General features: G+C 46.2%; 1 protein-coding gene and 1 long non-coding RNA gene across 3 annotated transcripts; both read right to left on the reverse strand.

The window, feature by feature from the left end:
• Nucleotides 1-18,240: 18,240 nt before the first annotated feature.
• LOC118502112 (NACHT, LRR and PYD domains-containing protein 1a-like) lies at nt 18,241-32,004 on the reverse strand. 2 transcript variants are annotated; one of them, XM_036033211.1, is made up of 4 exons: nt 31,688-32,004; nt 21,835-21,976; nt 19,606-19,650; nt 18,241-19,155 (listed from the first exon to the last, which is right to left on the reverse strand). In XM_036033211.1, the coding sequence occupies exons 1-4, from the start codon at nt 31,739-31,741 to the stop codon at nt 19,049-19,051; spliced, it is 348 nt and encodes a 115-aa protein (XP_035889104.1). In that variant the 5' UTR covers nt 31,742-32,004; the 3' UTR covers nt 18,241-19,048. The 2 variants fall into 2 exon arrangements, with proteins under 2 accessions (XP_035889104.1, XP_035889103.1); XM_036033210.1 differs by having other exon boundaries at nt 18,242-19,164.
• Nucleotides 32,005-32,140: 136 nt separating this feature from the next.
• On the reverse strand, nt 32,141-53,051 carry LOC118502113. The gene is made up of 3 exons (XR_004904785.1): nt 53,041-53,051; nt 36,445-36,448; nt 32,141-32,222 (listed from the first exon to the last, which is right to left on the reverse strand). It is a non-coding gene; the product is annotated as an uncharacterized LOC118502113 (long non-coding RNA).
• Between the last annotated feature and the right edge of the window lie 18,531 nt (nt 53,052-71,582).

Here is a 71,582-nt window from a genome sequence, read left to right on the forward strand (position 1 = left end):
TCACCTTAAAGAAAAAGATAGCCAAGCTGTGTCAAGAAACTCATCTCCATCTGGATCAAGCTTTGCCTATTGCCCTGCTCAGGATAAGGGTGGCTCCTTGAAGTGGGCTTCAGTTGAGTCCCTATAAAATTATGTACAGGTAGCCATTTCAGGTCACAATTGGGGTGGGAGATATGTGTATAGATAAAAAACTGAAGGTAAAGAAATATTTACAACATTTAAGTCAGACCTTAGCTGTGATGAATGACCTTGCCTGTATTACAGACTTTTCTCCCACAGATTTGCTGCATTCCTCTGTGCCTGCAGACAAGATGCTACTCAAGGTTTGGGTGGCAGCATCTCCAAAAACACAACTAGGAGGAAAGTGGACTGGACCTTGGGACATACTCCTCACCACCCCCACCATGGTGAAACTGGTGGAAATAAAACCTTGGACTCATCGCACCAGAATAAAGAAAGCACTGGAGGAAGATCTGAAAGTCATCTTTGAAAAACAATGACTTATGTTCTTTTCTTTACCTCTTGTTTAATCCCTTGTTATGGACAACTTATGCCATTCAAACAAGATGAAAATATTTGGGTATATTTAGCAAAAGTTGTATTGAATATTTCTGGCTTTTGCTTTGCAGGAGGAACTTACGTTGAACAAACTTTCCCTTCATGTCTTATAGGTGTCTGTACTCCTTTGGAAAGCCTTAGGAATTATACTGTGTTTAAGCATATCAAAAAGAAAATGAGCTACTATGATATTTATAATTGGGGACCAATGGTTACTATAAAGGACAGGGAAATGTTTTCCTTAAAGGTCACTGATGTATCCCAGTTAGAGAGTGTGTAACCTTTGTCAACTGAACTAAAACTTTCTTGTGTTCTCAGCAGGTGTCAAAATGAATTATACCAGCACCACTGATGTATCTTATGCTTATGCTCATGTTAAACTGCCAACAGGATGGTTTCTGATATGTGGAATATCTATTCCTATGTTTCAGCAAACAGCTCTGGGGGACCATGCTCTCTGGAAAGACTGACAGTGTTTATGCCTCAGAAGCCCCACTTGACCCGGGTTCAACGGGATCTCTCCCTTACACCTGATTATATCAGTGACTTACACCTTTTAGCCCTGTTGAATATGTCTCTTTATATATATTTGTAATGCCAACCATGGCAACTTATTTAAGTGTAGAAATAAGCAAATTAGCCTGCACTGTGGCAAAAGCTTTGGATGCCACCTCACAAGCCATCAGTGTCATTAGTCAAGCAAGAACTAGGACAAGTAAGAAAAGCAGTACTGGATAATTGTGCAGCTATAGACGACCTTCTTTTAAGGTATAACCATGGATGTGAAGAACTTAAAGGACTCTGCTGTTTTAACTTAACTGATAGTTCACAGCTCATAGAACAAAAAATAAAGCAAGTAAATAATGTAATGTGTAATGTAAAACAGAAAAATTCTTTAGTATTGATTTGTCTAAACTAACCTCCTGGCTGCCTAGTATACCTGGTCTTTGAGAGGCATTTATTGTTTTCATCCTTCTCATCTTCTTCAGTATCATAGCTTGTTGTTGCCCACAATGTGCCTCCTTATGTAGGTCTGCAATTAGGTGTATTCCTAACGTCCCCCCACCCCACACTGAACAGTCCAATGCTAAGTTCTGATCTCATAGAAATGAGATAGTTTAATACTAAGGGTGGGGAATGATAAGGGACTCAAGACTTGGGAAATTTTAGCTTAAGGTAAAATGTTGTAAGCCTACCAAGTAATGTGTATGTTACTGTGTATGTGTAAATATTTTGTTTCAGAAACTACAGATAAGGCCCATCCTGGCTCCTGAAAACAGCCAACCTCCTGGGGCACTGTTAGAGATTACTGCATGGGGACAACTGGAGGCATCCAGGGCTCTGTGTTCCAGGGAGAGAAAGACGACCACCCTCCCCTGGGAACAGCTAACTGCCCAGGACAGGAACGTTGCATCTTCTGAATCTCAAAACCCACACCACACCTTGTTTATTCCCCGCCCCACCCCTTATAAAAGGTCTGGCCTGGAAAGAAAAGACAAGATGGTCTGTTAGAGTATGAACCTATCATCTCAGAATGCTGGCCACCTGAATAGAGCACCTAGAAAAGATTCAATTGCTGTTATTGCTTATTGGGGTTGATAGTGACAGGCAGCCCGAACACTGGTGCCTTTTCTGGTTACAAGGTCACCCACATTTCTGGACAAGTTGGCAGCAAATTCAGAGGCCTCAGTAATCCCCCCAGATAATTTGCTTGAATGACTCACAGAACTCAGAAAAACACTTTAGTTACTGGCTTATTAGAAAGGATCGAGGAACAGCCACCTGGAAGAGGTGCACAGGGAGAGGTTTAGAAGATTTTATGGAGGTTTCATTAGTAGGAACGTGTGAGCTCAGTGGCCTTGGTGGCTGAGTTAATCTCCATCCCCTGTCCCAGTAGGTCCTGCTTTGGTCTTTCTGGTGACTAGGCTCCATTCTGAATTTACCTAGAGGCCCTCACTCCTCTCACTAGTGTACAGAGGACTCTTATCACTGCAGAGACCCCAAGGGTGTGCACCGCTGTGTGCCAGGAACATGGGACATAACACAAGGTTTATTTTTTGTTAGAGCACAAGGGTGCTAGTAGAATTCTGAGTGGGGGCCCCCATCTTGGAGGTCAAGGTCAGGCAGAGAGAGGCTGGTAGAGCAGAAGAGTAGCAGAGAAATGTGCCCCTCAATATCCCTCTCCACCCACCTCCCCAGCCAAGCAGAACCTTTGGCACCGAAGCACCTGTCCGAGTTTCGGGATTATGTGTCTGATCTGTGGGTGTGACATGGGAGCTTCAGCGCCCAAAGCTATCAGCTATGGAGTTTGGAAATCTTTGAGTAATCCTTTAATTTAGGATACAACTAGAAGGCCAGCAGAAGTAGGTGTGGAGGCCCTGAGAAGCAAGGGACCTTGGTCAGATGTCATAACAGGCCATCAGCTAAGTGGGCCGGGAGCCAGGTCTCTGCACACCCAGGCCAAGGGGTTTTTATGTCAGTGCATTTTGTTGAATTCTAAGTCCATGGAGTTGGAGGAGAGGATATGGTTTTGGGGGTCAGTAGACTCACCTCTGCCTTTAGCAGTTTTGTAACTTTGGAGAACTCACTAACCTGCTAGGTCTCAGTGTCTACACCTGTAAATTGGGAGGACAATCCTATTTCATGGTGTATGAAACCACATAATGCTCACGGGTGCTGTTGGCACTGCTGCAGGAGCCCTAGGTCAGTGCTGAATACAAGTGGACTCATCCTTTTTTTCTTTTTTTCCTGTCAAATTCCTACCCTTTTTAAAGGGCCAACCCATTTAATGGCACTTCTTCCATGAAGCTTTTGTTTTTTGATCTATCATCACAGGGGTCATTAAGCAGATCCCAAGGTGCCTTGCAGTTCAGCCATCTCTACCTGGAGGCTGGATAGTGCATGGAAAGTGTAGGGGTTTAGGATCTGTTGGGTCTGGCTTCTGAGACTGCCTCTGCCACCAGCTGACCTTGGGCGATGCTTACTCTTTTTTATCTGGTATGTAAAGTGAGGAAAACAGAATGTATGTTTTATTCTAAAACATGCCAACTTGTTGGGTAGGTAGTAGTGGGTGTGCATGAAGAAGCCCTGCCCTGAGAGGCCTCACATGTGCCTCCCAAGGTAATGCAGATGTCTCTTGGGACAGAGACCTGAAAGCAGAATCCAGAGCTTATGTACCTTCTCCAGTTTAGCAAAAGCCATCTGATAACAGGAAAAAAATGCAATCAGCATGGCTAAGAGAGTCACTCTAAATAGTCAGGAGGCTGTTAAGGACGTGGAACCTACACACACCTGTACCTCAGCTTTCAGAGCTGCTCAACCTGATGCTGAACTTAGCTCAAGTCTGAGCCATAATCATCTTGGACCAACAACTGCTGCATGGACACAAATAGACTTTCTTCCTAGTAGTTTTGTCCTTTTTGTTTGCATGTTGGAAACAACCAATCTGTTTTAACCTAGTGCCAACTGGTAGCCATTGGCATGAATTCAATGCCAACAGGAATCCCCAAATTGAGGTGCAGGTTAGGAAAATTTATTCAGTGCAAAACAGCTCAATTGTGATACAGTTTGGCTGTGAAAACAACACACCTGTGAGGAGGCCATGGCCAAGTGGCCCAGGGGAGTAGAGAGATGGGATGTGCTCCTGACTGTTCAGGTCTGTGCAGATCTGCTCTGCCCTCCTCTGTACAGTCTGCTCTGGCTTGCAGTGGCCTGCTCATTCTGCTCTGGCACTGCTGTTTGAGCTCCAGCCAGGGAAGCAGATCTTTGATGGAAAACCACAGTGTGCTCCCAGAGCTTCCAGGAAGTGACCAACATGAATGGAACTTCCCGTCCCTGGTCCCTGACTGGTTTGTCTTCATGCAAATGAGGCCTACAAATCTTCACAGTTTGATTGGTCCCAAAGTACCATCCTGTTTGTCAGAATGGAGTCACCTCTGATTGCATAGTGACATCTAAGGTCCAAGGAAGGCCAATGGAAGATACTGCTGTAGCAGCTCTGATTGGATGGGGAAAGCTTCAGCCCTATTGGCTGAAATAGGAATCTAGGAGCTCCTTTACAAGGATTGGCTCAGACAGCAGGAACACAGTGCAGGCAGGGAGTTCAGTCCAGGAGGCAGGCAGCTTAGTGCAGGCTGCTCTCTGAATGCAGGTTGCATGAGAGGCCCCTCATGCCAATAGAAATAGCTGCTAGGCTTTCAAAATGACACGCTAAAGTCTCTAAACTCTATTTCCCCATCTGGTCAGCTAGCCCCAAAGCTAGCAGAGCACTGGACAGTTGCATGTCCTTCTTAATTAGAACAGCTTCCTTAAGCTAGTTTTTATTTATTAAAGATATGTCCTAGATCTCATGCACCTGGAAAGCAATTGTGCTAGTTTCTGTTATTTCTTCAGATGGTATGAGAATGTAACTGGAAAAGACACTGGGATTTGGGCTGCCTGTCACTACTAAACCCAATAAGCAATGACAGCGATTGAATCTTCATGGGCGCTTTATTTAGATGGATGGTGATCTGAGAAGATGGTGGGTTTATACTGTAACAGGGTGTAGGGCAGAGGGGGGCCCCAATAGAGATTTGGAATGGGGTCCAGAACTCAAGGTGTCCAGGAAATATTAGAAAAATATGTAGGATGTCCTCACCATACCCCACAGGTGTGAGTTGGAGGAAGCGACACGTGGAGCAGGAACATGCAGGGCTGTTTTGTATAGCCACAGCTTTGCAGCTAACCTCTGGTATGGTCTTTTAACATATCTATAACCTTTAACTGGTTTTAGAAAAATATTAAATAGCTGTGGCCATGCTTTGAGTCAGGGGGATGGAAGTGACTTCCACCCAAAATGTAACTGCGTGGTAACTCCACCTCATTACAGCACCTGCATGAGAGTGGAGATGATTGGCATCACACCATGGGGCCACGCCTGCCCAGACGCACTATGGCATCCCAGTAAACCTGAAATAAATACAGGAATGCTGACAGGTGTAACTGATTGTAGGAGGAGTTGGAAATGGGGCTGCAGAGGAAGGCTGGCGTGGGGATTTAAACCCAGACTTGGCAGCCATGCAAAGGGAGAACTATGGGGCTTTGGCAGAGTGGGGACCCCTGCAGCTTTGGCGAGAGTGAGAACCATGTGGCTTTGGGGTGCTCCCTTTTGCTATGTGGTTTAGGAAGCAGGAGAGACTTTGCCTGGATGAAAAGGGGTGAAAGAACTCTTGCTGGTGGGCCGTGAGAAGGTGCCACATGGCTTTGGATGAACTAGAGATCATGGTAGCTGATGGTGTTGTGAGCCTGAATCATGGACTTCTACTTCTTTTCCTGAGATACGCCCAGACTGGGCAGAGGGAGAAGGAAGGACTGTGTGCATCTGTGGGTATCCTAAAGGACTTTAATATTTTAATGAAGACATGAAGTCACTGTTCTTAGCCTGTATAGCTTTAAATAAATATTTCCTTTCCTTTTCACAACTCCCTGGCATTGAGAGACATCTTTCCTCTGGCAGCGGGCATAACGAACCTAGTGGGGGGTCCTTTTGGTAATAGTATATTGTATCCCCCCCACTCCCTTAGCTCTGTTCTGTAACAATACACTAACAGACCATCCTGTCTTTTCTTTCCAGGTCAGACCTTTTATAATGGGGGAGTAAACAAGGTGCAGGGAGGGCTTTGAGATTCAGAAGCTGCAACATTCCTGTTTCTAGGGGAGGGTGGTTGTCTGTCTCTCCCTGGAACACAAAGGTCAGATGTCTCCAGTTGTCCCCAGGTGGTAATTTTTAGTAGCGCCCCAGGAGGTCAGCTGTTTTCCCAGGAGCCAGGAAGAGCCTTATCTATAGTTTCTGAAACAAAATATTTACACATACACAGTAACATGCACATTACTTGCTAGACTTATAACTTTTTACCTTAAGCTAAAATTTTCCAAGTCTTGAATCCCCTATCAAGAAGTCATTTGTGTTAAGCCAATGAAATAGGGCCCTTTTACAATCTAAATGTGAATTTACAAATATATTTTGGCAATACTACCTGGTGACAAAATATACCTTATCTGTAATATACATACAGAGACATACATACAGAGACATCACAATGATACAAAACAAAAGAAAAATTATGAATTCAAATATGTTTTCTGGCAGATGCATTAAGTTAAGGTTTGGTTCTTGTGGCCAAAGTTTTTTGTACTGTAGGAATTTCTTTAAAGTTTTCTTTAAAATCCAAGAAGGCATTATATTGTCTCTGACAGGTTTGAAATCCTCTACTTTAAGGATTCTCCTTAAGATTGTCTTACCAACAAGCACAAAGAAAAGCAAAAGGAAAACAAATGTGCACAAAGAAGTTGGAAGCCTCAGGAAGTGCAGTGTCCCCCAAAGGCCTGTGTGTTAAAAGGGGCAGATTTCACTGGGAGAGGAGGGAAAGCCTGAGGGTGAAAGGGTGCATGCCCTTCTGGAAATAAAAAATGTGGGGGAGAAGAAGAAATGGAGCAGTGGGTGGCCAGTGTGGCAGGCCAGGTGGAGGTGGGAAGTGAGGAATCTTCTGAGGGCCTTCAGTAAAGCTGGCTTTGATTCCTAGGTACTAGGGAAGAAGAAATGTTTTTCTGTGACCCCTCCTTTCATTCCAGTTCTGTAACTGGAAAAGACACCAGCATTCGTGCTGCCTGTCACTGCTGAGGCAGGAGAAAGCATAGGAAGAACTTTAAGACTACAATACTGTCACTGGTCAGCGTTTAGCACCCTGGTTGCCAGGAAACACCTTTTACCAATCAGGTAGAATAAATAGTAAACCCAGGCAGGAAGGAGGAAGGAGACAAGTTTCACATTCCCTGGGAAAGCTGGCGCCACATTTACCCATTACAAGGGAGTCCCTGATGCTTACAGAAAGAGCCCATAATAACTTTGAAAAGTGCCCCAATTTTAATTAACTGCCTCCTGTCACATATTTGTTTACAACAGAATAACCAAGTAGAGTCTGGAGCAAGATGAGGATTTGGGCTGACAAACCCCTACACGTGCCTAAGTTTGGGTAGTCATATTCTCCCAGGAAAGCTGGTACCACATTTACCTGTTAATCAACATGTGACTTTTTCCCCTTCTATCCCACCAACTATATAAGTCCTGAGAACAAAGGACTCTACCCCCACCCCCCTCAGGGGCTCAGGGTGCTCTTGGCTCTCGGGCCACAGAGCCTCTGGCCACGTGGCCTCAGGCTGCCCAGGGGCTTGCCACTTTTGTCTTCAGCTGCTCTTGCTTTTCTCACCCTGCTTTGCCCCAAAACTTTGTGCCTTTCACCCCTACTCTACCCAGTCCTGTTCTCCTCCATGGAAACAGGCCACTAATAAACTGATTACATACTATTAGATTTGCTGATATGTAATTCTTTACATGCGTCAGTAAGAAGAACCAGGTCTCTCCCATCAACACTACCAAACCCAATAATCAATGACAGCAATTAAATCTTTATGGGCGCTTTATTCAGATGGCCGGCGACCTGAGAAGATGGTGGGTTCATACCCTAACAGACCATCTTGTCTTGTCTTTCCAGGCCAGACCTTTTATAATGGTGGAGGGGGTGGGGGATAAACAAGGTACAGTTTGAGATTCAGAAGCTGCAACATTCCTGTCCTGGGCAGTTAGCTGTTTCCCAGGGGAGGGTGGTCCTTTGTCCCTCCCTGGAACACAAACGTCTGGATGCCTCCAGTTGTCCCCAGGCAGTAATCTCTAGCAGTGCCCAGGAGGTTGGCTGTTTTCCCAGGAGCCAGGATGGGCCTGATCTGTGGTTTCTGAAACAAAAGATTTAACATACACATTACCTGCTAGATTTATAACATTTTACCTTAAGCTAAAATTTTCAAAGTCCTGATTCCCTATCAGTTGCACAATGCTGGTTTCCTTTTCTCATTTATCAAAGCATTTCCCCAGTGAAGAGGAATTTTCCTCTAAGGAATAGTAGTCTCTTGATTTTATTTAGTGCTCCCAGTGACCTGTTTAAACACAGTATTCTTGCTGTTTCTGGGTATGTTATTTTTTGTTCTAATTCAGTGTGTGAATAGACAAGCTTTTAGGTATCAAAGAAACCCCATGTTGGCCAACAAAGCTTGAAATCTTATGTATGGTTGTCCAGAAACCTAGCCAGATATAATTCTCTGAACTACAATTTTTGTTGATGCCATCAAGGTGCCCCATGCTGCCCCCTAGTGGTGGCTGCTGAGCATGGCTAGTTTAGAGCTTGGGTTTCTCATTTTCACTCCTCCTTATGGTTGGTGACCTCCTCCCCAGGTGCCCATTAAATGTGAATGTCCTCAGAAACACCCCTTCGTCTACAAGTGTGTTTTTGGGTACCTGTCACTTTGGCATCTCTACAAACCTCATGGGCAAAGTTTCCTTTCAACCTGGAGGATCCCCTTCCTAGGTACCAAAATGTGATGAAGCAAAGCCCTTTCTGGAGGTTTCTTTTTTTACTGACAAACACAGCCTAAGGATGCCCCTCCCAGGCATCAAACCCAAATCACACAGAGGGGCACTCTCAGTGCAAATGTTGAACCAAAGTCACCAGGGGAGGGACTCCTACCAAAACTGAATAAAGTCTCTGAAACCTCAACCACCACATGGGCAATCTTGGATCTGAGGGGACTTACCCTGAAACCTGCAGGCACCACAGGTGGACAAATTGAGCACAAGGGGCTTATGCAGACAACGGCTGCATTTAAAAAAAACATCTTATTTAATCATTTTTGGAGAGAGGGGAAGGGAAGGTGAAACAGAGGGAGATAAACTTCCATAGATTGCCTTTTGCATATGCCCCAACCAGGGACCAACCAACAGCCCAGGTATGTGTCCTACAGATACACGGTGCAGCCAGGAGAAGGGCGGCCAAATAGGGATTTGGAAAGGGGTCCAGAACTCAAGGTGTCTATGAAATATTAGAAAGACACATAAGATGTCCTCACCCCTTACTCCCTACAGGTGTGAGTTGGGGGAAGAGACATGGAGCAGAAACATGCAGGGCTGTTTTGTACAGCCACAGCTTTGCAGCTAATCCAAGGCATGGTCATTTAACACATCTATAGCCTTTGGCTGGTCACTTAGATATGTTAAATAGTTGTGGCTATGCTCTGAGCCAGGGGGATGGAAGGAACTTCCCCCCAAGATGTAACTGGGGGACAGGTCCCTCAGGTGACAGCACCTGCATGGGAGCTTGGAGAAGATTGGCTCCATGACATGGGGCCACCCCTGCCCAGACTCATGACGGCAGCCCAGTCAACTTGGAATAATACAGGAATGCTGGCAGGTGTAACTGATTGTAGGAGGGGTCAGAAATAGGGGTACAGAGGAAGATTGGTGGGGGGACTTAAACCCAGACACAGCAGCCATTAGGAAGAGAGCCACGTGGTCTTGCCAGAGTGGGGACCCCCTCCCCGCAGCTTAGGTGGAGGGAGAGCCACACTCTTCTGGCAGAGTGGGGAATCCTACAGCTCTGGTAAAAGAAGACCACGTGGCTTTGGGGTGCTCCCTTTCGCCTGCATGACCTAAAAGCAGGAGGGACTTTGCTTGGAAGAAGGGTGAAAGAAACTCTTGCCAGTAGACCATGAGAAGGTGCCACATGGCTTTGGATTAGTTGGAGATCCTGCCTGGATGCGACACAGCTGATGGTGTTAGGAGCCTGGATCCAGGACATTTGCTTCTTTTCCTGAGATACTGTACCCTGAATTAGGGCAGGGGGAGAAGGAAGCACTGTGGGCATCTTGTGGGTATCCAAAAGGACTTTGATATTTTAATGAAGATGTTAGGCCACTATTTTAAGTCTGTATAGCATTAAATAAACATTTCCGTTCCTTTTCACAAATCTCTGGCATTGAGAAATGTCTTTCCTATAAGGCAATGGACAATTGAGCACAGGAGGAGGTCCTTTCAGTAGTAGTATACCGTCCTCAACCCCCCTTGGCCCTGTGTGTGGGTCGTTCTGTTACAGTACCACTATCATCCTCATGTCACAGATAAATGGAGGCAGAGAGATAGTAAGTGTTGTCCCCAAATTCTCACAGGAACTAAGTGGTGGACTTGGGATTCACCCCCTGGGAGCTGACCCCAGAGCCCACCCTCCTGCCCACCCTCCAGGCCTCTGTGAGGAAAAGGACTCTCTGTCACTGCAAACAGGGAAATGCAAATCCACCAGGGAGCATGCTGGGGCTGCTGTGTCCCTGCTCTCTAGGGGCCCAGAAGAGGAATCTGAAACCAGGTTGTCATTTCTTATCAGAGGTACTACAACTGCCTAAATCATGGGCTTCCAGTCCTCTGCATGGGCCTCAAGTCATTACTTCATCACATGCCCTGTGGCACCCACTGAACTCCAAGAAGGTCTAATTATCTCTTCCTGGTGGGATGCAGCCAGTTGCTATTTTCAGGAGCTGTGTTCTGTCCCCTGGTGAGCATCTGTGCCAACACTTTACACCAAAGCCTGACAGAAATGACAGCAGTGTTGGGACCAGGCCCATGCATCCCACAGGGTGGGACCCACATCCTCCTGCCCCATATTAGCCACTTCCCAGGACAGCTGACAGTGGGACTGTCCACTCCCTTCAGAGGAACTGCCACCCTCACCTCTGCCGGGAGGGGCAGGAGTGTCTGGGGACTGGGTCCCTTCAGCAGAGACCTTGACTCTTTGTTGTTCTGCATGACCAAAGTGGGCTGTGCAGGCCCAGGCATCCCTGAAATACAGTGGCCGAGGGCAAGCCTGGCTCTGAGGGTGGTGTGTGATGCTCATGTGTGGTGATGGGGTGTGTGTGCTGTGTGCATGTGACAGCCAGGAGTAGATGTAGCGCACACCTCCTGAATGGCCGGCCCAGTCCTCCCTCCTTTTCCAGGACAACCCCCACTGCCTCCCCCAGACTAAGTGGTAGCAGGAATAGCCATGTTTACACAGCTGACCCTTTCCCCCTAACCACAGAGAGAATAGCAGGGGCCTGTTTCTGGGAATAACAGACACAGCCAGCCTGCCATAGGAAAGAACATGAAGCAAACCAATGGGCTAAGAGAAGCAGGGATAAAGTATGGAGACCATAGGCACCCGGAATGCCCCGCCTTCCATCACTGCTTCCACTGAGTTGCCAAAGTCACAACTCATCTGTGCCCTCGAGTTCCATGGACATTCTGCTTCCTTTTAATTGTCACCTTTTTTGCTTAAGCTGGTTCTGGTGTCTTTTCTGTTATTTGCAACCGAGGGTCCTAAAAACATACACCACCCTTGATCCCTTTGGAATAAGGCAGGAACTTAGTGAACTGAATGCCTTTCCAGGGTCTATTAAATCTCTACCCTTTTCCATCTAGTGCAACGTATCCAGCTTGAGATGGTCTCTTGGTTCTAGTGACCCTTCGATATCAGAGCCCTAAACTTCATCTCAGTCAGGCACTGGCAGAGCATGGCCGCCCTTGGACCTGTTATCACGGGTGGGTGGACACTATGTCATGAAACTAAAAGTCAGAATGCTGGGGGACAGGTTGAGAAATACATGGGAAATGTTAGATTTAGACTACCGTGTATTGACTTGCTGGACAACACAGAGGCAGCTCAGGAAGCCACTAGGTTCCAACGGGAAGACAAGGAAGGGCTAGTGGAAAGACCTGGTATTAGAAGAAAAGAATGTGTCAGGAGCATTAAAGAACAAACTCAGAGCCATAGGTCAATAAGAGGCAGAGACGGGCATTTTGACCTGGGAAAACTCGGTCCTGCAGGCCAGCCTCAACCAATTATTAATGGCCATGTCTTCATGCCCCTGAACTTCTCCAAAGCCTTTGTCTCAAGGACACCTCACCTTCTGAACAGAAGCCTACTTTCAGGAAGTCACGGTCTGACTAGGGAAGAGATCCTTTCCTTCCTCAAAAGCCAAAGGTCCTCTGTCCTCCCTCTCTGGGCAGCTTTAGACCATGGAAATACAATAAAGATCTGAGTGCTGGTCAGTGCAGCTTAGTACTTGGAGTGTTGTCCAGTAACTGAAAGGTTAGGGGTTCAATTCCCAGTCAGGGCACATACCTAGGCTGCAAATTCATCCCAGGTCTGTTCACAGGCCCACACAACCCCCTGTCCAGGCACAGGATCTCTGGTCCCAGCAAGGATCCTGGGTTGGGGTGTGTACATAGGCAACAAATCAATGCTTGTCTTGCATCTAAGTTTCTCTCTCTCCGTTTCTCTCTCTTTCTAAAAAATCCAATGAAAATGTCCTTGGGTGAATGTGCAGAAAAAAACGCTTTGTTGCTCTGACTCCCACAAGACAATTTCCACAGCACACGTTGTATTTGGATATAAACCTGGCAACACCCACAAAGCCTCTAGCCTCTGACTGGGAAGCAGCTTTACCCATACCCATTAACAATTCCCCAGCAAATTAGTCAATAAAGTGACTTGCTAGTAGTCTCACTCCAACCTCCTCTCCATCCCAGGAAGGAAGAAAGTTAGCAAGGACTCCAAGTGGTTAAATGGACTCAAATTTTAAAACAGCGCTGAGCATCCATTACACATCAGGATGCTCTCCCTCAAACCCCACTTCAGGGAGAAGCCTGCAATAAGGAGCCAGCCTCCCACTCTGATCTGCCTTCCTGCACTGTGCTCCTGTCACCTGAGCCAGCCCTGACTAAGGAGTTCCTGCAGTCCTGTTTCAACCAATATCACTGAAACATTCCCTGTTCAATCACAGCCAATTGCTATATCCCCCACACCCTCCATTATCATCTTCACTGACCATCAAAAGCTACATTTCAACCAATCACGTCAGTGCTTTTCAGACCAAAATAACTATGAAAATTGAATCCTTATTTGCATCAGAATGCACAAATCAAGGACTGGGGTGGCAGCATCACTTTCTGAGAGTCAGAATCTCTTGGCTCAGAGTATCAACCTCTCTTTCCAAGAAGACTGAAGACTGTGTTTCCCTGGCTGGAGCTGAAACAGCAAAGACATTTTGCCAGCCCAGAGCACACAGAGCACAGCTAGTGGACCAAACCATAGCAGGGCACAGCAGAGCTGTCCAGCCTCATTCAGCCACCTCACTGGGGGCCGGCTGCCTGGCAGCCTTGCTGCTCCACAGGTGTGCTGACTGGTAACTGAGCTGTAACACTGCTGAGCTCTCTCACAGTCTTGTCGTTCTGCAGCTGTGCAGTGTCACTGGTGAGCCATTTGCACTCAGCAAAGGCTCCTTCTTCACTGCGTCCCAAATTGGGGGTTTCTATCGCTGTTCAATTGGTGCCTGTGACCATGGCTGACACCTAACATGGGACAAAGATCTGATCTCCTGACACCATCCTAGAACCAATGCATCTGGCCTTGACCAGTATAGTGCAGTTGGTCGAAGTGTCATCCTGCAGACTGTAAGGTCCCTGGTTCTATTCCTAGTAGTGTTACAGAACACCAGGGGCCACGGGAGATTGAGGACGGTATACTACTGAAAGGACCTCCTCCTGAGCTCAATTGTCCATTGCCCTATAGGAAAGACATTTCTCAATGCCAGAGATTTGTGAAAAGGAATGAAAATGTTTATTTAATGCTATACAGACTTAAAATAGTGGCCTAACATCTTCATTAAAATATCAAAGTCCTTTTGGATACCCACAGATGCCCACAGTGCTTCCTTCTCCCCCTGCCCTAATTGGGGTACAGTATCTCAGGAAAAGAAGCAAATGTCCAGGATCCAGTCTCCTGTCATCGTCAGCTGTGTCGCCGTCCAGGCAGGATCTCCAACTAATCCAAAGCCATGTGGCACCTTCTCATGGCCTACTGGCAAGAGTTCTTTCACCCTTCTTCCAAGCAAAGTCCCTCCTGCTTTTTAGGTCACGCAGCGAAAGGGAGCACCCCAAAGCCACGTGGTCTTCTTTTACCAGAGCTGTAGGGTTCCCCACTCTGCCAGAAGAGTGTGGCTCTCCCTTCTCCTAAGCTGCGGGAGAGGGTCCCCACTCTGGCAAGACCTCGTGGCTCTCTTCCTAATGGCTGCTGTGCCTGGGTTTAAATCCCCCCACCAATCTTCGTACCCCCATGTCTGACTCCTCCTACAATCAGTTGCACCTGCCAGCATTCCTGTATTATTCCAAGTTGACTGGGCTGCCATCGTGAGTCTGGGCAGGGGTGGCCCCATGTCATGGAGCCAATCTTCTCCAAGCTCCCATGCAGGTGCTGTCACCTGGGGGACCTGTCCCCCAGTTACATCTTGGGGGGAAGTTCCTTCCATCCCCCTGGCTCAGAGCATAGCCACAACTATTTAACATATCTAAGTGACCAGCCAAAGGCTACAGATGTGTTAAATGACCATGCCTTGGATTAGCTGCAAAGCTGTGGCTGTACAAAACAGCCCTGCATGTTTCTGCTCCATGTGTCCCTTCCCCCAACTCATACCTCTCTGTAGGGGGTAAGGGGTGAGAACATCTTATGTGTCTTTCTAATATTTCCTAGACACCTTGAGTTCTGGACCCCATTCCAAATCCCTATTTGGGGCCCCTCTTTTGGCTGCACCCTGTATTACCTGTCATAGGGTTTGTGATGGTAAGTTTATGTCAGCTGGGCTGGGCCACAGGGCCTAGGTAGTGGGTCAAACATGTTTCTGGGTGTTTCTGTGAGGGTGTTTTAGTTGAAATGAATGTTTAAATGTGACATTGACTTTAGTAGCCTTGGAATCAGTAGGGCAGCTTGTCCCTACAGTGTACCCATCCCCCTGCAATCATCTGCATCCTGGAATAGAACGAAAGACTGACATTCCCTGAACTCCAGGGCATCTGTGAGCTAACAGCTGCAGCAGCTCTGCTCTGGATCTCCAGTGTGCAAGCCCACCCTGCAGATGTTGGACCTGCCAGCCTTCATAATCGTGTGAGCCAATGTCTTAAACTAAATCTCCCTCTATGGATACACACATCCTATTGGCTGTGTTTCTGTGGAAAACCCTGACTAATGCAGACTTGTCCTTAAGGTTAAATGATTTATACATGCAGTATGTATGGAATAGAACAGGGATGGATTGTCACATTAGCAGACTGTAACCTCAGTGTTCTCACCTGTCTGGGTTCAGCTTCACGGGTGCCGTCGTTCTTTTGCTCTTTGAATATGTCCCGGGGCTACAGAAATTGTCCTCCTACCCTCAGCCATGACCGAGGGCAGTTTGGGTTGCCCCAAAGATCAGGCACTTCTTATGTCATCAATAATGGACCAGAACAGGGCTGAAGCAGGTCTCCCCTGGCACAGCTTGGAATGTGGTTTCTTGCCTTTGTGCAGAAAGAATTCCAGACAGTAGTCCAGGTCATTTTGAGAGTATGCTTAGTAAAGTTTGGGACAGTGAACCAAAGGGCTTAATACAAGGAGCTGTCACAGTTACAGCACTGAGTCCAGACTGGGCCGCCTCGACTCAGGAAAGGAAGTCAGGGTCACAGTGTGGAGCCCAGGTGGGGCTGCTTTGGCTCCCTGAAAATTAGGCATGAGGAGCTTTTAAGAGCTTTGGAGAAAGAATGTAAAATTGTGCTCCTGAGGAAAGGTGGTGGAGGGGGAAGAGTACACACTGGGTCTTTAGTCTTGAGGGTATTTATGTTTTTCTGCAGGAGGGAGTTTTAGGGGAGGTCTCAATCAGAACGTTCATCATCTTCCCAGGTGTGTCCTGTAATATGCTGATGCACCAAAGTGAGGAATAGTGGGGTGTGGGGTCATCCTCTGCTCAGCTTTACTTCTATCTTGGATTTGTCTGGATCTGACTGGGATTTTTTTTTATTCCTCTGACTTTATTTATTTTGAGGTTTGACTGGCACTAATGACACAAACTGGGTCTCTGCTATCTCTCTCCCTGACTAGGGCGATTTAAGCTACCCACTATCTAGTTGGGGAGGGGAGATGTGAACCACCTGCTTGTAAGTGGCTTTGGTTAGGGAGGGTAGGGAAAAGTGATTTCTTATCTGGCTTTAGTTGCTCAGCTGTTCATTTAACTCTTTTCTCTCTGTTTCCCTCATTCCACTGTCAAGGAGTTTTTCTAGGTTCTCACTACTGACCTGCATCACTCAGAGGTGGCGTGGCAGGAAGGGGAGGCTGACCCAGACACCCTGCCTGCCATGACCCTGTGAACGTGTGGCCCTGACAACCATCACAGCCCCAGCTGGGAGTTAAAACTTGGAGGACAGTGTCTGGGACAGCCCCCAAGCAACCAGGCCCCACCATTAGCTTCCTGTGGAGAAGAGCAGAGCTTCTTTAGGAGGATCTGGATTTGACCTTGAGAATGACATAAACTAGAATGTATACATGGGCTCTGTCCTGTGCAATGTGATGCCCAGTGCAAGGCAAATATGTTTGTCCTGAGAATGTTCTTCCATGCTTCTCATGCACTTACAGGAGGGCTCTGGATGTTTGGTGAAGAAACAAGCTCTGTGACATACTGGCATAGTTTTGTCTCTTAACATGAGGACTTCAAATTCAGAATGCAGTCATATTCCTGCCACATGTAGCAGAAAACTGCCCACAGGGCTGCTGGTCTGGTTTGCATTCAAAGAACAAGTTCATTGTGCAGCTTCCTTGCCCTTGGAGGAGGAGCGCCAGAGTCCTGGGTGCAGAGTCCTTGTGACATTTCTGCTTCTGCACAGGCTTATCCTACCTGGGACCAGAAAGCAGTCACAGCTCCCTGAGTCTCAGGATAAAAGCATCCTTTTCAAGTACAGGTGTCCCGCTAAACCCCACTTTCATTAGCAGACATCTCCGAGACTCAGATCCAAAGTTCAGGAGCCCCTCAGTCCTAGGAAGGTACAAAGAGTCGGCTAAATGTGTGGAACATGTGAGCACGTGGCCTGAGTAACGTAGCAAAGAGTCTACAAGGCGGCTCCAGTTCCTGTGTTCGTGAAGCTGTCAGGACAGCTGTCACAGGCGTTGTCTTTTCCTTTCTTTAATGTTATTAATATTTTTTGATGTTTATGCCTTAACCCATTTTGAATTCTCTTTTTGGGGTAGTTGTAGAAGATTGGAATATGCTGACATTAGTACTCACCCAGTGATCAGTGAAACCAGAAGATGATGCCCTACAGCTTATCACGTACTCTGCTGGAGCTGAACACTGATCCAAGCTCATACATGTATCTCATTTAACCCTCATAACAAGCATCACAGTTGGGGAGGCCATAGAATGGACACCTTTGGTTGTGTGGTGGAGGGTAAAGAGTGGGTGAGAGCCTAGGTAGGTGGCAGGAGAGTGATTCTGAGGGAGGAGGGGGACAAAGTGGGGAGGGAGGGTCGACAAACTGGGCTGCTGTGTATTGAATGGGGTAAACTGAGTGCAGTTTTGCTCTCACCAGTTGAGAAAGACATTGGTGCAAATGACTCAACACCAATGGGTTTAATTAAGATTATGATTCACTGGGCCAAAGGGATGGCCTACTAATGGGGGATAATTACTGGGATTAGTCTTTGAATTCGTGAACAGTATAGTGGCCAGGAAGGGAATTAAAGGATATATTTGGGGAATGTCCTTTATCATTTATCTATTATAAACCCTCACTTAACACCCACTATGTGCCAGGGACTGCCCTAGGCACTGGCAATAACCTGCTTAGACATGGCTCCTGTCCTCAGGATGCTTACCATCTAGTGTGGAGGGACCAGGAGAAAAGCAGTTGGGACAATGCCACGTGCTGAGTGTTCTGATGGGTGGGGGACACAGGGTTGGGCAGCACTGGGCAGCGGTGCCTAAGCCAGCTGCAAGGACATGGAATCACTGTGCACAGCAGAAGTCATTGAAGTGAGGCCTAGACACCATTCCCCCTGTGGCCTCCTTACCCTCTCCTGGCTCTAGGAATCCAGCTAAACTTCAACAACCACAAAGCACGACTTGAACTAATAGAAATATCAAGCTCAATGTTGACAAATAAAAAATATATCTGTTCTTGCCTCTATGTATACAAGGCATTTAAAACTCCCAAAGTGTCCATTTCTATGGTGTGTCTCCAGAGAGGTACCAGCTGTATTTTTCCCTCATCCTCCCTGTATCTCCATGGCACAGAGAGGGCTCTCAGCCTGGCTGTGGTGGCCACTGGACGGGAGTGTGGGTGAGGCTTCTACAAGGTTTGCAGGTGTCCTGCCAGCTGCACATGCACATTCCTGAGATGTTGCCATCCCCTGGACCGCTAGCCTGTGGAAGCCATGGTAGGCAGTCTGGGTGCCTATGGGGCGATCTTGGACATGGACATGTAATGCCCAGCAAAGGCATCACCGACGTTCCATAACTTCATAATAGAAGGCAGGTCAGAGGCCAATTTGTTTAGAGGTGGAGAAACGGAGATCCAAAGATTGGTCAGGAGAGTCAGGACTCACAGTCAGGTGAGGAGCCCTCATGGTTCTCCTCCATGGCCCCACCCCTCCCAGATATCCATAATCAGGTGAAGGTCAGACTCCTTCAGGGCTTGGTAGAGTTTATCTTTGCAGTTCTTGTTCCAGGAGCTGCTGAAGCTGAACAGCATCCTCATCTTGTCTGGATTGGTGCACTCAGCCCACACCTTCTGATACTACTCATGGTTCAGCACTTGTCCATATAGCTTGTCCAGGACTTGGTCCACCGAAGTCACTTGAGCCACCAGCTGCTCCCGATGCCAGTCCACAAAGTGCAGCTGAGCTGGGGCACCTGGGTGAATGTGAGGTTGGTAGCAAATGAAGAGAACTTCCACTACAGCCTCTACTTCTGATATGTCACCTCCAACTCTGCACTCACCTTCTCTAGCTCCTTGGGTACCCCCACCCTGTGAAAACATGGACCACCAGACACATGGTCCATGCCTCTGCCCCCTCATGTCAGCTTCCACAGACTTCTGCTGGAGCTGGGTGTGGGGTTGGGTTCATGATGGAGGCATTTCAGGTTGTTCTGTGGAAGGTGCCAGGGTCTCCATGGGCAAGAATAAGGAGGATGGGGAAGGACTCTGCCCTGGGGCACACACCACTCTCCAAGTCCTGATCCCTTGTAAAGTCTGCAATGATAGAGTCCCTTCTTTCTCTCCTCCCTCCCCTAGGAGCAGATAGTACACCCCAGACCAGCCATGGCCTGTAGTCTCCAACTGCTGCTACTGACCTGTATGGTGTGCAGGGACCAGAGTAGCTTCAGGTCTGAGGTCTCCTGGAGGAAAACAGACAGGAAGAAGCTTCTGTAACAGTGGTAGTCATTAACACAAACAGTAAGACTTGGAACTGTGACATATATCTCACCGCTGAGACTACTGGGTTCTTAGAACAAGCTACAGACTCATTCTAACAGAATTTAGAGAAAGGGTTGCAGGTGAGTCCATTCCTCATGCATGTGGGGAAACTGAGGCCCAGAAGCTATGATCAGAGAGATAGAGAAAGAGAGAGGGAGGGAGTAATTTTTACCTGAACACTGCAGACATGTTGTACTTTAGTGATGGCATGAATGGAACCCTGGTGGGGAAATAACCGAGTCCTTGGTAGAAGTTTCAACTGTGAGATCTCCTTTTCTGAGTGGAAGTCTACCTCCTTGTCTTTGGCCTTCTAGACTCACATTGTTTTTTTTTTTTAATCTTTGTTCAATTATAGTTGTCCCCATTTCCTGTCCTCATTACTCTCCCCCTCCCCCACCCACTAGACTCACTCTGTTAATTTTGGATTTTGATGTCAGAATCAAGAATCAAGATCAAGAAAATCTTAGCCTTGGAAGTAATGTGTTAATTTTAATTGACAAAACCAACAACAGTAACGAGAAGTGAAGGGCATTACAATTACTTGCACAAGGAGAAGATGGGGAAGTCCACAGCAGCTCCTGTAGAGAGGACCTGAGAGTTTGGGCCACCCAAGTTCCATGTGAGCGGACAGTGTGGGAGGTGAGCTCAAGCACAGGGGAGCTCCCCTGTGGTGCTGGGAGCACCAGGTCCCTGGAGGAGGGAGGGGGAGTTCCACATCCTCCATGCTGACTGGATGGTCTTAGAGTCCATCCTGACTCATCCTCAATGGGCACATCTGCTGACAAGGTGACTGGGATGGCAAAGTTTTGAAAAGCCAAAATAAAAGGAATGGTGGGCAGGACTAAAGATGTTTAACTTGCATAGTAAGAGAGTTAAGGGAGGTCACAATCAGTCTACAGCACAGGTGGCAAACACAAGGCCTGAGGGCCAAATCCGGCCCTCCACCTTGTTTTATCTGCCCGGCACCTTGTTTCCACCCAGCGGCAGCGCTGAGCTCTCGCTTCACTGTTAAGGAGTAGTTACATTCATACAGTCCTAAAATTACATTCGGCCCTTTGAAGGCAACCACGAGGCTGATGTGGCCCCTGGTGAAATTGAGGTTGACACCCCTGGTTCAGATATCCAAAAGGCTTTTCTGTTGGGATGGAGATAGAACCTCTGTCACTTGTAAGGTCCAGAATTAACTCTGAAAGAAGGAAGAGACTGGCTTGCTATGAGAGAAAATAACAATATTTTTATGTTTATGAAGGATTGCTGCATGAGGTACATATTCAATACATCAGTACTTTAATTTTTTTCTGCAATAATACAAGTTAGGTATAAAATCTTCATTTTATAAACAAGAAAGTGGAGACTCAAATGAGTTAAGTAATTTTCCAAAATCACCCAGCTAATAAGTTCCAGAGTAGGATTCAAACCAAGGTCTGATGCTGGGGCTGGTTATGCACTCCTGTGATTGTGCCCAAGTGAGACTGAATAAAAACCCATCCCCTTTCTCCATGCCGGGAAGCTGTGGTGGCAGCTCAGGAGGCAGATCCAACTTATTTCAACAGTGACAAGCGTTAGCTGTCCCTTCAAGGGATGTTTAGGGGATATTCTTGGGGGAGTCAGTGGTCATTTGAAGACTGTAAAGTCTCATTCATTTCTGAAAATTTATTATTTAATTCTTGTCTACCCTAAGGAAGCTTAAGGACCCAGGGTAGAGTATCTGCTCTTGCCAAAATTGGCTTAATTCATACAATCATATTATCATCCCATTCTTATTCTTTCAACTCGCATCCAATCCATTATGAGAAAATTTGCGCAAGGCTTTATGGGTATCAAACTGTGTTAACACAGAGCAGTGTAGAGACATGAAGGTGCATGGGAGGGGGAATGGAGTTCAGAGTTGGATTAACTTCAGTTCAAATTCTGGTCATGCTATTGTCATGTAACTAAAATTTTAACTTCTCTGGGCTATCTCATCATAAGTTGTAATAATACAGACTCACTCTCTCTCTCTCTCTGTCTCTCTCTCTCTCTCTCTCTCTCCACACACACACACACCACAACACACACATTCTGTAACTAACTCTCTGAGCTCCCTACGCTTGTCTTGACTTTACCGGATTTCAACAAGGCCTCCCATACTGGAGTTCCGCCTTCCTTCTGTCTTAGGTACAGGCTGATCTTTGACCTCAAATGGCCAACGTGTAACTCAGAGAAGAGCTGGGCATTCCCAGGACTCTGATAGGAGAGCTCCAGTTCCTGTGGAAGGAGTCATCATGTGAGAAACCACCATTCATCCTGCAAGTGAGGTCTTTCTCCACCTGACACCTTCTTGGCCCTGCTCAGCCCCATGGGCACCCTTGGATGATCTGTACTGAAATTAATCATCACTTCAGGCTTTGCTCTTTCCCTCCTTTTCCACATATTCTGATCCAGAAGAAAGAGGACACAGCTGGGTGCCCCATGGATGAGTCAGGACTCATATACAGTGTAGTGCTCACACATCCTAAACCAGATCCTTCTCCCTCCTCCTCCCCCATCTTGACCCAAATCATTTCTCTACCCCTCACAGCCTGTGTCTCAGTGGATCTTAAATTTGACCCACTTTCAACCAAGAGAAAATTTACATCCATTCCCTTTTTTAAATCACAATTCGCACAAACTTTGGATTCCCAAATGTGTTTCTAATATGCTCCCTCCCATTTCTCATGCTCAGTAATGACACAACTGCCCACTGAGCACTCATGTTCCAGACTTAGCCGTCATCCTTACCTCCTACTTTTCTCTCCCATCACCAAGTTCTGTTGGCTCTACCTGCAACACGCCCCTGAATCCATCAACTTATCTTCATCTGCTCTGCTGCCTCCCTAGTCAAGCCTCCATCAGCTCCTGCCTGCCCTGTAGCAATAGCCTTTTGACTTGTCTTTCTGTTTTCACTCTCAACTTCTTACTGCCCATTCTTACCCAGCAGCCAGAGGCATCTGCATGAAACTAAATCAGCTCTCACATTACAAGCCAGACCCTCTAAGACATTGTCATTGCACTTGGAACAAAATCCAAACTCCACACCAGGGACACATGGTCGATGGGCCCCAGGAAACCTCTGTCTGTTGTGTGACCCCATCCACCTCCATCTCTTTGCTGCAGCCTTGAGCCCTGCTACACTGACCTCCAATTTGTCACTTGGAAGTGTCAAGGGTGCCTGACCCTCTCTACTTCTGTTCCTGTAGGGCTCTGTCACAGATGTCCCCCCACCAGAACCCTTCTTGTCACTCAGGTCTCAGCTCACATGGGGCCTCCTCAGAGAAACCTCCACAGACCACTCACATGGCCTGGTGTGTTTTCCCACAGTGCTTTATGTTTGTGGTCTCTATTTCTTTAATTATTTATATAGGTCTCAACCCACCAGGGTGTCATCAACCCAATAGCAGGGCCTTCTCTCTCTTGTTCAGTCCCAACTGTAGCTAGCATGTAGTTGGCAGTGGGTAAATGTTTGTTGAATGACTGAGTTGTGTCTCTCCCCCCTTGTTAAAAACTAACACAGCAGGAAAATGTAGGGTATTCATCCTTGGATTCATGTGTCACCCACTGGAAGGACACACATCACTCCCTCCTGACCACTGCACATCCACTCCATCTGCATCCTACTGAGGAGGAGTTTGAGACTGTCTGGGAACAGACTGGGAAAAGATCGACGCTAGTTCCACTATCGACTGTCCTTCAGTGGATGCTCTGACCCTGAGCAGCATAATCTGGGATGCGGTGAAAATGGGGATATCAGAGGTAGGAAGATGGCCGCTTTACTATAGGCAGCGTTTTTCTCTGCTTCTGTGAAGCGGAGGGAAACTTGTGGATGGGTGGAGAAACAGAGCAAGTGGACTAGGTTACCGAATCCCTTTGAAAGCAGGACATCAAAAATTATTGTGATCACGGAAAAAACCAGACAGTAAGGAGACTGCTTCAGGACAAAAGGGGCCCAGGGATCAGTGCGGGGACTAGGGGTGTGCAGTCCCCAGGCCAAGTTCTCGGGGATCCCAGGAGAGGGGAGTCGCTGCTCCCTCCCCCGAATGCGGGGTGGGGGGTGAGCAACTCCAGGGGAGAACGTGTTGCTAGAAGGAACAGATTGGCCATTTGGACTGGGAAAAAATTGCCCAGGGAGTATGAACACCCGCCCAGAGACCTGGGAGAAGTGAAGTGAGGGACTCTAGCTGACAGGACCAGGGGAAGCCTGGAAGTGCGCCCGCATCCCTAGCCCGGAAGAAGTGCAGATCGGTGGAGAGCACAGAGTCGGGACACGCTCAGTTCGAGCCCCATAAGGAGGCCTGAATCGTGCGCCGGGATCCCGAGAGGGACGTGGTGCTTGGTGCATTCCTATAGTAGTGGCTCAGAAATTTCCAGCCAGCCCACCCAGGGGAGCCGGGAAAGGCGCCAACACCCAGTCGGAGTGCAGTTCAGTGGTGACCATGGAGCTGGAAAGGGCTCGGCTTGCGCACCATCGAGAAGACTGTTTCGCGCTCGCTGTGAATCTGGAACAGGCATGGGGAGGCGCTAAGGGCGATCCTAGACCCTGAATTTCAAAAGTTTGGGGGAGGGGTGCGCCCTTTCACGATTCACAGGGAGAGTGCAGTGAATCCCAAAACATCGCGGGTGCCTCCTGAGATCATAGAGCCGGAATCCTGCAGGACCCTGGAGTCCGGAAGAACGTGGAAGTGAGATCCAGAGAGCCAGTGTGCTCGGGAGCGCCCAGGGTACAGCAAGTCTGTGTTCTGACAGACTTACTGAGATGTGGGCTGGGAGAGAGAGAAGCATTTCAAAGATCCCTCAGCCAGCTGAAGCCAGAAAGATCAGAAAAAGTGGTCTGGCCAGTTAGAAACCAACAAGAGGGTTTTGTTTTTGTTTTTGTTTTCTTTTCTTTTTTTCTCTCTCTTTTTTGTTTTGTTTGGTTTTATTTGGTTTGGTTTGGTTTGGTTTGGTTTTTGTGGCTGTTGTTAGTTGATTGATTTTATCTTGTGTTTTATGTGACATTTTATTTTTCAATTCTTATTATTTTTATCTCTCAGTCCCTTATGTTTCTCTTCCATTCATCCTAATATTATTATTTCCACTCCAAATTTATCTCTCCTGCACTACATCTTCTGCTTTTCTTTCCTTTTTCTTTTTTTTTTTATCTTGCAAGTTACCGTAAATTTGTATTATCTTTTTCTCACTTTTCCGACATTTTTTATTTTAATAATATATTGGTATTCTTTTTCTTTCTGTATAATCTTCTTTGCTTGGCTGGTTATACTGTCATTTGATAGGTTCCCTCTGGTATCTCAGTCACAAGGTGTTGAGAAGTTACTATCCTTCATCTGTGTCCCATTAATACACCTCTCAAGGTCCTATACTCCTTATTCTTGTTATCTAGACCTCATCGATTCTGCCACAAGACTGTCACTTTACTATTACTGCTAATAAGACCTAGTCTATACAATTGTAAATTCTTCTCAGTACCCCTACCTGATCTCAGCCCACTTTGCAATTTTCTGAATTATACTGTTGTGAGGGTTGTCTCTATTCTTTTACACACTACTCCTATATACTAATCTTTAATCCAACCCTACCTTAGAATCTGACCTCCCACAGCCTCACAGCTTTCTAGATCCAACTAACAATCCTCTAGTCCCCAATAAGAGTCTTACCTTCTTTCCACCCTTTCTAAAACATGGATAGTGGGGTGGAGAATCACAGTTAACACTATAAGGGGCCAAAGGATAACCCATCTCTTCTCTACTGGCTGCTAATGTAAATATCATAGTATACTGTCTTGCTGTCTTAAACCATTTTGCCTTATTCCTCCAACTGATGACAAAAAAAGTAGGGGGAAGCTGTGAACACCAGGATACACGAAGGAGATTGCACGACTGAATCTCACTAATATTCTACCACAGAAGTTCACACCATAATTACAGGGAATAAGAACAGATCAAATTAACAAACAAGAAGAAACAAGAAGAAACACATGAACAATGAGAAAACAAAGAACCCCCAACTGAAGGGAAATGAGGAAGTCTCAGGAAAAATGCTAAATGAAGTAGAGGCAACTCAAGTATCAGACAGTGAGTTCAAAACAATGATTACCAGGAAGTTCAATGAACTCACATTGAGTTTTCAGAAATTAGAGGGAAACTACATCAGTCTCACGGCAAACTATATAAACATGAAAAAAGAAATAGAAATTCTCAACAAAGGTCAAGAGGAAATGAAGAATACAATTTCTGAACTGAAGAACACAGTAGAAGGAATGAAAAGCAGGATCGATGAAGCAGAAGATCGGATTAGTGAGCTGGAGGACAAAGTAGAAAACAACATCCAGAAAGAGCAAGAAAAGGAAAAGAGGCTCAGAAAGAATGAAGAGGGATTAAGAGAAATGCAAGACAATATGAAACATAATAATATCCATATAATAGGGATACCAGGAGAAGAAGAAGAGCAAGGGATCGAAAACCTAGTTGAACAAGTAATGAAGGAGAACTTCCCTAATTTGATGAGAGAAAAATTCACACAAATCCAGGAAACACAGAGAGCCCCAATCAAGAGGAACCCAAAGAGACCCACCTCAAGACACATCATAATTAAAATGGCAAAATTTCAAGACAAAGAGAGAATCTTAAAGGCAACAAGGGAGAAAAAGGAAGTAACATACAAGGGAGCCCCAATAAGGCTAACAGCTGACTTCTCAATGGAAACACTTCAAGCCAGAAGAGAATGGCAAGAAATACTCCAGGTAATGAGAACCAGAGGGCTGCAACCAAGGCTACTATATCCAGCAAGGCTCTCAATCAAGATAGAAGGCCAAATAAGAAGCTTCCCAGACAAAAGAAGTCTAAAAGAATACGCCTTGACCAAACCAGCTTTGCAAGAGATCCTAAAGGGACTGCTTTAAGGAAGGGAAGGAAAAGAGAGAGAGAGAGAGAGAGAGAGAGAGAGAGAGAGAGAGAGAGAGAGAGAGAGAGAGGAACACACATACATAAAAGAAAATGAATAAGTACCTATCAATAATAACCTTAAACGTAAATGGATTAAATGCTCCAATCAAAAGGCACAGAATAGCTGAATGGATAAGAAAAAATGACCCACATATATGCTGTCTACAAGAGACCCACCTCAGGATAAAAGACCTACACAGGCTGAAAGTGAAGGGCTGGAAACAAATCTTCCAAGCCAATGGACAGGAAAAAAAAGCCGGGGTAGCAATACTCATATCAGACAAAATAGACTTCCAAAAAAGGTCCATAAAGAGAGACCCAGAAGGTCACTTCATAATACTCAAGGGAAGAATCCATCAAGAACACATAAATATTGTAAATATATATGCACCCAACATAGGAGCATCCAAATACATAAAGAAAATCTTAGAGGACTTCAAGAAAGATATGGACAGCAACACAATTATAGTGGGAGATTTTAACACCCCACTATCAAAAATGGACAGATCTTCTAAACAAAATATCAACAAAGATATTGTGGCATTGAACAATACCCTTGAGGAAATGGACTTTACTGATATATACAGAGCCCTCTATCCAAAAGAAGCTAAATACACATTCTTTTCAAATGTACACGGAACATTCTCAAAGATAGACCACATGATAGGACACAAAACAAGCCTCAAGAATTTCAAGAAAATTAAAGTCATACCAAGCATTTTCTCAGACCACAAGGGACTAAGCTAGAAACCAACCCGAAGGAAAAAAACCCAAAAACACTCAAAATCATGGAGATTAAATAGCATGCTATTAAACAATGAATGGGTCAAGAATGACATTAGGGAAGAAATCAAAACGTTTCTGGAAACAAATGAAAATGAACTCACAACAATCCAAAACTTATGGGACACAGCCAAGGCAGTCCTGAGAGGGAAGTTCATAGCGATACAGGCCCACCTAAAAAGCTTAGAAACATTCCAAACAAACAACCTAACCCTACGTCTACAAGAACTCAAGGAACAACAACAAAGGCAGCCCAGAGCAAGCAGAAGGAAGGAAATAACCAAGATCAGAGCAGAATTAAGTGACATAGAGACTAAAAGCACAATTCTGAGGATCAATGAATCCAAGAGCTGGTTCTTTGAAAAGATAAACAAACAAGCCTTTAAGCAGACTCACCAAGAAAAAAAGAGAGAAGACCCAAATAAACACAATCAGAAATGAAAGAGGAGAGATTACAACAGATACCACAGAAATACAAAGGATTGTAAGAAATTACTACAAAGAACTGTATGCCAAAAAATGTGAAAACCTAGGTGAAATGGACAACTTTCTAGAAAAATATAATCTTCCAAAACTCAATGAAAAAGAAGCAGAAAGCGTGAACAGACCGATAACAACAAAAGAAATTGAAGCAGTAATCAAAAAACTCCCAACACACAAAAACCCGGGACCAGATGGTTTCACAGGAGAATTCTACAAAGCATTTAAGGAAGAACTAACCCCTATCCTTCACAGACTATTCCAAAAAATTCAAAAAGATGGGAGTCTCCCAAACGCTTTTTATGAGGCCAACATCATCGTAATTCCAAAACCAGACAAAGACACAACAAAGAAAGAAAACTTCAGGCCAATATCACTGATGAACATTGACGCTAAAATCCTCAACAAAATACTGGTAAACCGCATCCAACAATACATTAAAAAGATCATACACCATGACCAAGTGGGATTCATTCCAGGGATGCAAGGATGGTTCAATATTCACAAGTCAGTAAATGTAATACATCACATAAACAAAAGCAAAGACAAAAACCACATGATCATATCAATTGACGCAGAAAAAGCATTTGACAAGGTACAGCACCCATTCATGATAAAAACACTCAGCAAAGTGGGAATAGAGGGAACGTTCCTCAACATAATAAAGGCCATATATGAGACACCTACAGCCAGCATCATACTCAATGGCCAAAAATTAAAATCTTTTCCACTAAGATCAGGAACAAGGCAAGGCTGTCCACTTTTGCCACTTCTGTTCAATATAGTACTGGAAGTTTAACCACAGCAATCAGACAAGAAAAAGAAATAAAAGGCATCCAAATTGGAAAGGAGGAAACAAAACTGCCACTGTTTGCAGATGACATGATAGTAAACATAGAAAATCCTATAGACTCTACCAAAAAACTGCTTGACCTAGTAAATGAATTTGGCAAAACAGCGGGATACAAAGTCAATATCCAGAAATCAAAGGCATTTCTTTACACCAACAATGAAACAGCAGAAACAGAGATCAAGGAAAAAATTCCATTTGAAATAGCAAAAAGAAAAATAAAATATCTAGGAATAAACCTAACCAAAGAGGTAAAAGACCTGTATTCAGAAAACTATATAACACTCAGGAAAGAAATCAAGGAAGACACAAACAAATGGAAACATATACCATTTTCATGGATTGGAAGAATTAATATCATCAAAATGTCCATACTACCTAAAGCAATTTACACATTCAATGCAATTCCTATTAAAGTACCAATGGCATATTTCACAGACATAGAACAAACACTTCAAAAATTTATATGGAATTATAAGTGACCCCGAATAGCTGCTGCAATTTTGAGAAAGAAGAGTAAAGTAGGAGGGATCACAATAACCGACACCAAACTATACTACAAGGCCACTGTAATCAAAACAGCCTGGCACTGGCATAAAAACAGGCACATAGACCAATGGAACAGAACAGAGAGCCCAGAAATAACCCCAAGTCTCTATGGTCAATTAATATTTGACAAAGGAGGCAGCAACATTAAATGGAATAAAAATAGCCTCTTCCACAAATGGTGTTGGGAGAACTGGACAGCCACGTGCAAAAAAATGAAACTTGAGCACCAACTCACGCCATATACAAAAATAAATTCAAGGTGGATAAAAGACTTAAATATAAAAGGTGACACCATTAAAGTCCTAGAGGAGAACGTAGGTAGGAAAATCTCAGATATTTCACGCAAAACATTTTTACTGACTTGTCCCCTAGAGCAAGGGACATAAAGGAAAGAATAAACAAATGGGACCTCATCAAAATTAAAAGCTTCTGCACAGCCAAAGAAAAGAGTATCAAAATTAAAAGAGAGCCAACTGTATGGGAAAACATATTTGCCAATGATACCTCAGACAAGGGTTTAGTCTCCAAAATATATAAAGAACTTACAAGACTGTACTCTAAGAAGACAAGGAATCCAATTAAAAAGTGGGCAAAGGACTTGAACAGACACTTCTCCAAGGAGGACATACAGAAAATCCAAAGACACATGAAACAATGTTCAATATTGCTAGCTATCAGAGAGATGCAAATTAAAACCACAATGAGATACCACTTCACACCAGACAGAATGGCCATCATAAACAAAGCAACAAACAACAAGTGTTGGAGAGGTTGTGGAGAAAAGGGATCCTTAGTGCACTGCTGGTGGGACTGCAGACTGGTACAAGCACTATGCAGTACGGAACTTCCTCAGAAAACTAAAAATGGATCTGCCTTTTGACCCAGCAATTCCACTGCTGGGACTCTATCCTAAGAATACTAAAACACCAATTCAAAAGAACCTACGCATCCCAATGTTCATAGCAGCACAATTTACAATAGCTAGATGCTGGGAGCAATGAAGATGCCCATCAGTAAATGAATGGATCAAAAAACTATGGCACATTTACACAATGGAATTCTATGCAGCAGAAAGAAAGAAGGAGCTCCTACCCTATGCAACAGAGTGGATGGAGCTGGAAAACATTATGCTAAGCGAAACAAGCCAGGCAGTGAAAGACAAATACCATATGATCTCACCTTTAACAGGAATCTAAATAACAAAACAAAGAAACAAACAAAATGTAACCAAAGACACTGAAATAGAGGACAGGCTGACAGTGACCACCGGGGAGAGTAGAGGGAATTTAAGGGGACAGTGGGAAGGGTTCACAGGAACGAACTTAAAGGATACATGGTTATAAACTAAGGGGAGGGTGGTAATGGGAGGGAAGTGGGGAGGGTTGTGAGGGGGGAATGGATTGGAAGTAAAAAGGAGAAAACTGTATTTGAACAATGATTATAAATAAATAAATAAATAAATAAATAAATACATTGGAAAAAAAAAAAGAAAATGGGGATATCACAGCTGAGTGTCCAGTGTCCAGACCACCTCAGCCTCTGGTGAGAAGTAGAGACCGAGAGAGGACAAAGGCAGCCCCTGAGGTCCAGGAGCTGGTCTGATGCTCACAGCTGGACCTCAGTGTTGTTACAAATGCATCTGTGCTGCCACCTCAGCTGTGCTATCCTCCTGCTGAACACACACAGCAGCCAGAGGCATCTGCATGAAACTAAATGTTCCTTTCAGATAGGGTGCTGGGAAGCCCACAAAATGACAAACACCATTCTGCCCCTCTGCACTTGTGACTGCTGCTTCATAAGTTATGGTTTGTGCTGGCTGAGTCTGCCCTCCCTAGAGATAAAGTCACTGAGGCTCCCAACTACTGAATTTCCCTGTCCTCTGACAACAGCAGATCAAGAGCAAACCTCCATTTCCTTGGATCTTCTCCATGGTTACCCACCCATGTCCCAAATCACAAATAGGTTCTTTCTGAGGCCCTGTCCTGAGAGGCCCAAGGTTCCCATTGGTGCGTGTTCTCAGGCTGTGATCACTACTCACGGTGTGTTCACTATGGGTATGTTCCTGATGCTTGTACTTGGAGGGCATCGACTCTCTGGAGTCCAACCCTTTTCAGTTCCCCTAAGTCTTGTCCCTGTTCTTGTCCTTGTCCTGAATGTGACCCTCACTCCTACCAGCTGTCTTTCTCCCAATGTTTGAAGCCTTCCCTCTCACCCCAAACCCCACTTGCTGTCAGCTGTACCCCAACTGGGCCTGTCTTGGGAAAGGCCTGAGACCTGCCCCAGAGCTATTCCCAAGCATAGCTTCTGACCTCAGGAAGGGGGAACATTGGGGCTGCTCACCTGAGGGATTATTACCATCTCCTGTGAACCAGACACGGTGTATCGGGAGCCCATGTAGAGCGAGCTCAGAGGAGGTGGCTTGTGTAGTCACACAAATTGGAACTTCTTTTCTTTATCATCTATGGCCTGAGGAGCACAGAGAACACTGATCAGGGAGGATGGTCTGGATCTGGCTCAGAGATTCTGCCCTGTGGAATCCTGTCTGAGCAAAGTGAGGTGGTGCTTCCACAAGTTTCTGTGTATGAAGGAGGCTATACCCTCCATGGCATATTGATGTCCTGGTTACTTGCACCCCCTTCCATTGACTACTAATGGAGAAGCCCCAGGTTTTGTCTCTGCCATGGTCACAGCAGGACTGGAACAAGACTAGGAAAGAAGTGAGAATGGAAGAAAGGAACAGCCCTGGGTATTGAACCCTTCCAACCTCTGACCTTGGAAAGAGGCTTGTGAAATGTGGGTGATGTGTCCATGGTGAGTGAGGGAGCAGTGAACCTGGCTGAGGGAGGCCTTAGGGGCCCAGGAGACCAGTCCATGGCTAAGAAGAGGTAGGATTACTCATCTCTTTAAATTTTCCTTGTTAAGAGGTTGATCCTTATGCCCAACTGACCCATTGAGAGGGCTGTCTGAGTGTCAATCATGTCTCTGTCAGCCCACCATGGCCCAGCCTTTCTGGTTTGGTGCCACCTTGCGAATAGAGCAGTCATTGGGAATCAGGTAGAAGTGGAAGGTCACTTCCTCATGCTGGAGCTAATGGTAGAGCAGTACATTGGAGGTGATGGGAATGGGAAGGACAGTGTAGATAATTCTCAGTAGAACTCCAATGGGGGAGAAGCTGGGGTTCTCCAGGACTATCCCCTCCTTTTTCATGTGGGCCACTTGGTTCCAGTACATGTTCATATTTTTTTCCTGAAAAGAATGAATTAGAGAAAGAAGGATTTAATGCCCTCATGGAGTCAAGCTCTGAAGAGTAGGTGTGGTCCTCAGGTGCAGGCTCAGTGTCCTCCCAGAGGAAACCAGCTAGGAGAGCCTACTGGACATATTATAGCTGCCGGTACAGGTTCTCTAGAGAGGGAGCACCTCTGATAGACCCTCAATAAAAACCTACACTCAATACCTGGTCTTGGGTGTGGGAAACATATTGACTCATGGTTACCTGTGCTGGATTCTGTAACAATGGGGTCTGTTGAGTGCAGCTTGTAGGCCAGACTTCTCACAGGTAGAGAACAGTAAGCAGCAAGTACAGTGGGAAATGGAGTGTATGGGTAGTGTACCTTTGTGGAGTGTTTGTCATGAACCCTTCAGATCCTTCTCTTTGTGGAAGAACCTCCTTCGCCCTCATTGTGTGGGTCTTGACAGAACTCAGTTTTTGTCTTCCACTTGGGAAGCTGCAGCCACCATGAAAAAATGACACAGGTGTGTGACCAGGACTGGACTAAGTGGGTGATTCTAACCAGGACCTTGATCTAGAGGTGGTGACACACAGGTAAAAGGACAGAGGTTCTTTTGGCAGCAGCCATGGATTCAAGAGTCCTGGAGTCACCGTGGCAGGAGGGATCTGCAGGGGCTGTGTCTGCAGCAGACGTCTCCCCATTTTACTTGTGACAACCTTGACTTCCCAGTATTTTTGGTTATTGCCCTTTTTTGGTCCCTTTTATATACCTTTTCTTTTTAAAAAAGGTATGTCTTATTGATTATGCTATTACAGTTTTTCCAATTTTCCCCCTTTACCCCTCCTCCCCCTGTACCCCTAACCCTTCAGCTTTCTCCCCCACCCTTAGTTCATGTTCATGTGTTGTAAATATAAGTTCTTTGAGTTGTCTGTTTCCTATACCATTTTTAACCTCCCCCTGTCTATTTTATGCCTACCATTTATGCTTTTTATTCCCTGTGCCTTTCTCCCCTATTCTTTCCCTCCTCGTCCCCCCTGAAAACCCTCCATGTGATGTCCATTTCTCTGATTCTGTTTCTGTTCTAGTTGTTTGCTTAGTATTTGTTTTCATTTTTTTTTTGGTTTAGTTGATAATTGTGTTTGTCATTTTACTGTTCATAGTTTTTTATCTTCTTCAATTTCTTAGATAAATGCCTTTAACATTTCATATAATAAGGGGTTGGTGATGATGAATTCCTTTAACTTGACCTTATCTGAGAAGCACTTTATCTGCCCTTCCATTCTAAAAGATAGCTTTGCTGGGTAGAGTCATCTTGGATATAGGTCCTTGCTTTTCGTGACTTTGAATATTTCTTTCCAGCCCCTTCTTGCCTGTACGGTTTCTTTTGAGAAATCAGCTGATAGTCTTGTGGGCACTCTTTTGTACATAACTGTCTCCTTTTCTCTTGCTGCATTTAAGATTCTCTCTTTATCTTTAATCTTGGGTAACTTAATGATGGTGTGCCTTGGTGTGTTCCTCTTTGGGTCCAATTACTTTTGGATTCTCTGGACTTCCTGGACTTCCTGGAAGTCTGTTTCCTTTGCCAGATTGGGGAAGTCTTCCTTCATTATTTGTTCAATTAAGTTTTCAATTTCTTACGCTTGTTCTTTTCCTTCTGGCACCTCTATAATTCAGATATTGGAAGGTTTAAAGTTGTCCCAGAGGTTCCTAAGCTTCTCTTCACTTTTTTGAATTTTTATTTCTTCATTCTGTTCCAGTCAGCTGTTTATTTTTTCATTTTGTTCCAAATTGTTGATTTGAGTCCTGGTTTCCTTCCCTTCAGTGTTGGTTCCCTGAATGTTTTGCCTTATTTCATTTTGGACAGTCTTCATTTGTTCTTTCACTTTTCAACCAAGCTCAAGGAGTTCTGTGAGCATCTTGATTACCAATGTTTTGAATTCCACATCAGATAGGCTGGCTATCTCCTCATCACTTAACTCTCTTCTTGGAGTTTTGCTCTGTTCTTTCATTTGGGCCATATATCTTTGTTTTGGCTGTTAAGTTGTAAGGGGGAGGGTCTTAGGTATTCACCAGGGCAGTGCAACCCTCTTTGCTGTGTTGTGGCACTGTCTGTGGGGGAAGGACCAGAGAGAGAACAATGCATCTTGCTTGCTGGGTTCTAGCCACACTTTCCAACAAACTCTTGTGTGAGGCTGGGGGTTTCTCCCAATGTGGCAACCCCTGCCATAGTCCACAGTCAGCTTTGAGTCTCAGTTTCCTGTTCAGCCAGCCCCACCCACGGGTCTGCTGCCTTGCCCCAGGTTCTCTCCATCCACCTATCTGACTGTCTCTCTGTCTCTCTCCTACCAGTCTGGTTGACTGTTTCTTTAATTCCTTGGTTGTCAAAGGTCCATGCAGTTTGATTTTGTGGCACTTCTGTTTGTTTATTGATTTTAGATTGGCTGTTATCCTCCTTTTGGTTGTGCAAGGGAGTGAAGGTTTTCTACCTATGCCTCCATCTTGGTGGGACCCCCCCTTTTTTCTTTAAGACTGGTTGCCTTATCATTTGCTATGCCTGTGAGCTATTCAATGTACTCCCTATCTGCCTAAGTCAGCCAGTGTTGTTTTCTTTGATTGCAGCCAAGGTCTGTGACTGGTGCACCACATGCAAACATTGACACAATGAGAGAGAGCTTGAGGGATGAAGACTAGTAATAAGAGAGTCACTGGCCCATGTGTCAGAGGTCCTGGCTCCATCACTGCACTGTCTGGCAACTGCTGTAATGCAGGAGGTTTCTGAGCAACTGTAGGACATCCAGGAAGGCTCACAGGCCCTCAGTCTGAGTGAGCACCAATGGGAACATTGCTGATTGATGTCAATCACAGGAGGGGCTGTGGAGATTGCTATTTAAGTTTTCTCAAACCTCACTTCTCAAAATTTCCATATAGAACAATTAGGTTTTTAAACAAATACTTCAGAGTAAAAATGTCTCAGATGTCAAAGGAAACTTTGGTTCTCAATGCCATAGCCCTTTCATGTTGATACCTGTATGATCGCTTACACATCTCTTAGGTATATTTAGTTTTCCAAGAAATCGCTTCTCAAACAGCCTTCCAAAACAAATAAAGTTCCAGAAATGAGGTTCCATTGTAAAAATTGTTTCTATTTTTCAAGAAAAATAATACCACAGTGGTGTACACCACCTGATGAAATGCAGACTTTACCTCTCATCTCTCCAAGCAGTGCAACTATCTTTATCATCTTTCCCTGTCCCATGAGTCTTTCTCTGTAGCAGCACCTCTTTATGTTCCCATCACAGCAAGGAGCTTTGTCTCCTGTCTTCCCCATGCTGGCTTGAATGGTCACAAGCCTCTGCAGACCTTTCCAAGGACTGCAGCACATGATCCCTGCTGGTGATGCAGCATCCCTGGTTCACCGCTCCCTCCTTGTTTCAGCACTGAGGTTGCTTCTATGATAAACCGTCCTGCAGTGCACATGTTTCTGCAGAGAACTTTTCTATTTCCCTTGGGGTAGCACCTTGGAACTGATAAATCCCAAGAGAAGTGAAAAGTGTGTGAAAGGATGTGAACATTTCTGTGAGTTGCCATATTTTGCACAGTTGCTTCTCTAAGAGGTAGTGCACTTGGCACTGACATGGTGACACTCAGTGGATGAGGTCACCAGGTCTCTACTGAATGAGAATGTCGTCAGGTGTCAGTTAGGAAGACTGAAACCTATGGAGCTGTGTGCTTTTCCCAAGGTCATGAGCCAGCCAGAGCCCTAGGGTGGGAGCCCTGCACTCTGACCACAGTCCCCACGGCCCCTGCAGACACTCTGTGCCTCGCTAATGTTGGCTGAATTCTGGAAGGTGCTGTGTGTGCATCCACCTGACTCTCTTGCTGTGATGACCAATTGTCCAGCTTGCCTGGGACCGAGAGGGTTAAGAAGTTTATGTAGGAGCTCACCAAAGAAGTTAAAAAAGTCAGCTAGTGCCCAATTCCTAAATGAGGCCACTGTTAGGCCCTGGGGTCATTGTTTCCAGGAGAGCAGCAGCTTTGGCCCAGACAGAGGCAACAGGGAAACCTAGAAAAGATTTTGTTTCCTGGCCTGGCCTTGCTCAGTGAGCTGCAGTGAGACTCTGTGCATTTTTGTGCAGTATCCCAAGAAAACATGTCCTGTCTGGTTACAGGGTGAGGTTCAGAATATGGCCTAAACAAAGCTGGTGGACATGGGCTTGGGCAGACCTGAGTGAGTGTGCATGGACCTGTTTTTCCTGGTGGTCATATACCTGGGTTAGAATCCCACCTCTGGTCCAGCATCTTCACCTCTCTGTGCTTCAATTCTTCATATGTGTAATAGCACCTAACTCACTATGTCATTAGGAAGATGAAGAAGATATGAATACACATGGAGCTGCCTTGCATGGTATCAGACAAAGAGTGATCAGTAATTGTCCACAGTTGTAATCACGAACCATGTCTCAGGGGCCCTCAAAGGAAAGTGCCACCACTTGGTGAATTCACTCCTTTCCTGATGTGGCCTTCAGTCTCAAAGCTCAAATTCCTTGTGTTGGACAGTTTCCTCTTCCTTGGGCAAATTCCATTTTTCAGGCCAACCAGAGGAAAGCATGAGCCAGATGAGGGCAAGAGTAAGGTGTCCTCATCATCGGCTGAGGCCAGCTCACCCACCCTTGAGACAGTGGTGTGACTGGGGGGCTGGGAGCAGGAGCTGAGGCACATCTTGTCCTCTCAGGCTCTGTTGTTATATTCTGGTTCCAGGCTTTACACACAGGACATCTGTTTTCCTGAAATACCCTGGTGTGAGCAGGGAGTGGCAGTGTAGCCTTGAGCATTCCAGGCCAAGAGTAGACCAGGTTCTCTCCTTGATGGTCAGAGCTGAGCATAATGACTCCATTGGCCAAGCCCCCGTCTCCCTGACAGAGCCCTTGGAGATGCCCTGGGCCAAGATCTCACTCTGCAGAAAGGGCAGGATGTTTGTTGTGATGGCTTATTCATCAGTCTATAGATGGTCAGGTGGGAAAAAGTTACTTGTCTCAGCTTGTTGTCAGAGCCCTCTGCACCTGCCCCTCAACTTTCCCATGTGAATGGGACTCCACAGTGCCTGAGCTTCACTTAGCATAGTATTCTGAAGGTTCATCCACGTTGTTGCAAGTGGCAGTATGTTATATTTTCTTGTGGCTGAGTAGCATTCTATTGTGAATATGAGCCACATCCTTTTTATCCAATTCTTTATCAAAGGACACCTTGGTTGTCTCCATGTCTTGGCCCCTGTGAATAATGCTGCAATTAACAGAGGTGTACATATGCCTTTGTGAATACATGTGCTTTAAATTTTCAGGTAGATAGACAGGAGAGGGGTTGCTGGGTTATATGGTAACTTTATTCTTAAATTTTTGAGGAACTGCCAGTCTGTTTTCCATAGTGGCTGTACCAGTCTACATTCCAACCAGCAGTGAATGAGGGTTCCCCTTTCTCCACCACCTCTCTAACACTTGGTATCTCTTGTCTTGTTGGTAACAGCCATCCCAACAGATGTGAGGTGATATCTCATTGCAGTTTTGACTTGCATTTCCCTAATAGTTAGTAAGGTGCACATCTTTTCATATATCTATTGGTCATTTGTATGTCTTCCTGGAAGAGATGTCTGTTCAGGTCCTGCACCCATTTTTCATTTGGATTGTTTGTTTGGTGTTGAGTTTTATGAATTCTTTATTTTTAAAAAAGATTTTATTTATGTATGTATGTATTTATTTTAGAGAGAGGGGTGAGGGAGAAAAAGAGGCAGAGAGCCCTGGCTGGTATAGCTCAGTGGATTAAGTGCGGGCTGCGAACCAAGGCATCCCAGGCTTGATTCCCAGTCAGGGCACATGCCTGGGTTGCAGGCCATAGCCCCCAGGAACCCCATATTGATGTTTCTCTTTCTCACTCTTTCTCCCTCCCTTCCCTCTCTAAAAATAAAAAAAATAATAAAAATAAAATCTTTAAAAAAATAGAGGGAGAGAAACATCAATGTGTGGTTGCCTCTGACATGCCCCTTGCTAGGGACCTGGCCTGCAACCCACGCATGTGCCCTGACTGGGAATTGAACCACAAGCCTTTGGTTTGCAGGCCAGCACTCAATCCACTTAGCTACACCAGCCAGGGCTATGAGTTCTTTATATATATTGGACAGTAAACCTTTGTTGGAGCTGTTGTTCACAAATACCGTATCTCATTTGGTTGATTGCCTCTTTGTTTTGTTGTCAGTTTCTTTTGCTGTGCAGAAGATTTTAGCTTCATACAGTCCCATTAATTAATTTTTGCATTTATTCCTTTGCTTTTTCATCAAATTCATAAAATGTTTCCTGGCTAGGTAGCTGGAGCTGGAACTCCTTTAGCTGCTCCTTGGTCATTAACTCTAAGTTCCTGCCCAGCCACTGACAGACACTATTGGCCATCTCTGTTCCCCTGAGCTGGTCCACAGCACTGGCTTTGGCTGCTGCACTGGTCACCTCAATCTAGGATTGGTGGGCTGTGGGGACATTCACTGTGGAGGGGTGCAGTGAGGGGCATCAGACAGGCAGAAAATAGCACTCATCTGTGGCACCAACCATCTCCCAATGCAAGATTCCCACATGGTTCATTATCATCACCTGGTAAATTGCTGCTTGGCATTCAGAACCCACTTTGTAAGCCCCAGTGTTACAGAGCGCAACAAGGGGGGCCTGGGACAATGTACTATTATTGAAAAAAGCCCCCAGGTCCGTCATGTCCGCCGCCAGAGGAAAGACATCTCTCAATGCCAGAGATTCGTGAAAAGGAAAGGAAACGTTTATTTAATGCTATACAGGCTTAAAGTAGTGACCTAATGTCTTCACCAAAATTCCAAAGTCCCTTAAAACACCCACAAACAGACACAATCCTTCCTTCCTTCCTTCCCCCTTTGCCAAGTCCAGAGTACCGTATCTCAGGAAAGGAAATAGAAGTCCATGGCTCAGGCAGTCCTCTGGTTATTCCCAGTTAGTACTCCATCTCAGCTGGGAGACCTCCCTGGGTTCCCGGCATCCTCAGCTGAGTAGCCGGGATCTCTGCTAAAACCAGGTGATGGTTCCCCCTTCTAAAGCTGTGGGGGTCCCCACGCTGGCAAAGGCACGTGGTCCTCTCTCCCCAGGCCACGGGAGTCCCCACTCTGCCAGAGCCGCGTGGTTCTCCCTCTCAGGGCCGCGGGAGTCTTCACTCTGCTAAAGCTGTGTGGTTCTCTCTCCAATGGCTGCTGCATCTCGGTTTAAATCCCCGCGCCAATCTTCCTCTGCAGCACCATTTCCAACTCCTCCCACACTCGGCTTCACATGCCAGAACTCATATCCTTCCAGCTTTACTGGACTACCATCATGAGTCTGGGCAGGTGTGGCCCCATGTCCTGGAGCCAATCTTCTCCAAGCTCCCACGCAGGCAGGCGCTGTAACTCGGGGGACCTGCCCCCAGTCACATCTTGGTGGGGAAGTTACTTTCATTCCCCTGGCTCAGAGCATAGCCACAGCTATTTAACATATCTAAGGGATCAGCCAGAGGCTATAGATATGTTAAATGACCACAGCAGAGGTTAGCTGCAAAGCTGTTGCTATTCAAAACAGCTCTCAATGGCCCTGCTCCATTTGTCCCTTCCCCCAACCCACACCCTATGGGTGGGGGGTGGAGACATCTTAAAATCTCCTGGACACCTTGAGTTCTGGACCCCATTTTAAATGCCCATTTGGGGTCCCCCCTCTTGGCTGCACCCTGTAACACCAGGGCACCTGCCAGTGGATGGCATTGGGGGAAGGGAAGTGAAGGGGAGAGGCAGGGAAAGGCACTGGAAGGGAGAGTACAGAGGGGCTGGGGGACACTGGGAGGGGTCAGGTTGCTGAGCAGCTGGGTCACGGCTGGGGGCATCAGGAGGGTGCAGGGGAGGGATGAGGGATGGGATGTTTGGGACACTCACTGTTCTGTGCTCCTCAGTCTTCTCTCTCCAGGACCTGGAGTCCTGGAAGCAGCCTTGTGCTGAGATGCTGACAGGAGTGGGGTGGGGGCAAGGGAGAGCACAGGGTTAGCTTTCAGAGCCCAGGGTTGGTCTTGGAGCTACACTTCCGAGTGTCTTTAGACTCTTCCTGGGCCTGGTTCACCAACCAGGGAGAACACTCTCACGAATGAACAAGGGCCTTTCAGAGGAAATCTCACAGGGGTGTGGTCAGGTGAGGGGAGAGGCCCTCACAGTCCCAGGAAAATAGGAACTTAGAGCCAGACCCCCAGACAGGCCACCCTGCAGTCAGGCCTGGGGCAGAAGTTCAGTTGGGCTGCTGTGCTGGGTGCAGGCCCAGTAACATAGAGGGATCTGTGTCTTTACATGAGCACCCTGCGTGTTCATCACCCAGAGCCTGCCCAGAGTCAAGGCTGAGGATCTTCAGGAAGCTGGGTGTGTGGCCAGATGCAGCTCTCAGGATGGGTGGGCCCCCTAAATCTCACAGGGCAGCTCCTTATTGGGGCGCCACAGTGGGTCAGGGAGCAGCTTTCCCAGCCTCTCATAGTTTTCTGGACTCCTGAGGCCCAGTGCATTCCTGCCTCACTGTAGGTTGTGTTCTGTCCAGGGGCCATCTGCCTTGGGGCTGCTCAGCTCTCAAGTAGTAAACATCCACCCTAAAGAGGAACAGCCCCTGCCTCAATGCAAAACCAGGCCTCTGGGGAGCTTTCTGCTTGTTTTGTAGAATTGGCACAGCTGTGCACTCCAGATGGAGGAGGGACACCATCTAACTGATGCCCTGTGTGTACCAGTCTCTGTGGATGCCTTGAGCTGACCTGGTCTGGAGAAACCCAGGCAGAAGGAGCTTTAGCTCATTGCTCACTGGGCACAGACCCCCTGGGTGCCTGATTCATTTCTCTGAGCCTCAGTTTGCTCACTTATTAAATGGGACATCCCATTTAGGTTTTCCAAGAGGCTCAAATTAAGCAAAATATACTAGTAACCTTTAAAATTGTTACATAATGTTATTGTTTTAATGACCAACAAGCACACTGGAGGACATTCAATAGCCAGACCTGGCAGGAGTGACAGGTGCTGCCCTAGGAGGTGGGCTGAGCTGCGGGATCTGAGCCCTCCATGAAGGCCCCTGAGACCCCATGTAGGGGGAGGTGAGGCCTGGAGGAGGGGTGTGATATTGTTTTATTTCCTCCTAATTCTGACTAATGCTGACCCCAGCTCTGGGCACCACTGGGTGTCCTATGGCTCAGTTTCACTCTGACACTACTCGCAGTCAGGGCAGGCCCCACGAGTTTAAGGGTCCAGTCCCTTAGGACTGTTCCCCACCGCAGTTTTCAGGTCACCCACCTTTATGTACAAGTTGGCAAAAAATCCAGAGGACTCAATGACCCCCTCTCAGACAATTTGTGTGAATGACTCACAGAACTCAGAAAAACACTTTACTTGCTGGCTTATTAGAAAGGATAGAGGAACAGCCACCTGGAAGAGGAGCACAGGGAGAAGTTCAGAGGATTTTATGGAGGTTTCATTTCTAGGCATGTCTGAGCTCAGTGGCCTTGGTGACTGAATTAATCTCCAGCCCCTGTCCCTATAGGCCCTGCCTTGGTTTTTCTGGTGACCAGGCTCCATTCTGAAGTTACCTAGAGGCCCTCACTCCTCTCATTAGTGTACAGAGGTCTCTTATCACTCCAGAAACCCCAAAGGTGAGTGAGAGCAGCTGTGTGTCAAGAATTGGGGACAAAACCCAAACGTTTATTTTTTGTTACATCATAAGGGCACTACTAGAGCTCTGGGAGACCCCAGGTCGTGTAGGTCAAGGTCATGCATAGAGAGGCTAGTAGAGCAGAACAGTCACAGAGAAAAGCATTTGATCTGTGGGAGTGAGCATGGGAACTCTAGTACCCAAAGCTCTTAGCTATGGAGCTTGACATTAACTTCGGTATGGCTATAAGGCAGTGGGTAGAAGCGTGGAAACCCAGAGAAGCAAGGGGCCTTGCTCTGCTTACACATCAGGGCAGTGGCTACACTTGGGCTGGGATCCAGGTCTCTGGATACACAGGCCAGAATTGGTTGTCTTCCAGTCCTAGGTCAACAGGGATTTGAGAAAAGGATATGGGATTTGGAGTCAGAAAGCCCAGCTCAGCCTTTAGCAATTTTGTAATCTTGGACAAATCACTAAACTTGCCAAGTCTCAGTGTCTGCATCTGTAAATGGGGAGGACAAGCCCATTTCGTGGTGTATAAAACCCCATAATGCTCATGGGTGCAGTTGGCCCAGCTGCTGGAGCCCGAGGTTGGTGCTGAATACATGTTGACTCATCCCTTTCTTCTTCTTATTTTGCCTGCCAACATGCTACTTATTTTTTTAAGGGCCAACAGAGATGGTACCTCTTCCATGAATTCTTTCCTTCTTTGATTTTTTAAGCCATGGTTTATTAAGATCCTAAGATGCCTTGCAGTTCAGCCATCTGTACCTGGAGGCTGGATAATGTAGGGGTGTTGGATCTGTTAGGTCTGGCTTCTGAGACTCCCTCTGTCACCGACCCACTGTGACCTTATCTTGTTTGTGATGTGATGTCACAGTCAAGCTACACATTACTGTGATGGTTGAAGGAGAAATATGAACATTCCTGGCACAGGACCTGGGATGTAGCACAGGGTCAAAAAACATAAGTGACCTTCTTGTTCAGATCATGGGTTTCTCAAAGTCAGGTAACTGATTAGTATCTTTTTTTTTGGTATCTAAAAAGAGAGCTCAGTGTTTTGCCTGGCATTGATGTTAAAATAATGATTTAATGCAGAAGTGTTGGGAACCTTTCTGCCTGGTTTCAGAAGCTGTAGACCCCGTGCCTACAGCTGAGCAAGAGACCTTGAGACCATAAGCCACTAAGGAGACAAAGCTTGTCTCCCTGGCACTGGCATTGCCTCCACCCTGTTTTATTTCACCCTGTGGCCCTGAGCAGATGACTGGTTAGCCAATGACAGGTAAGATTCCTCAAAGGAGGGATGACCTAAGACAGGCATGGTTGTGAACGGGCCCTCAGGGAAGGAATTGGGGGGGCTATAGAAAAAGGTGGTGGTGGACCCTCACCCCTCGGCTTTGTCGTGGCCTGAGTCCTCATTCTGTCTGCAAGAAGTGTCCTAATCTCTTGGCTGCTTCACTTCCCCTGCCTGACTTAAGCCTGAAACAATGCCAGACATGAGTGTGGCCCTGGGCTAAAAAGGGCAGATTCCCCAGGGCTATCAGGCCTAAGAAAGAATGCATAAAATTCTGTGAAAACTGCTTTGCTAAGAATGTCCTCAATTTTCTGATAAGGGTCCAATCATAAAATGAGTTTGTTTCCCAAAGTTTTATGGCCCGTTAGGTAACTGACCCTAACTCAGAATAAACTCTCATAGTTCTTTGAATGTTATCTATTATTTGATCATTACTGCCTAACAATGGTGAATGAAGACCTTCCTTGATGTAATCCTCCCAGAAAAGCAATAAAAGCCTGTCCGGGAAAGGGTCGGGGTGCTCTCTCACTCAGAGGGTGGCCATGCCATCCCTTTTTCTCACAGGACTTCTGCAGTCTGTGAATTTGTTTGTTGCATCCACAACACTGTGGACACCGCTGATCAGAGTCTGCATCACAGAAGTAATTTAAAGTATTACTTTTATTTCATTTTAATTTCTAAGTAATGTGTGTGAATACAGTGTCATCCTGAGTACTGCAAGCTACACAGACTTGGCTGCACTGAGGTCACCACTGTTCCTAATATGTTCTGTGTCTTCCAGACAGACAGAGACACACACACAACAACATATCTGTATAAATTATACAGCTTTGTCCTGTAACACAACGTATGTTTTCTTTTTAAAAAAGGGCGCAGTTTTGGTTAGGTAACACTAGATGCACATGAATCAACCCTGCCCTGAGCGGCCTCACATGTGCCTCCTGGGATAAAGCAGATGTCTCTTGGGACAGAGACCTGGAAGCAGAATCCACCCTCTACAGTTTAGTGAAACCATCTGATAATGGAATAAATAAAATTTAATTGGCATTGTTAAGAGAGTCACTGTAAATGGTCAGGAGGCCGTTAAGGACGTGGGGCCTCCACGCACCTGCGCTTCACCTCTCAGAGCTGCTCAGCCTGATGCTGAGCTCAGCTCAGGCGGAGCCACAGCCATCCCGGAACAACCACTGCTCCGTGGACACATGTGGATGTTGTTTCCTTTCTTGTCATTTTCGACTCCTTTGTCAGCTATTAAAATAACCCCTGTTAACCTAGCCAGTAATCCTTCACTTGAATAAAAGAATTACAATTTGTGGCTTGTGCCTTTATAAACTCTGCCTTTCTTCTCTCCAGAGCGTGGCATGGGTTGCTACCTGCATCAGTGTCTCTCTTGGATTCGAATCCTCAAGACCCCAAATAAATTTCAATTTCTTTTACAGCCTCAAGTCTTCATTGGTTTACACAACAGACAACCCTTTAAAATGACATGACATGTTTGCCTTTAGCGCTTAGATAACATCATTCCCCCACACTCTTGCCTGACTAGAGGACCCATTTACCTATGGCCACCTCCACTGGGGGAAAGGAGGCTCCTCTGAGGTGTGAACCTGATTTCCCTGATGCCGAGGGAGGGGGGCCTGAACGTGGGATTGGAGTCCTGATGGTGCCCTGGATGCCCAGAGCCCAGGTCGTCCCCAGACCCCTCCCTTCTCCAGCTGTACTCCTCCCTGGTGGCCTCATCCAGGAGCAGGGCTTGAAATGCCCTCTAGGGGCTGATGACCCTACACAGTGCATCTCCATCCCCAACCGTCCCTCTGATTTCAGAGCCTTTATCCAGAAGCTTCCTCAACCTCTTTACTTGGGTGTATCACAGCTGTCTCAGACTGAACACCCCAGATCACAGCCCCTATTTCACCATTTCCCCCTAGTCCCTCCAACCTTCCCTGCCCACAGGCTCTTCATTTCAGCAATTGATGTTTCAGGCCCAAAACAGGAGCGATCTTTGACTCCTCTCTTTCTCCCAACCATCACATCCATCTGTCCTCTAGTCCCTCCAACACCAGCTTTTACATAGATTAGACCTGATCCTCACCACACCCAGGAATTCCATCCTGATCCCCTCCACCCCCTCCCCATCCCCTAGTCCCCAGATCAGGCAATCAGCTCCTGTCCCCTTGAATATGATGCTGCCCCCTAGTGTCTATTCTCAGTCCCACAGCCAGAATTACCCTTAAAAAACAAATTACGTCAGGCCCTGGGTGGGTAGCTGAGTTGGTTAGAGTGACATCTCCATGCTTGAAGGTTGTGGGTTCCATCCCTGGTCAGGGTGCATACAAGAAGCAACCAATGAACAAATAGATAAGTGAAACAACAAATCAATGTGTCTCTCACTCTCTCTATCTCTCCCCTGCTTCCTCTCTCTTTCTCTTTACCTCTCAAGAAAATCAATTTTAAAAAGTGAAGGTAATCAGGTCATGTCACTTCCCTGCTCAATACCTTCCAATACTTCCCATTTTACTCTGAGGAAAAGCCAAAGTCCTATCAATGGCTCATGCGGCCACACATGACCTGGTCTCTGACATTTGCTGTCCTCCTTCCTACTGCTGCTCCAATCCACCAGTCCCTTTTGCTCTTTGAACACACCAAGAACACTGTCACCTCAGGGTCTTTGCACTGGCTTCTCCATCTTCCTGAAATGATTTCCCCTAGATAGCCAGAAGGCTTGTCTCCTCACCTTCTGCAAAGCTGCACCCACCCCCAGCTCCTCCTGTATCCCATACTCTGCTTTATTTATTTGCCCAGCACTTTTACCCCTGACCTTATAGATTTGTTGTTTTTTTCCTTTCTGTCACCCTCACGTGCCATTAGAGGCTTCGTGGAGCCACATGTCAGCTCCATGCAAACAGAGGCTTCTTATTTTGTTCACTGTTGTACTTCTATTTCCTAAAACAGTGTGTGGCCCAGAATATCAGGGGGATAAAACTTGGCGTTCATTCGATGCCTTTGGAACTATTTCCTGTTCATCTTCCTAAACAGTTACTCACTCTGGCCATTAGATGGCAGTCAAGTACGTTCTGTGCCTGGAAACACCCTTGGAAGTTTGGTCAACAGAGGACCCTCTGAGGTTCAAGTTTTTCCAGTTGTGTTTCTGGTGCTTTGGGTCATTGCTCCTTTCCTGATACTTCACAGCCTTTTGGAAGCCAATTAAAAAACCCACTTTTACACGAGTAATACCGGTTTATCTTACATATTAACATGCGAGAATAACCCAAAAGTCCGTCCCATACCCCTTTAGGAAAAAATGGATTTTTTTTTTCTATGCAATTGATTACTACTTCAATACTACCCCGGATAACCTCTGGAACTTTGCTTCCCTCAAACGTCCCTCCTTCCTCTGAGTGTGAGAGTGTTCCAGGTGCTGCCTCGTGGCGGTTTCAGTCAGTCCCCAGCTTCCTTCCTGATCTCTTCGTCCTCCTCAGGTGCTGGCCTGTCCTCTTCTTAGACCCAGCAGTTCTGCGCACCACTTTTTCCTGTCCGCTCCCGAAATGTGGGACAGGCTTCCCCAATCCTCTGCGGCGCAGCGGGGACCAGGACAAGAAGATGTGACTTCGTGCAAGACTGCGCGGAAGGATCGGGCTGAAGGAAAGATCGCTCACAGGGTCTGCTGCCCACCGTGTTCTTGGAGCCCATAGGCCAGTGTTGTCCTCAGTGCCCATTTCCCAGCCAGCTGTCTCCAGAGCTCTGGTTGGTTTCCATGTGACATGGAGCAGATTCCTCTCTAGCCCCAAGAGTCTCCAGCCACCTCCCCACCTTGGAGGCCTGGTCGATCTGGCTTCAGACTCCAAGAAAGAGCACAATCCCCCTCTCCCCACCGCCACATGTCTACTTCTAACACAGGCCCCAGTATTAACGTCCTTCCTGAGGTTGACGAGGGGGTATCTATTTCATCTAGGCGTGTGGTTGGTCCTATGGAGCCAACAAAGAAATTGCAGTGGTTTGACAATTCATATCTTTGAAGTCTGTATATTTTAGGCTTTGGTAAAACTGTGCACTGAAATCTTTCGCTTTAAATATAATCTAGTCCATCCATTTCTCGATCCCCTCTGTGCCCTTTCTTCCTCCTCCGAATCTTTTCTTCAGTGTGAAGCGGGGAAAATATCAGGACTTGGTGTCTCCCCTTTGATTTTAGTCACCTGTCAACTTTTTCTTCTTTATTTCTAGAAAGAGAGGAAAGGAGGGAGATAGAGAGGGAGAGAAACAGCAACATGTGGCTGCCTCTGATGTGACCCCAACTGTGGACCTTGCCTGCAACCCAGGCATGTGTCCTCACTGGGAATTGAACCAGTGACCCTTTGGCTCACAGGCCAGCAGTAAATCCACTGAGCCACACCAGCCAGGGTAGTCACCTGTCAACTTTGACAAGAATACAGACTTCCACATTGCCATCTTCCAACAACCAAATGGTCTCAATACAGAGTAAGGAAAAACAGCCAACCCACTTCTCTAGCATGACCTGCAACTGCAGTTCTTCCAAAGGACACAATGGACTTACATCATTTATACCAGAAGGAAGTCTCATGAGACTTTAAACACTTAAGTCTCAATCCAAAACTATAACTGGTGCCTGCCTTACCCACCAATGGGGTCTTCCTAGAACCCAGATAAGATACACAAAGTCTCAACCCAGAAGGAAGAAATCATGCACGACTTATTAGAAATATTTTTTTACTTTGAAACCATTTAAAACTTACAGAAAAATTGCAAGAATAGTACATTGAAACTCCCACTTAGCCATTACCTAGATCCTGCAATTATTAACAATATGACATGTTGACCTTCTAACTCTTGTATACTTACTACCACTTTATTTTATTTTTTTGTTTAATTTTCTCCCCAATAATTTGAGAAAAAGTGGTAGATGTCAGGACCTTTTACCTGCAAGGACTTTGTTAACATTTGTCAAGGACTTTATAAACATTTTCTTACATAACCATAATACAATGACCAAAGTAAAAAAATTTAACAGTAATGCAACACACTATCAAATTACAAGTAACTTTTAAAATGGCAGCTTCCCTTTTTAATTTAAATTAAATTATTAGGATTAAAAGAATAAAATATAGAAATCTGTAGAATAAGAAGTAAAAGCATCCTTTTAACTTTCCCCACCATCTCATCCACCCCCCTAGGGGTAACCAGTGTTAACATGTTCACATAAGGGGAGTTACAAACCACAGATGTAGGGCATGATTTTTTAAGTTGATTTTTTTCTTTTAAATTAATTTGCAGACCCCTTCATGCTAATACATATGGGTCTATCATTCTTTTTCCTTTCTGTATTTGTATAATATTCCATAGTTTGTATGTACTAAATGTATTCAGTCCATCCACTTTGATGGTAATTTAGCTTGTTTTCAATTGTATTTCGCTGTTACCAACCACTCTGCAATGACCAACTTGGCATACACACATGCCTTTGTGCATACATGTGAGCACCTGTATGCACAGGGCTAGATTCCTAGAACAGGGGTTTCTGGATTGAAGGGAACAAACTTTAAAAAAATTGGTTCATAAACGTGCCCTCATGGGAACTCACTTATTTTTCTTTTTCAGCCACTTCTTCAAGCAACTGGCCATTGTGCCTCTTTGGTTTGTCTTCTAGGGATCTTGTAGGTCAAGCATCAGACCCCTCTCTTAAAACGTGTATGAAATTCAGTCCTAAAGCTCATGCTTCGTGTTCCACCGTAGCTTTTGGTTTCATCTTATCTCCTCCGTAATCTCATTTTTAACTTTGCTTGATATATGTAGCAACTTAATACAATTTTCATTTTACTTTATCTTTATGTGTATTTAAATCTGCACGCTGAGTCCTTCCGGAACAAGACGGGAAGTGAGCACATAAAATGGCTGAATCAAGGTTTTGAATGGCAGCTCTGGGAGTGGGGAGAGGGGCAGATAGCCGCATCTGCTGCGTGGGGTCCGCTTCACACCAGGCACTTTGTAGAACTAGCTCGCTTCATCTTCCCACCACTTTTCTACGATGGGGGTCATCGTCTGTAGCTTGCTGATGAGACCAGATCTGGGAGACTTCAAGGTCCATGTCTTCACCCCCGTGCCTCCTTGTGCTACCAATGTGCTTAAAGGTGAGCTCTCAGGGTGACTGTGAGTGTGACTACCTGGTGAGTGTGTCCACCTCCAACAAGCTTATCCTTTGTCACCTCCAAGACTGCTTCTAAAAGGAAGTTGGGATGCAGGTCAGATGTGCACTTTGAGCTTGCTCTGGCCCTCAGTGGGGGAGGCCCAAGACCTTCAGAACACACCTGTGTCCATTGCCTTAAGGGGACTGTCATCCACCTCCTCCCCCTAGAGGCTTCGAGCTAGAAAACAGAGGTCAGACCCTGGCCGATGTGGCTCAGTGGATTGAGCGCTGGCCTACAAACCAAAGGGTCTTGGTTTGATTCCCAGTAGGGACACATGCCTGTGTTGCTGGCTGGGTCCCTCAGTAGGAGGTGTGCTAGAGGCAACCACACATTGACGGTTCCTTCCCTCTTTCTGCCTCCTTTCTCCTCTCTCTAAAATAAATATATAAAATCTTTAAAAAATTAAAATGATCCTTTAAAAAAAGAAAATAGAGGTTAGATGATGACCTCTGAGTGTATGTATCAAGCAAAAGGGCTTGATGTCAATCAAAGCAAAAGGGCTTTAGCTATAGCAGGAAGAACTGGGATTCGCCTTTTGTGATAGTCCTGCTAAGTCTCCCTAGGAAACTACCAATCCCAATGTCAGCTGCTCATTAACTCCCCTCACTCAAGGCTCTCTTTCAGTGACAAAATTCAGTTGAGGTCACTAGGTGGCGATAGTTCAACAGAAATGAATTCTTGAGGCAGGGTGTGTGTTTTGTCCATCTCTGAGTGCTCACAGTATTCTGCACAATTTCAGGCATAAAGTGCTCCACAAAAGATGCCAAATTTCTAGTTGTGCAGGACTGTTCAGAGGATCTGGAAAATGCAGATCTGGTTCTAAGCTCAGCCCCCTGCACTGACTCAATTAATACTCTCAGAGGAGTAGGAGAGGAAGGATCCTTATTTCCATTGATTTCTTACTTGTATTTGTTTACTCACATCTGGATTGACTAAAGGAACCAGTTCTTGGTTCTCCTATATTGCTTCACACTATCTCGAACCCTCATATAATACAAGATTAAGATAGGGAGAGAGAAGGTTAGAATCAGGAATGAAAGGTGGAGCGAGGAGAGTGAACCTAAGGCCAGAGACTTTAGGTTGGCAAACAGGCTCTGGGGTAAGTGGTTTTCTGCCACCCAGCTCAGAAACCAGTGGGTGAAGAGATGCCATTTCAGAGCCACCTCCGGGTTCTATATACATGAACCCAGAGGTGGATATGGGGAATGATTTGGGGAAAACTGCTCAAACCTTGCAAATTCTGGTGTGATTCAGGGAACCCTGGTGTCAATGCCCAAGTTACATCAGTAGCAAGAAGGGTCCCCAAGGCCAGGAGTCACCAGGCAGAGCATTGAACCTAAAAGGAAAGCTTCCTTCTCTTTGTACAAACTCTGGGGCACCCACTCCCAGCACTGGGGGCTCAGCTCTGGGCTCCTCCCCACCTTGGAACTATGCTGAGACTGCAGAAGCTGAGTGAAGGACCCTGGGCTGGGCTCTCTGTCGTTCTATTGTCCTGCACACTAATGCGTCCTAAAGCCATCTTCATTTCTAGTGTCTGCTCCTTCTCTCCATCTCCTCTGCTTCCCAGCATTCCTTCTCTGATGACTCGTGATAATCACCTCTTAAACTCTTCTACCTGCCTCTGATCTTACTGCTTCCAACCCATTATCCACAAAGGCAGCTAGAGAGATCAAGTCTCATCCCAGGGTAAACTCACCTCGGCGGTGTGGCATTCAAAGTCCTCCGCCTCAGTCTGCCTTTGGGGCCTTACTCACATCCCCCTCCCCATGCGCTCTCTATCCCGACCTTGTCTTCCCAGTGCCCAGGAGCCCCCACTTCTTGTCACCCACTTAGTTTCTGGGATCAGACTGTTTACACTGTCTGGGGTGTCTTTTTACTACTGGGCGACCTCTTCCTCATCTAAGTTCACATGACAACTCTTTCTTTTCCCCTTCCCTTCCACTGCCCAGCAGAGTGCTTGACATGTTTTTGGTGTGTGATAAGTATTTGAAAATTTGGAAAATTCATTGAACCCATAGGACGGGCACAGAGACTGACCTGTGGAGACAGACTCTTCAGTCTAGAAGGACAAAAGCTGAGGAGGGACATGATAGAAAGTTAGGAAGCCCTAAGGAAAACAGAGGGGCACATGAGCTACAGGGGTGCATCTGTTCCTTGGCCCCTGGACTGCTGCTGTCTCTGCTCTCAGATCTACCCTGCCTCTCTCTTGCAAGCTGTGCTCCCCAAGTCCCTTGACACTGGGCTCTGTCAAGGTTTGGCAGGAGTTTAGAGCTTGGAAGAAAGGGAGAAGTCAGGGCATGTCTCCTCTCTCTGCCCTGGATGGAGGAGAGCATTTTCTGGCCCTGGCTTCCAGGTTTTGAATGATGCCATCGCCCCGTGGACCCCACAGCCCTGGAGGGAGGCTTGCATCCTGCTGGTGCTAATGTTTGAGCCACTTCACCATCTTCATTTGGCTTTTCAGTCTTCTCATCCCCATTGTGGCCACCTTCTGTACGTGACACACTAGAGTGGGTTCAGTTTTCCAAGTGGGCCCCGGCCATTGCAGTCGTTTTGCTAAGCCCAGCTGAAGGTTCAGCCCTGCAGTTCCTGGATCGACCTCGGTCCTTGCTTCTACTTGACGGGGTCCCCTGCCTTGACCGCAGTATTTCTGCCAGACAGCCATTAGCAGCCCATAAAGGGCCTGGCATCATACCTTATGATGCCTCATATATATTACTTATGTGTATATGTCTTATGTAGCATATATCTTACGATTCCCTTTGGGAGACTTTGGAGATCTGGGTCCTTGAGTGAACCACCATCACATGCCCTTCGGTTCTCATGAAGGAGGGTCTGGGAACCTGGCAGGACGAAGTAGGGGTGGTGGTGCAAGACCACAGCCCACGTGTGGCCACTCTTTCCAGGATGCTAATGACCCACTATGCCTTGACACTTGGAAGAAGAATGTATGAAAAACATTGAGAGAGTAGTAAACTTTAGGAACTCATCATGCCAGGAGCCGGTGCCAACAAGAAACATAAAACCCATCCTGAGAGGCCTGGCAGAACTCCGCAGTTGATCTGTGCAGGATTATTAAGGGGAAGGAGTCTGTCATGAGGCCATCTGGCTGGAGCAGTGATAATGGACCTTAGGGGACCCTGTTGGGAGCCAAAACCTGGGCTGGGTGGAGCCAGGGCTGACCTCATGGGGGGTTGCCATGCTCCCTTGCATAATGGCAGGAGGGAAAGAGACTCTTTACAACCTCTGGTGGAGCTGGAGGTGTAGAGATTGAGACACAGGGAGTGGGGCTGGAGAGGAGGTGGAGTGGCCACTCGAAGGAGGTGGATGGGACTGGGTGCATGCTTCCCCTGGAGCACAGAAATAAAGATATTTAAAGCTTCAGTTTGGCAAGTCAATATAACTCTCATTGAGCAAGGAGAGAGGAGGAAGGAAAGAGCTAAAAGAGAGCAAGGAAAAGAGATCTGGGGACCAGAAGAGAAGGGCATTTCCACAGAGGCCATTGAGGTAGGATTTCTGGGAAGACTGGAACTTGACATGCAGGATGCTAACAGCCATGCTGTCAGACCGGGCTGCCTTCCCTGACCCAGTGCCTCCCTGAGCCAGAGGAGCAGAAGTACTGAGGTGAAAAACTCACAGTTCCTGGCATGGGGGTTGTGGGCACTCCCGCCCTGGTTGTGGAGACAGATACCAGACAGGTGTTCACGACTGTGCGTGATGAGTGTTCTCACACAGGGGTGTGTTTGAGGCTGTGGAAGCTCAAAGAAGCACCTCCCCTGGCCAACTTGGGAGGAAAAGCTTCTCAGAGGAGGCTAATTTTGGGCACAAAGAATTTGCTCTGGTACCCAGGAAAAGAGGAGGCAGTGGGGTGGGGAAAGGTGTGGAGGGCGTGTGAGAGTGGTACTCAGAGGCCTGGAGGGAGGGAGAGAGCCGGGCCTGCTTTGGGAGCTGGAGTGTGGGGTGGGCAGGTTGAATGGGTGGGGATGGGGAGACTGGAGAGGAAAGGGGTGGTGGAGGGCGTCCTGAAAGGCCTGCTGCTACTTGAGGAGTTTGGGGGACTGTGTACAGTGGGGAGGAGTGATAAACCAGGTTGATGGTTTAGGAAGATGCGCTGGCTGCAAAGGGGAAGCATGACAGCAGACTGCACGGGGTTGTGATGGTTCATCTGGCCCTTACACTGCTTCCCAGTCACCACAGCCTGTGCTGTGAATGCAAACAATCCTGCTGTAACAACCAAGGGGATACATGCGGCTGCCCCATCACTGACCGGGGTCCCTGTGGCTCCAATGGGGCTCGCTATGGCTTGGAGGGGGGGCCCTTGGGGAGCAGCTGTGGGAGAGAAGCCAGGGCTGGCCAGGTTCTGAGATGTGCGTCCCAAGCTTGCACACGAAGCTTCTGAACTCCCCAGCCCCACGTGGGGCCACCTACTGTGACTCAGTGGGAGGAGTGCTTTGCAGGTGGACGCAGAGGTTTAATGGCAGCTGAAGAGTTGTGAGAGAGTATGTTTTTTGGGAATGTATGTAAGGAGGCATCTCTATACAGCTAAATTCCTTTATTAACTTAATGAGTTTGGCTCCTTTCCTGGAAATGCAAGTGCCATTTGGCACCATTGCTGCTGCTTCAGAAAGGGTGTCATTAAACTAAGAATCTGCAGGAACGCTCCATGGTGATAAACAAAGCTGCTCAGGAGATGACAGAGCATCTTGAGGACTTAGAAAGGATCTTCAGGATGGAGAGTGTTCACTCTGAGGCTGGCACGCAGTTAGGGGGTGAGGGTGGGGATTGGTGGAGAAGACGTGAGCAATTATCTGGATAATCCAACCCATCCAGGTATTTAAATATTTTTAAATATTACTCATATATTATTAGGATGAATATTAAAGTTACAATGAAGTTGAAGTAGAGACTTCAAAGGGGTTAAAACACCCCCTAAATCTCCACCCCCCATTCGTGGATGCAGCCTCTAGACAGGGTTTCTAAAGGCAGGACCCAAGTGTCCTGGCCTAGTGTTGCACTCCCGGGCCCACTGGGACGGACACTTGAGGAAATGATGTACTTCCTCCAAACGCTGGTCCGTGCTCAGAACGCTGAGGGCTGAGACTCAGCACTGGGCAAAATGGGAACAGAAATCTCGCTTCCTGTCCCTCTTGTTCTTTGGAATGGGAGGGGAATTAGAATTAGGGGGAGACTTGGGGAGTCATTGGGCCTTCGAATTGATAATATTGTTGTGAAACCCTCTGTAACTTGAATTGGGATCTGGTTGGATGTGGATGCCATGGAACAATAAAACTTTCCCTAATGATGTTGGCCCAAGACCTCACCTGAATTCCTGTACTGGCAGGTCCCCAGGAGCCACAGCTACAGAGAGTGTGGGATGGAGCAGCCACAGCAACAACCTGTTGTTTGCCAGCTAAGTGCTCTGACCCTTGCCGCAAACCCCTTTGCCAGGAGAAGTGCAGGCTCAGAGAAGCTAAGTTACTTGCAAAGCGCCCCCAGCTGGTCAGTGCCAGAACTGGGACTGGAGTCACATGGTCTTATTCTGAAGGTGGGCCCTCTTTCCCTGTACCCCTCCGTGAGGACAAGGAAGGTGCATGTTGGGGGAACCACGGAAAGTCAGGTTTGCGCTCAGCCCAGCCTGGGAAAAATATCTGTGGTTCCCTCCACCCCGTCTTGGCTACCATCCCAGGCAAGGATTCCACATGGTTGAGTGCTTTTATAAAATTTTTATTTTTCAATTACATGCTCATTGTAACAAATCCAAACAACGAGTAAGTGGATCAAATGGGTGGAGAAAGTCCTTTCCTCGCCCACCCCCCCAGACAGAGACCTTGTCCCATGCTTGTCACGTGTGGTTGAGAGCGCTGGCTCGGGGCAGGCTGCCGGGCGATGCTGGGATGCTGGGCTCCGGCACTTACTAACTCGCAGCCCTGGGAAAACCCCTGCGCTGCTCCCTGCCTCAGATTCTTCATCTGAAAAATGGAATAATAGTACTTACCTCATGAGAGTCTTGTAAGGATTAAATATTTAGGTAAGTGCCTTGCAAAAGAATACATATTAAAAAAATCATTAGCTGTTGTTGTTAAGCGGCTGGCGAAATGCAAGCTGAGTGCAATGCTGCGCGCCCTCTGCTGCGGCTCCGGTTTCCACTGAGCAATGCCTTGTAGCCTCTTCCCGAGTCTGCGCCTGCGGCACTGTTTACGACGGTCGTGTGGACTTTCATGTGCACGAAGGCGCTACAACTTACTCGTTTAGATATGGACAACAGTTTAATTACGGGCATGTGCCACCTAACAGCGTTTCAGCCAACAGTGGACCGCATGTATGACGGTGGTCCCGGAAGATTACAGTGGAGCTCAATTTCCCGTAAGAAATGGAAAGACATGTGGTTCAGGAGGAACTTTTTTGTCCTCTGATGGGAGCAGTATCTGTGGGGCTTGGCAGCCGAGTCCCTCTACTCACAGCACCTGAGTTTGAGAGCACAGGTTACATCCCAGTCATTCAGCCACCAACCTGTCTCAGCACAGAGGGGCCTGTCCCCCCAGCTCTACATACTCCGAGGGTGCAACAGCACCCCTCCCACCCCAGTCTAGCTTGATGGTCTTCAGAGCACGTCGCTCTAAACCATTTGTTGATGCCCTGAGATCCTGGACAGAGGCACAGGTCCACAGGAACCACCTTAACATGACTTGAGTGCTGCTGCCCCCTCAGGACAGGCTGTCCGTGGTCGTGTGGAGCCAGCCTGTGCCTGGACTCTGGAAATATTTTCACGGTTGTAATGATGGAAAGCATAGATGTTTTCTTTCTTCCCCCAGTGCAATGCCAGAGAGAGCCCCTTAGGCTAGATAGGGTCAATGGAACCAGAAACAAATTTCTGAAGTCAAAATATTGAATCCTCAGTTCTACAGCCTCTCCATGTTAAGCGCCCTCTTTTTTAATGGATATCACAAAGTTTCTTTTATTTTTAAACCTCACTTGAGCATTTGTTTATTGATTTTAGAGAGACAGTAAGGGAGAGGGAGAAGGAAGGTGGGAGGGGGAGAGTGAGAGGGAGAGAGTGAGAGAGGGGAACATTGATGTGAGAAAGAAACATCAATTAGTTGCCTCCTGTATGTATCCCAACCAGGGATTGAACTAGCAACCTACGTATGAGCACTGACCGGGAATCAAACCTGCAACAACATTTTGGTGTACTGGACAATGCTCCAACCAGCTGAACCTCTTGCATTTATTAACCTGACCACTACTCCAACATGCAATAGCCAAAACCACATTGCCATGACAACGCCCTATGTTCCCTTATCTCTCCATCTTGAATTTTTATTCCTGCTGATCCTCAGGCCACCATTTATTCCCTCCTTGCAGTCGCTGTGATGGTGATCGGTGCTTTACCCAGCCAGTGTCTCCTGGATATTTCCGATTGGTTTCGCCCGAATCCCTGTTCACGGAGCAGCACTGACAGCTTCGATGCTCTAGTTCTGACCCTGTTGAAAGAAAGCAGGGGGAGGGCCTGCGGGACTGTGCAGGAAGTCTACGGTAGGGAGCAGCGATGCCCCAGGCCTCTGCATCCACTCGCCACGCTTGGACGCGCCCAGTGCCACTTCCAGGCCTGCAAGCTCCATTCATGGCAGGTGCTCAAAGTGCAGGTGTACCGTGTTCATCTTTTATACCATGTTTTTACTGTGCTTTTCTGTATTTACATACGTTTAGATACCCAAATACTTACCATTGTGTTACAACTTCTTATGGTATTCAGCACAGCAACAGGCCATGCAGGTTCACAGCCTAGCAGCAACAGGCTAGGCCACGCAGCCCAGGAGTGCAACAGGCTGAAGCGCCTGGGTCTGTGTGTGTGCACCTCCACAATGTTTGCACAGTGACGGAACCTCTCACAACACATTTCTCATTATGTACCCCTGTTGTTGAGCAGTGCATCACTGTATTTCCACTAACCCACCCCCCCAAAAAAAAACTACTACAAAGTTGCATTACATGGTCATGCCAGGAATTCTGTAAGGTATCAGTTCTAGAGGTGAGATCACTGAATTTTAGGGTATATATATATATTTTAAATTTGATTATATATTTATACATTTTTTTGCCAAAATGGAGTGCCAATTATATTTTCACTATCAGAATAATAAGAAAGCCTGTTTACTCAACCTTACATAGTGCTAGATTTATTTATCTTATACCTGCTGGATTAAAAAACTATCTAATTAACTTTGTGCAGATAAAGATGTTTGTACTCTTAACCTAAAAAGAAAAGGCCTTCCAAAGTGAGAGTCAATAAGCATTTATTTGAGATCAAAGAACAGCTATTCAGTCAGAAACCCAAATAGTGCTCTGATTCAGAGACAGAGGCAATGGGGCATTTACGAAAAAGGGAAGAGGAACATCACGTCAACAGAAGGAAGGCATTTCTCTAGGGGCAGGTAAGCTGCCATAGTGACGCTAATTCTAAACAATGTTTTTAATTTTTCCTCCGGTAGTCATCAGCCCTGTAGTCCTATTTATTGTTACCCTCACAGACTGTTCTTTGGGACACAGTGTTGCTCTAGGCCCAGTCCAGAGGTTATTTTGCCCTTTTAACACTCCCAAGGTTTAAAGCATAAGACCTGCAAGACAGTTCCTCTGGGGTGGCAGCTCTGACTCCATTTTAAAGAGGCTCTGTTTATGTTATTTTATAGTGCAAAGGCAAATTAGGTCCCGACTGTATACCACCGACATGCACAAACAACACAAAAGGGACCAACAACCCATAGAGAAAAGACATAAAGCCCCTTCAGCACACTTTTGAACTAGGTGAGTGTGTATAGGGAGCATGACTCAAACAGTCTCTAATCCTCATGACATCTAGTTATTATTACACCCACTTTAGAGATGAGGAAACTGAGTATTGGAGAGATTAAATAGCTTGCCTTAGGTCAGGCAGCTGGTAAGTGGCAGAACTTAGAAACTGAACTTACACCTCAGTGATGTCAGGGGGCGTCCTGTCTCTCCAAACAGGCTGCCTCCACGCAGAGGTCTGCAGAGGTCCATAGAAGCAAACACTTTGGATTTGAAGCAACCGCACTAGCTTGGGATGCAGAGCTCCAAGTGGTTCAACTCTGCCACGCTTCTCGTGTGTCTTTAGATAATTTCCCTGTCTCTGAAGCAGAGGGGCTGAGCTATAACAGAAAAGCATTGGGACCATCAGAAAATACTCTTGTCCCTCTCTGCCCCTTGGGATGGAGGGGCTGGGAGTCAGGCGGCAAGATAGCTCTCCAGTTAGGCCATATTAGCATCCCTGTGTATGTCCATCAAACAGCCCATAGGCCTTCTCACTTCCATTTCCTGTGCATGTGTAGCAGTGTAGTAAATCCCGAAAGCTTCTGTTTTTTTATTTTTTTAAAATGTAAGTGGTGAGTAAATGGATTTTTAAAAAGATTTTATTTATTTATTTTTAGAGAGGGAAGGGAGGGAGAAAGAGAGAGAGAGAAACATCCATGTGCGTTGCTGGGGGCCATGGCCTGCAACCCAGGCATGTGCCCTGACTTGGAATCGAACCTGCGATGCTTTGGTTCACAGCCTGAGCTCAATCCACTGAGCTACGCCAGCCAGGGCATTTTTAATTTTTTTTTAACAAAATGGAATCAGAGCCTTTTGTGTTTAAGAGCTGTGTCCATAAATCAGTGCTCCTTGAATGAGAAACGTGTGTGGACCCGTGAAGGCAGGGCTTTGAATTATTTATCAAGAAGGGATGCCACTTGGAACCTGAGGCACGCTCAGCCCCATAACACACCTGGGTGGCTTCCCTGTGTAGGTTCGAGACACCATTCATGGGGCCCCTCAGCACTTGGTTCCTACCCATCTTTTCAACTCCCATACACCCCGAGCTGCAGCCACACCCGTATACTCACAGATTCCCAGATGCTTCATGCTTTGCCCAAACTGTTTCCTCCCCTCAGATGTCTTTTTCTATTTATACACTGTGAATCCCTGTGAGTCTGCTAAGAGCCAGCCTAAAAGTCTCTTTCTTTCAGAATACTCCCCACCTTCCCCTGCCAGGGTTAGTAGCTGCCTCCTTTGTTGTGTCTGGCTAGATACTGAACACTTCAAAGGCAGAGTGCGTTACATCTGCATGGCTAGTCATAGATCAGTGTCAGGCACAGGGTCAGAGATGGGGTTGTGTAGAGAGGCAGTGGTTTGGGGTCGGTGGGGGAACATCTGTGCTCGATCAGCACAATCCATCTGGCACATGATGCTTATTTAATTTTAGGCACAACGTATCACATACTTCTGTGAGGGGCTTGGGTGAAGATGCTAGAGGCAGATGCTTTACCGACTTTGCAGGAAATGCAAACCTGGAAGCGATAGTGAACACATTGGATGATTATTCATATTTGAAAAGATCTTGATAAGTTGACAGAATTGCTTGACATTAACAAGATGATGCTGAAGGTGGTGTTGAAATGTTACTAATATGAAGGACTATGATCAATGGCTTTCAGTAGGTGGGATGAGGGAAAGGAAAGAGTCGCAGGTGACTAAGGTATTAAACAGCCCTGTGCATGTGCCATGGCTTTTCATACCCCTGTTGAGGGCAAGCTTAGAGGGTAAAGGGCACAAATATGCAAAATTGTGTTCCCTGTATCCTCTGTGCTTGTAATGACAGCTGGAACTTAGTAGGTGATCAATAAATATTTGTTAAATTGTGAATGACTAGTCTAGTGACTTTGCATTTACATTCTGCTTGGAGTATCCTTTGCTTCCAAATTCTTATTAATTCTTCAAGACTATACTCAGGAGTCACCAACTGTAGGGCACTTTCCCTTGTGAGTTTCTATCCATTGGGTGATCATTACACTTTGGTTTTAAACATAGCACTTACTAAACTGTGTTGATGTTATTTGCTGATGGCATGCATCCCCCTTTAGACTGAGTACTTGGCAAAAGCAGAAACTGGGTTTGATAAATCTCTGGTTAATCAGTACATTCCATACCACTAGTGCTCAAAAAATGTTTGAGGACTGAATGACTGAGAAATGCTGGCACATGATGCTTATTTAATTTCCAGAAAAGCTCAGAGCTAGAAACAAATCAAAGGATAAAGTCCATGATGAAGGGGGACAAGACTGGAAGGCGTGGGTTCCAGAAAACCCAGCGTGTCACTAAGAACAGCAATTAATCTGGGATTTGTAGGGAGATGCCTGAACAAGGAGCTGGACTGTTGGCCTGTTTGATTTCCAAGCACAAATTCTCAAATTGTCCTTTAAGAGCTTACTTGCAAGTTCAGGTCTTCTGACTCTAAACCTAGCACATGGGGCACTATGTCACTGCTCTGTCGGGGACATTGGAGCAGGAGGTTGCAGAGTTGCGACAGGGCCCTAGGCCTGGGGGACAGTGGAATAGAGGAGAATGTCCTGGCAGTTGAGGTGGTTGCAGAACTGTAAGACCTGGGTGTTAGGGGACCATCATCTTGGGTGTTTAAGGATGATGTCAGGGGATAAGATGTAGGACACATTTTAAAGAATTCCACACACTGTAATTATAGAAGCAAACTTCACATATGCTTAAGCAAAAAAGACTTTATTGGCTCCCAGCATCCAAAGAAGGACAGATCAATCAAGCTGTGGGAAGGCAGGGGAGCACCTGGGTCCCAACAACAACTGGAACCAAAGACTTTGAGGCCAATCTCTGTCTCTGTCTCTGTCTCCATACATTGTCTCTTGGGCATGTCTGTTTCATTTGCGGTTTTCAACTTTCTGAGTCTTAGTTCTCATAGCTTTAAACACCAAAGAGACTCACTTGCTAGGACACAAATGAAAACATTCCCAGGGCCGAGACCCATTGGTTCAGAGGGGTGAGGAGTTCATTCATCGACCAAGGTCCTTAGGCCCTCAGGTGGGATGGAAGAAGAGCTAGTAGAGTAGAGCAGATGGGGTGAAAGCATAGTCATTTGGAAGGCCTCTGATTCTTCATTGTGTGAGAGGTGATATATAAATTAGAATGACGTTGGCTGCAAGGAGGATAAAACTGGACTCAGACTGACTTAAACAACAAGGAGATGCATTGGCTCATATAATGTGAAGTCCAGTGGTGTTCAGCCTGGCTTACTCCAATGGTTCCAGGGTCCATTTTTCTATAGTTCACTCATTCATGGTCTCCTCTTGCTTGTCTTCAGACACCTCATTTTATGCAGGCAAAAGAGAGCTAGCAGTTTCTGGCTTCATATCCACACATAAAATCCAGAAGAAGAGAAAATTTTTGGAAGTTTTTTTCATAAGAACAAGGGAGCTTTACTCTCAGAGTCTTCTAGCAAACCCCTCCCGGTGTTTCACTGGCCCCATTTTTGGTTGCATATCCTTCAGTTTACGGCCAAGGAATTCCATTGCTGTCAGGCTTAACCCTCCCTGCCCCTGAGCCCACGGCAGGGAAGTTGGGATATCTCTGGTTGAATTAGACTAATTAGAGCTCATCTAAAACTCTTGAGAGCTGCACTGTGGGAGAGAGTGTACCATTGTAACAAGTGTTACAAGAGTTACAAGTACCATTGTAACACTTACCACTTAGTGGTTTAAAATATCATCTATTTATTTAGTTCAAGTTTTGTGGGTCAGCAATTCAGGCTGTGCTCAGCAGGATGGTTCTTCTGTTGGGCCTGGCTCTCTCATCAGCTGATGGACCAGCTGTGGTTGAATGGTTTAGGATATCTTTTCCAAGACAACTGGGGACTCTCTTCCCATGGTTGTCATCCTCCAGCAGGCCAGCCTAGGCTTGTTCACATGGTCCTTTCAGGGTTCCAAGAACAGAAAGATGGGATAAGCCCTAGGGCACAAACACTTTTCAGGTTGCCCCACATTTACTATTATCCCATTGGTCAGAACAAATCACATAGCAAGCTCAGAATCAGGTTGGGGAAAGATAACTCAGTGGGATGGATTCAAGAGGGAGAGAATAAATCTGGAGCCATAAATGCAACAATTTACCACAGTGAAGAGAAGTGATGCTGGGGGAGAGTCAGCTTCTACAGAAGATGAGAATGGAAAGTGTTCTAGAGAAAGTGCTGGATGTTAGACACTTTCATTTCAAGATAACAGGGGCTAAATAGTATTTCTGGCCAAGATGGAGGCATAGGTAGACACACTGTGCCTCCTCCCACAACCAAAAGAAGTAAAACAATAAATTAAAAACAAAACAAAACAACCAGAACTGACAGAAAATCCAACTGTATGGAAGTCCGACAACCAAGGAGTTAAAGAAGAAACATTCATCCAGACCAGTAGGAGGGGCAGAGATAGTCAGCTGGGCAGAGAGGACTCAAGGTAAGGCAGTGGCTGGTGGATGTAGTGAGGCGGTGGATTGCAGACGGGGCGATCCAACATCCATGTGCAGATAAATCGGGAGGAACAACTGGGGAGTAAGACAAACCATGCAACCCAGAGTTTCAGTGTGGGGAAATAAAGCCTCAAACCTCTGATTGAAAACACCTGTGGGGGTTGAGGTGGCAGCAGGAGAAACTCCCAGCCTCACAGGAGAGTTTGTTGGAGAGACCAACAGGGTCCTAGAACATACACAAACACACCCATCTGGGAATCAGCACCAGAAGGGCCAAATTTGATTGTGGGTAGCGGGGGAAGTGACTGAAAACCAGCAGAGAGTGGAGTAAGCTGCATTGTTCCCTCTCAAACCTGTCCCCCACATACAGCATCACAACACAGCAACATGGGTTGCTCTGCCCTAGTAAACACCTAAGGCTCCACCCCTTACTATGTAACAGATGCTCCCAGACAAAAAATGGCCCAAATGAAAGAACAGGTCAAAGCTCCAGAAAAAATACAACTGACAAAGAGATAAGTGACAAAGAGATAGCCAACCTATCAGATGCACAGTTCAAAACACTGGTAATCAGGATGCTCACAGAATTGGTTGAATTTGGTAGCAAATTAGATGAAAAAATGAAGGCTATGAAAAGTGAAATGAAAGAAAGTGTACAGAAAACCAACCATGATGGGAAGGAAACTGAATTCAAATCAATGATATGTATGGACAAGAAGGAAGAAAGAAACATTCAACCAGAAAAGAATGAAGAAACAAGAATTCAAAAAAAATGAGGAGAGGCTTAGGAAACTACAGAACATCTTTAAATGTTCCAACATCCAAATCATAGGGGTACAAGAAGGAGAAGAGGAAGAGCAAGAAATTGAAAACTTATTTGAACAAATAATGAAGGAGAACTTCCCCAAAGTGGCAAAGGAAATAGATTTCCAGGAAGTCCAGGAAGTCCAGAGAGTCCCAAAGAAGTTGGACCCAAGGAGGAACACACTAAGGCACATCATAATTGCATTAGCTAAGATTAAAGATAAGGAGAGAATCTTAAAAGCAGCAAGAGAAAAGGAGAGAGTTGCCCACAAAGGAGTGCCTATAAGACTGTCCATTGATTTTTCAAAAGAAATTTTGCAGCAAGAAGGAGCTGGAAAGAAGTATTCCCAGTCATGAAAGGCAAGGACCTACATCCAAGGTTACTCTATCCAGCAAAGCCCTCATTTAGAATGGAAGGGCAGATAAAGTGCTTCTCAGAGAAGGTCAAGTTAAAGGAGTTCATCATCACCAAGCCCTTATATGAAATGTTACAGGGACTTGTCTAAGAAAAAAAGAGATAAAAAATATGAACAGTAAAATGACAACAAACTAATCATTATTAACAACCACACCTAAAACAAAAGCAAAAATAAAGCAAAGAACTAGAACAGGAACAGAATCACAGAAATGGAGATCACATGGAGGATTATCAACAGGGGAGTGGGAGGAAGAGAAAGGGGGAAAGGTACAGAGAATAAGTAGCATAAATGGTAGGTAGAAAATAGACAGGGGAGGTTAAGAATAGTATAGGAAATGTAGAAGCCAAAGAATTTGTATATGACCCATGGACATGAACTAAAGGGGGGAATGTGGGTGGGAGGGGGTGTGCAGGGTGGAGGGGAATGAAAGGAGGGAAATGGGACAACTGTAATAGCATAATCAATAAAATATATTTTAAAAATCATAAAAAAGATAACAGGGACTAAGCAGGACATATTGGAGGAAATGCTCGGGTACAGTATATATCTGGAGAGGGGAGGGGTTAGTTAAGCTCATTAGGCTGGAAGAAATGGGTTTGCATTTAGGAGTGCAAATAAGCATCGAGGGACTTAATATCTGTTCTACTAGTAGAAGTGACAGGTTCTAGGCGAGGCATTCGCATGTATTGTCCCATGTAATCCTTACAGTTGCAGGTGAAGAAACAAGTTCAGAGAGGTTAAGAAACTTGACCAAGGCCATACAGCGAGTAAGAATGGACTTCAGCTCAATTCTCTCTGGCTCTCAAGCCCGATTTGGCTGAGGCAGAATGGCAGCAACGGAGAAGGAGGGAAATGGAGTGGAGGAGTGCTGAGTCCAGGGGATTTACAGCATCAACTTACCTCAGTATCGCTGGATAGGGTGAGCCTGGATGGAATGCCTCCTGCCAGCATGGAGTCCTGGACTGACTTGCTCAGGGCAGTAACCATGTCTCTACTCCAGCCCTCCTGCTCTCCTGCCCTGCCAGCACCTGGGCAGAAGTAATACCTAGCACTGAGAGGGGTGCATTCTGTGTGCTGGGTGCTGCATTAAAGGTTTTATAGCCATCATCTCAGTGCCCACAACAGTACTAAAGTGGGAGGTGCTGCTATTTTCCCCATTCTACACACAGGACAAGTACAGCCAGAGAATGAAGTAACCTGTTTGTGTTCACAGAGTGAGTGAAGGAGCAGGGCTTGACAGGGGATGCAGGGCTGGGGCCCAAAGTTCAGCTCTGAAATGCTTAGTCCACTGCCTCACGGGGGCAGCATGCATGCCAAAGGCAAGGGTGGTGGGAGGTGGTGAGCCTGGCTATGGAGGCCCTCACGGTGAAGAGTGTGAATTGTCACCACCATAAACATGTGAGGGCTTAGTGCTGTTGGCCAAGGATTGCACTAAGGGTTTTGTATACGTTAATCCTCTAGAGGACTTGGGTATAGAAACCATTAGTTTGACCATTTTAGAGATGAGGAAACTGAGGATCAGAGAGGTAAAACTATTTGCTGAAAACCATGCCACACCACTAATCAGGGCCAAAGCAACAGGCGAGGCTGGCACTGGCTGACCACAAAGCCAACACTTACCCACTTTGCTATCCAGCACTGCATTATCAATCAAAATGTGGCTCCTCCTCTCTTGGCTGAGACTGACAGTTACACCTCCATGTCCGTCTGGGACTTCTAAGGACTCATTCGGACTTAGTCTTAGTCCAGCGTGAGAAGTGCAGATGCAGTCTCTCTGCAGAAGGGGGCACCGGTGAGCTCCAGACCTCCACGTTCTGGGAGGAGAGCGCCTGTGGGCTGAGATAAACCAGATCAGGTTTGCACACTGTGCTTTTCTGCTTCTCAGGCCATGCTATAAACCTCCAGTTCTGTGCCTGCCAGGCAGGCAAGGGTTGAGCAAGAGCTGCGTCCTCCCTCTGGATCGAATACTTCCAACAAACCCTTTTCTCCCCAAAGTCATTAATAACAATCTCCATCCCCGCAGCATCTGCTAACGATTTATTATCACACGGGCAGTATAATATTTTCATATACACAGCATTTTTCACCCCATGTTGAGTTAATTACAAGGGACTCACAAGCAGGAAGCATCTCCTCCCGCGATCTGCTACAAATGACGGTGTGCTGTTCTCCCCTCGCCTGAAGCAAGCATCTGCCGCCTTTCCCCAGCTTCCGCAGCCTTCCCTCATTCATCACCTGGCGACAGAAAAGGCCTCTGAAACTTTTGCCTCCAAGCTTCTTCCTGCTGAAAGCAGGTTCCAAAAATATGTGGGCCCTTCTAAAAAATTGAGCTCTAGTTTCTCATTGAGTGGACAAAGAACTTTTTTCCTCAGGGCTCTCTCTCTCACTGCCTGTGTCTATAAGATGAACAAAAAATTGTGGTGTCTGAGGGACTTAAAGTTCACTCAGTCGGTGAGGTGACTGAGTGTTGCTAGGTGGGAGTAAGGCTGACTGAGCATGGGTCTCCAAAGTAGTGCATTTTCTATAATTTTAGGGCAACAAAATAACAGCTAATAGCTAATGTTTATATAGTTGTACTACGTGCCAGGCACTGTTCTCTGTCACATATTATGCTATATCCTTACAATCACTCTGAAGTACCTATTATTAGTATTCCCACTTTACAGATGAGAAAACTGAGGCACAGAATGCTAAGTAACTTGTGATTTGCCCAACATCATATGGCTACTGAGGGATGGAGTCAGGATTCAATCCAGGTGGTCCACATGAGTCTGAGCGCTTATCCATTCTATTATCCCACCTTTATGTAGTGTACAACCTACCTACTTTCACAGGATCATGGTTTTGAAGACTATAAAACAGAGAGTTGGGTGGGAACAAAGACCATGAGCTTTGTAGAAAAGGCAAAGGGTTGCACTCTTTCTAGGGTTCTCTCCTCCCACCGAACAATGGGATCTTCCTCTCCCTTCATGCCATGGAATCACCTCCCTCTGCTCTGTGCCTGTGAGGGATTCTGGTGCAAGGGACATCCTTGGAGGTGGAGGATCTGGGTTTGAGACCTGACGTCATCCCTTTTTGGCTACTGAGTCTGCAAGGAGCACCAGACCTGGCTCTGGGCCTCGTCTTCCACTAACCAGCTCTGTGCCCTCAGACAGGTTTTTTCTTCTCTCGGCCTTAATTTTTGCATCTGAAGAACAAAGGAGTTGAACAGGGTGATGACCAATGTCACATCTTGCTCCAGTGGCAATTCTAGTACAGGAGACAAAACTGATTCATTCAGTGAGCCAACCTGAAATCCTTCAGGTGGTGGCCACATGGAGCACCTTGTGGAGAGCAATTCTGAGTTCAAAGTTAGGCTTGGAGGAAAAGAGTGCTTTGCTCTATTCGTGAGTCTGACGGAGGGGACAGTGGTGACTGTCACAGCAGCTATTGGACACTTGAGTCTCACTCACCTTATTTTTCAGATCAGGCAGCCAAGGCATAAAGAGGTTAAGTAATTTTTCTAAGGCCTCCCCATGAGGAAATAATGAAATTGGGATTAGAATCTCTGCTATTTAATAGTCACCGTGTAACAGCTAATGCAATATAATAGTGCTGTATAGTAGCCAATAACAACTGTAATAATAGCCAATAAAGGCTGACATTTATTCAAAACTCACTGTGTCCTCACCATGTGTGGTAGATTAAATTATTGTTCAGTACACATTCCTTTCTTTTTAAAAAAATATTATTGATTTTTAGAGAGAGAGGAAGGAAGAGAGAGAAACATGAATGTGTTGTCCCACTTATTTGTACATTCACTGGTTGATTCTTGTACATGCCCTGACCTGAGAGTGAACCCACAACCACCTTGGAGTATTGGGATGAATCTCTGACCAACTGGGCTACCCAGTCAGGGACACAGTCCTTTCTCCTCAACCTCCAATCCATAGAAAGCGAGTGAGAAATATGTGTTTGGTGTTGTAAGACCCTGAGACCTTGTGCTTGTTACATGGTGATAGCTAACTGCTGCAGAACTTGGCCCCTGAAATGGAATGCCCCCATCACAAGAACCTGAGCTATGTGGCACTGGCTTTGAGACTGGGTGGCGAGTGGTGAGGCAAGTGTTATAGGAGGCTGGTAAAGCGGCACTCATGTCATGTAATGAAGAAACATGTGGTACAGCTGTCTTTGCAATACCTGGAAGGTAGAAAAATGTGCCTAAAGCATTTGTCAAGTTGGGTAAAGAGATTTGAGGCAAGATGTTGAAAATATGAACTAGCTGTTGCTAATTACATTTGAAAGAGATAAATTCGAGAAGAAATTGGCCCATTTGCAAGCAGAATTTCAAGGATTGAGGAGAGCCCAGGCATTGCCATGTTGGAAAATAAAATGATTTCTTACCAAATCACAGCCATTCCAACACAACCTTGGGGAGAAGACCAAATTCAGGGCTTTACAGGTAAGATTTTGTGGGTTGCTTCACAGCAGTAGCTGACTTACATGCACTCTACTAATTACTTTGCATGCATTATCTCACTTAATCCTTATAATTATCTCTTAAGATAATAAACCCTTATTTTTCGGGTATGGCAAGGCCAACCAACAGATTAGGAGATGATTGACATTGAAGAGATTGTCACAATTCTGAGGAGGAAGGGCCACACAATGCCACACAGGGCCACATGGGGAAGCACCAGGGCCACCAGGAAGTAGAGGGAGTGAGGGGAATGTGTGGCAGCAGCCTTTGTCATTGTCTCCATGGGAAGGAACAGGCAAGACAAAATAAACAAATTTAGGATTGGCTACTTTGAATAACTGCAGTGGGTTCTGGAGCGTGGGAGCCGTCCTTTGTTGCCTGGTACCTGGCCCTGGGTGGTTAGGGCAGGAGAATATTAGCCGTTAGTATGACAGCCCAATAGAGGAGTCAGTGGCTCTGTATTGGTTAATTTGCATATAAAAGAAACACTTTGAAAAAAAAATCCTCCTCTAGCTTTTGGAACTAGTCTTGGGAGGGGCAGCCAGGACATGCTTAATATAGTAGCTTCTATGACTTTTAGATGATGAAACTGAGGCTTAGAGAGGTCTTGAAACATGCTCAGGGACACAGAGCTATCAGAGGCAGAGCCAGGCTTGGAACTCATCTGTGAATCAGGCTCTAAATCCCATGCTTTTAATCAGAAAACTGTTCTACCTCTCACCCCATAAATGTCTATGTTCTCTTTACTGTGAATACGCAAAGAGGGTATGATATGCAGACTGCTAGCCTGTCAAAGATAATAGCCTCTCATAAAAAAAGCCTCTCAAAGACATCTAGATCCCAATCTCCAAAACCTGTGAATACGTTAGGTTACATGCAAAGGAGAATTAAGGTTGCAGGTGGATTTAAGGTTGAAAATCAGCTGACAGAGGTGGGGAGATGATTTTGGATTATCTGGGTGGGCCAGATGTAATTATAAGGGGTCTTATACATAGAAGATGAAGGGAAAGAGTCTAAATTAGAGAGAGATTGGAAGATGCTGTGCTGTAGCTTTGAAGAGGAAGAAAGGGGCCACGAGCCAAGGAACACACGTGGCAGCTAGAAGCTGGAAAAAGCCCAGAAATGGATTCTCCTCCAGAGCCTCCTGAGGGAAGCAGCCCTGCTGGCACCTTGATTTTAGACCAGGTGAGACATTTTTAACTCAGACTCCCAGGACTATAAGATAATAGAGTTGTGTTGTTTTAAGGCTCACAGTGTGTGGTAGTTTGTTACAGCAGCAATAGGAAACCAACAGAGTGAATATCTCAGAATGTGTGATTTCTGTGTATGTACACATATGGTTTTCTAAGTGTGTATGTCTTTCCAAAATATAAATGTCTTTGAGTGACCATTCACTCAAAGTGAATGGAAGCCCCCTGGGTCACCAAACAGGGGTAAAGAATCTAGAAAATTCCAGGGAGAGCTACAAATATTCTATCTATTCCTTTATTAGTTAACCACAACCCAACACAGCACCATAATTTAACTCAACAAGAGTGATACGTCAGAGGACCTAAACGTTAGTATCTATGTGCGTGACTGGGGGCAAGCATCTGTGTTCAGGTATTTACATGCATGTGGACATTCACATGTGCCCATGTGCTTATGCATGTGCACACACACGCAGGCATAGCATACATGCGTGTGTGTGCACAAGGCACAAGAGCACATGTGTGCACCTCTGTGTGATGTGTGTGGGTGTCCATGTGTGTGCACACTGTATTCACTTGGGGATCTTAGGTACCTTCCCGAACCAGGCCCTGGGCAGAGAGATAGCACAGGGCCCCTGACAGGAACCATTAATTTGCTCTTTTCTCCCTGGGGCTAGAGTAAAATGAAGCTTGTTTTCCACTTCTACACAATATGAAGAAGTGTATCGATTTCTCCCTCACTTCTGATTGTTCACATTAGAGGCTTGTTTCTATGTAATTGGCACCCAGATCCTTCATTTTACTGAGTAAACACATTTCACGGGTCGCTTTTCCCTTTGATGGACCCCAAACAAGTCCGTTTTGCAGATCTGTGCTGCCCTGCATGGAGAACATTGTTCACAAAGCTAGTTCAGCTGCTCTGGTGACCCCCTACCAAGTTGTGCATGTGTTCACCCAATAATCTGCCCCCAAAATGTCATTGAGTGTCAGTGCAGTGATGTGCAGACAGAATCCAGGGGGGCGGGCCAGGGTCGAGGGGCACCGCAGGTCCTTGCTCACGGGACCATCATAACTCTGGGACTGACGTGTCAGCCTAGAGGAAGCCTCACTCCCATACTCCTTAGGAAGCAGAAAGGAAATCCAGGGCTGAGGGGAAAAGATGGGGAGGAAGGAGAGGGCAGGACAGAGTCGAAGCACCTGACCAGCAGGTCCCTTCTAGCCTTTGCTCACCTGTGCTGACACCTCAAACGATGCTACCCATCTCCCCATACTCAGAAAGAGTTGGGCTTCCCTGGACCCATAAAGTAGGAGGATGATGCCCTCCTCTGACCCCCTTCCTCCCTGTATTTCCTCACGTTCTCAACACAAATTCCTTCTGTAGTTACTCTGTGGGCAGGAGCCACCCCAGCTCACCATCTGCAGCTTCCCCAAGGTGGGAATCTACTACCACCACCTACACACTCGGTTCACTCTCCTCTGTGTAAATCTCAAGAGGGATACCTGCAGTGGAAAATGGCAGCTGCCGCTCCCAGACATGCTGTCTGTTTGTCTGGACACCTAGTATTGATCCCCTAACCCACACTCTGGTTGTTGTCATCCCCCTGAAGTCTTCTGAGTTTCATTCAAGGCT

The sequence above is a fragment of the Phyllostomus discolor genome, chromosome 8 (assembly GCF_004126475.2).
Source record: "Phyllostomus discolor isolate MPI-MPIP mPhyDis1 chromosome 8, mPhyDis1.pri.v3, whole genome shotgun sequence".
NCBI lineage: Eukaryota > Metazoa > Chordata > Mammalia > Chiroptera > Phyllostomidae > Phyllostomus > Phyllostomus discolor.

What these genes read in the sequence shown, in the direction of transcription:
- LOC118502112 (XM_036033210.1), bottom strand. Translation starts at nt 31,741, where the DNA reads ATGGGCTCCCGATACACCGTGTCTGGTTCACAGGAGATGGTAATAATC. An exon ending in GGAGGCCTTGTTGAAATCCG is followed by an intron (nt 19,651 to 21,834) that starts GTAAAGTCAAGA and finishes GTTTTCCTCCAG; the next exon opens with GAGACCTCAGACCTGAAGCT. An exon ending in GGTCCCTGCACACCATACAG is followed by an intron (nt 19,165 to 19,605) that starts GTCAGTAGCAGC and finishes ACATTCACCCAG; the next exon opens with GTGCCCCAGCTCAGCTGCAC.